The sequence below is a fragment of the Mya arenaria genome, chromosome 1 (assembly GCF_026914265.1).
Source record: "Mya arenaria isolate MELC-2E11 chromosome 1, ASM2691426v1".
Classification (NCBI taxonomy): domain Eukaryota; kingdom Metazoa; phylum Mollusca; class Bivalvia; order Myida; family Myidae; genus Mya; species Mya arenaria.
Window position 1 is genome coordinate 42,577,786 of NC_069122.1, and position 63,574 is coordinate 42,641,359.

The following is a 63,574-nucleotide window of genomic DNA, read 5'->3' on the forward strand; positions in this document are numbered from 1 at the left end:
ATTAATTTATGGCCTCATCTGAATAGGATTCCAGATGAAATTCGTCAAATATTATCTCGCTTGGGTAGGATTTAAGAATGGAGAAGCTATATATGGCCTAAGCTGAGGGGATTATTAATATATGGTCTTAACTAATTGGGGTTTCAGAAGGAATTAGCAATATATGGTTCCATACATGAACTTTCTTGAGAAGGATGCTAGAACGATTTAGCAATATATGGCCTGAGTTGGATAAGCTTCAATAAATAAATAGTTATATATGACCTTACTTGAGTAAGGTTCCAGAGATATGAGACTTGTGCGGTGGCCGCGGAGCACGTTGAGCAGCCATCTCCGAGCACCATATGATATGGCAGACCCGCTTGAAGCTCCCGCAACATCCGAAACACGGATACACCCTCGCTGCACTGAAATAATGAAATAATAGCTTATTACGTAAATATGCGAGGTTTGCTAAATATATATATAAATAGTTATATTATTATGGACAGGATACAGACCAATATATTCGTGTTCATCTAACATGAGTTAAAATGCTTTTAGTTCATTGCTCGTTTGTAGGGAAGACAACATTTTGATACATGTAATGCTCGGTCCGACCACAGTACTGAGTGCGTGATAATACTACACCCATAAGGTCAAGGTCATCTCTTTTAAGGCAAAAACAATTAAGGCAAAAAAACACCTAGGTTTTTTCTAGCATGGGGGGAACTGTTAGTAGTGCTAAATCAAAGTAATGGTAGTATCAATATGTATTACTTTACACTACAGATAAGGACATGTCTAGCTTATCTAGCTATTGTCAACTCCCTGTTTGAGAGGCGATAACTAGGCAAAATCACAACCAAACTTAATTACGTTTTGAACTCGTTTATAGCCTAACTAATATCTACGGCCCAGTAAACCCCCAAAAACCATCTTAAGTTATCAAGTTTAAAACAGCTTAAAAGATCAACGATTCAACTCGAGTGCCGTAACCGAACACCTTATATTGACCAAGATACCTATCCTACTGTAATATTTGTATTGGTAACCTTTCCAATTCAAATTCTATATTCAAAACATCACCCCACTCCTCCGATCCGCTCACCTATAACACTGAGGACCGATTGGATTTATTATTTCTATACATAGCTTAGTTGTCATAACGTTGTGTACAGTTATTTTATTGATGTCAATGTCATTGCATAAACTAAAAATGCATGATTGAAAATAATAGCGAACTTCTCCTTGTATGTATATAATTCTTGCGAATACAGGCAGGTAGTGTGTATGTGACATTAAGGAATATGTTATAAACAAAATCAATAAGCTTATTCCTTATGTAATTGTCATAATGGTTTCCTATTTGTAATACTTCAAACACTATTAGTTTTTCACGATGCAACAAAGATAAAAAAGTATAACAGCGCTATTTGTTTTGCCTGTTTATTTGAAATGGTAATGCAAAAAGAACAGCCCGATCTGTCCATGATTCAAGTAGGAGGACAACATAATAATTGTCAAAAACATTTTAAAATAAATAAATATGGAAAAACCCTCCTATTGATCCCCTATATAGTTGCTTAAAGACAATTACCAAAGCAAAATGCTTTCTACAAATGTTTTTTGTTTCTCTAAGTTGCGACAAAAAAAGAAATATCAAAAGATTAATTTCCTTACATAAATGTGCTTCCCGTGATAGAGAACATTTTTTTATTTTTTTTTATTTTATATTGATTATTTTGATATGGGAATGACACTCATTATTTAAGATTTATCATATTTTCGATTCAACTATTTCTGCTGCTCTGAATACATAATTTAAATGTTTTTGAGATATAGATTTTTTTGTAAATTCATTCATTAAATATGTTAAAATTTAAAGAAAAGTGATATTTATATGAAAAACTACAGAAACAAACACAGTTGCCAACAGTTAAATTCAGTAAAAGATGGTAAAATAATGGTTATGGAAATACATATTTGATGGGACCACGTGCCTATTTATTTGAATGATTTGTCACTGCAGTTATGGTTTACATATTTATATATATATATATTATATATGTTATAATTCATGTACAAGTGCTTTTTAAGCATGATAGCTAAATCGAATCTCAGAATAGTTTATTAATGCAGGTCTGCGGTCATGTGTACTCGTCAGCATTCGAGAACCCCATAAAAATTGAATTTCGGATAACAGCTATTGACAACGATTATAAACGGATCGGTGTCACAGAGTTCTTAATTAGTATAAGAAGGAAACAAAGAATACGAAGTTCTTATTTACTGAGATAGAATTAATGTCATGAAACTGACATTTAAATTAGCCCTTCGTTCAGTAATAAAGATTGCGTCAACCGTATGCGATTTGGTTCCAACTTGAAGATAATGAAACAGGGATTCAAAACAAAATAATTTACCAACGCTAGCCAACGTGAGCGACTGTAAGTCTTAATTGTATTTAGGGCAGGACTATGTTTGTATTGAGTAAATCATTTATGCGCTTAACTCGGCTTTTGTATGTTTGTTTCCAAGAAGTAAAAGACCAATATTATTTGAACTATTTTGCAAATACAATTACACAGCTTAGTACAAACGGTGTTTTTTTTTCTTTTCTAATTTTAAGAATCGGGAAGGGACTCATTAGCCGAAACAGTAATCTCAACGCCTTATATATCATTTATTGCCTCAGCCCCTATTGATGAGGTGAAAAAAATCTCCTCCCTTCAAGTGTTTGTAACCAAACTATTTAATTAAAAAGTTAACTCGCTGTTTACAAAACGGAATTTCTTGAAACTTAAAATGACTTGTAACCTATCTTATTTCTAGAACAAGGGTATCTATGTTTTCGAAAACTGGTAGTGTGATATGAAAGTTCGGTTACTTTCAGCTTAAAACATTTATTTCAACTTGATTATTACGCAAGCTGACAGATTTTAGAATCACGATCGAGGCCGTTTCCTTGGAATAGACCAGAGCTGAATATCCATTTTGAGAGACCACGAGAACTTAGCCCTAATGGGGGTTGAACCCAGGACCTCTTGGAGAGGTAGACCCTTATACCATTAGACATATTTCGTGCACCCTTTTTATGAACTTTTCTTGTACTTTAATACCTGCATATATATCACGAATTTCAGTCGATTTTGGGGTTATATAATGCCTACAACGACAATAATAAGTGGAACCGAAAGAGAACAACCGTGCCTAATCTGTAGATTTACAAGATCAAGAGATCATTTTTAGTGCAAAGATATTTTCAACGGTTATCAATGAAGTTTTTTTAAGTGCACTTATTTTCCAAAAAATGTACGAGAACATTTTTATTTTAAGCTGAGCATGAATACATAACCAACTTACTCCGCCGTCATTTATTGAATGAAAATTTTAAAGGTCGAATGTGTTAGCGAAACAATTGCGGATAATCATTGGATATTAAACAATTTTTCTTAGTTTAAGAATGTGTTTCATGGTACATGGATATTCAGTCATATTACTGTCAAAGACCAGTCTGTTTCGTTTGAAGACAGGTCGTTTTCCACGTAATGATGAGGTAAACGCTAGGTTGTTGACAAATTTTGAGGCGTGGGTGGGGTAAAAAAAATCAGTTAATCTGTAAATTGTGTGAATTACGTGTTACAACGCCAAACATTTCAAAATACATTTGAACGATGATATAACATTCTATTTATGTTCGAACAGTTGTGTTCGTCTGTAATTTGTTTGGTTTGAAAACAACAAGTGTTCGAACATTCAGCTTCAAGATCAAGGAAACGTTTGAAAAACGTGATAACTATTTTTCTAATAAAGAATTGTTAATTTCCAAATATATCTTTATTTTTACTGGTGGAACATTTCTTGAAATAGTTATGCATACATTTTCTGGTTCAAAGATAAGTGTTCTGTTTTGATAAAGGGGAAGAAATTACAATGGATTTTAAAGTAGTTCTGAAAGTGGATATTTTAACTCCTGGTTTTGCAGTGAAAATATCAAATTCAATGTTGTTATTTCACTGATAAAACTCCATAGTTCATCGAAAAGCATGAAAGAACGGGTCCTCACTCACTTCATTAAAGGAAACACTAAAACGAAATTTAGTCAAAATAATAAATATGGCATTAAACTTTATTAAATGCTTTTTAAAAGCTTGGAACCCCACATTCTTTGCTGAAAAGATCAGTATAATCGAGAACATTGCCAATTTACGTAAATAAGTAAATTAACCTTCTTGATTGCGAACTATTATTTCGGGTAAAATTTATTGCAGACTTATTGCTAAAAACTTGCTGCTTATATATTATGAATATTTAAAATGCCAATTTTTAAGGTCATCGTGCTCTCCGTTTTTGAACAGTAACGAAAAATATTGTACTTATTATAAGTGAAAAAAAAAACAATTAACGTGTTTGTAACTCTTATTTAAGGCAAAACAACAAGGGGGCGGATATGATCTAAAACGACTTTTTTTTGTAAAACTATTTTTAGTTTTGTATTGACTTTAATATTGGTATATTCATCCGACCTAGAAGTTTCTTTCCAGAAATAAGGTATTGCTTTTTTTTTAAATAATTACTTCCGCTATCCAATTCCGTTTATTGTTGAGTGTGTTAAGAATACAGTACATGTTCACCGAATTCGACGAAATATCGTTTATGTAAGGTAGGATGGAATAAATTTAGTTCTTTAATAGTTCTTTATTAGAGTACCTTTATTTAACCTATTCCTAATGTATTTCCCTATATGATTTATTTCCTTATCCTGTAGTAGCTTTGGGTGTTTTGTTTGATTAACTGGTGGTGTTTAAACTGAATCCATAAATAATAATAACAGAACATTTTTTGTTTTATACATTGAAATTAATATGGAATAGGATACAATTCTTCCCAACATAGTAAATTCATGTAGTTGCATTGTATATGTGTCGCGAATGAAAATGGTTCGTCTCTCAGGGCGACTGGAATTATCCAAATACACTTTTATGAAGAAATAAAACAATAAAGTTTCCAAATTTATCAAACGATGTTTACGTCTCCATCGACAAAATATGAGTGCGATGTGCACGAGGAAAATACCGCCACCAGCTGTGCACGAGGCGAACTACTTTAGTAAATATAGAAAGTGAAAGCGAAAATGAACGTGAAATTAGTATATGAATTAGTGGATGATAAATGCCTGAAAGGAATGAAAGAATAGGAACATGGATTATCACAAGAAAGATGGACTTGGGAGGTATGTGTACTGGATAAACATACATTTAGACATATGACACTAACACAAACATATAGAGCAGGCAAATTGACCCCGCGACAAATGATTATATCCAAAAATTCAAAACCTCTAGTGTGTTCCCAATAACTGTTTTACGCTTAATTGTATTTCTATTTCAACTCCAAAGAAATTACAAAATCGTAAAGTTTATTGTCTTCATTATCAGGCGTTATGACATTGTCAGCAACTAGATTTACAACTTTTGGAGCAAGTTTATTCGTAATGTTACAACATATATTCTATTTTCAATGCGGGTTGTTGATGTGCACTTATATTGCTTAATTTAAAGGTATGAAAACCTTTTTCTTAAAATATTTGCTTATACTTTATACACATAATCCAATGGAGAAATAGGTCACAAGTTGTTAATATATTATCGTCACCTTTTCTATATGTATGCAAACATTTTAACTTTGATTTTGATTATTCATACTTTTTATCAAATGATAATCCAATTAAGTCTAAAATGTTATGTCAGAACGTTTGATAAAACTCTACCGTAATACCATCAAGTCCAGGACTTGTTCTTCTTAAATCATTAAAACACTCTTGTAGTGTTTTTGTTTTCATAAAAATGCCCCCAAATTGTTTTAGGCTTATTAGAATACACGTTATAGTCAAAGTCAATAGCATTTTATATTGGTTATTATGATCCTCGTCCTTAAAGTTTTATGTTTATTAATCTTTATAAAATTTCACCTCCTCATTAAAATGTTAGTATCTAAAGTTTAAAGTATTCAGGTTCCGTCCATCTTAACTGAATAAATGAAATCCTAACAACGTCTATAATTTCAGGATTTAATTTTTCAATATTTTTTCAATTTTGAATACGGTTTCCCTATTAAAAAAACTACCTTTGTTTTTTTTTTCTGAATCATAATTCAACTTGCCTTTAACTACGGTAATACTAACGAAAATTATATCGTCCGGATTGTTGTATAACGATTCATATAAGAATAAATTATTGTATTTATTTTCATATTCATTAAGACGGCTATGGCGAGTTTGTGGAGTGTATTTTGAAAGGTCAACCATTCTATTTCTAAATGTTATTACCTTTAAGTGTAATGATTTGTTGAATAATTGTGTCTAGAAGACTGATGAGTTTAGTTTTATACTTATTATCAAGAAGATAGTTCTTTAATAAAATCCTATACGCTGGCATACTTATCTTATGGTACATGCAATTGTTTGTCCGGAAAAATGAAAGCTGGCCGATTTTCATGGAACTTGGTACATTTACCCCTAGAAGTGCACGTGCCTTTTTGGGCCAACGTTGATAAAACAATAAAGCATACTGACTTAACGGCCGGTTGTATTTCTTTCTTAGGATATTGCTTCTTGCATTTTGAATAATAAATATAGTATTTCGAATCTTCAAGTAGACAAACATTTATTATTTTATAGGTCTTTTAACGAAAAGTCGTTAACTATGATGCAAAAAAAACACTTCTTTCACCAGGTAAACATGACGTTTATTTTCAAAACTGAGTCCGTGAGGCCATAATTTGATTGCATGGATAGAAAGGAATAGAAAGCATAATGAAAAATGTAAAAAAATATATATTAGTGCGAAAATGGCCAAACAGAAGTATTTATAAATGACCACAAGTTCGAATCCATGCGTTATTATGTAACGATTTGTATCCGTTTCTTTGATTGATTTATTTTATTATATGTGCCAAATATTCTTGATTTTATCGATTTGAAACGCAATAGGGCATGCGAGCAATTGACCAAGAAGGGCTAGCACGCTTCATGGAATTTGCTCGCGTGTCCTACTGCATCATACAGCATAAACGCACGAAAATGTGATCAATCATTAAATGAAATTAATTAGTCTTCCTAAGTTTCAGAATTGAATCATTAAATGACACTCACCATCGAGTCTATGTAAGTGTACGTTAGATTGTATCCGGGTAAGATCCGAGGATCATTGTTGATGTCATGGAGCGCCATCTTGACCGGAAGAAGCACCGCCCCACCCCCGATCCATCCTTGACCGCTCATTGGCAGCAACCCGAGTAACCGCAATGTAGTGTTAGCCTCGTTCCCATAGCAACTGTTCATGCATAAAAGGAATATCGCAAAATACATAAATTTCATCATTTTCTTCAAATATATGAACAAATTTTGTACTGTTTTTCTTATTTATGTTGCGATAATTACAAAATGTATTCACGAAGAGAATAACAATCCTTTTATACGGAACTCATGCTTAAGTCCTTGTGCTACACGCTTCTCTGAAAGCGTTCATATAATTGAAACAGATTGCTTCTTATTATAAATTTATCGGATATGTTATTGGTTTGCTTTGACGAATTATTTCTCATCAGCTAACGACAAATTTGTTTCGTAAGACGTGAATTGTGCGTTAAACTAAATACGAAACATTGCCTTTAATCTGAAACGAAACATTCCATAACAATCATGGACTTATTGAAGACGATTAATATCTCATTACATATTTCATTTAATACAATAAATTGGCTATTAAGAATCCGTGACAGTATTCTCTTCCCAAATGAAAAGTGGGCTTTAACCCACTTAAACGCGTTTGTTCTAGTGCTTTTTTCTATGAACAGTGAATTATTTGAATCTAGAAAAAAACATTAAATCTAGAATGCTTAGTCAAAGTTGAGATTGAGATCTTAGATGTCAACGCAGTGCATCGACTCTATACACTATATGGGTATGCACGATATACCGCGACAGTACGTATACTGGCGTCATACTCTATACCAGTATATACTGTGCACAGTATATGCTCTATTCAAGCACTGCTTCAACACCCCTGTTCTCTATACAATGTATACAGCCAGAGATTTTGTAGATTTACTTTAACTCCTGTTATAGACTATATACATTGTGGAAGCGTGCACTATACTCTATTCATTCTCAGAGGTGTTGAAGCAGTGCTTCAACACCTCTGTTCTCTATGCAATGTATACAGCCAGAGATTTTGAAGATTTACTTCAACTCCTCTGTTATAGTCTATATACATTGTGGAAGCGTGCACTATACTCTATTCATTCTCAGAGGTGTTGAAGCAGTGCTTCAACACCTCTGTTCTCTATATATATGCAATGTATACAGCCAGAGATTTTGAAACTTTACTTCAACTCCTCTGTTATAGTCTATATACATTGTGGAAGCGTGGACTATTCTCTATCTGTAGATTTGAACCTCTGTTATAGTCTATATACATTGTGGTGACGTGCACTATTCTCTATTTGAATAGAGAGGTGTTGAAGCACAGTTTCAACACCTCATCACCTCAAACGCATAGATTTTTTTTTTTGGTTTTGTGTTATATCAGACACCACATTTAATATAGTATAAGTATAATACAATCACATTGTACAAAATATAATTTTTTGGGCAAAATGTTTTAAAAGTTAAATGAAAATGAGAATTTCTGGACTTAGCATCAACTCTGCCAAATTTTGCAATAAAATTACCAAAATAACTATTTAAAACAGATATTATGCAACATTATAAGATACTTGAAATATAAAAACTATGTATTTTGTAAAATATGATTTTTAGTTAAATTTGGTAGAAAAAAAAATATGAAAATTTCTGCATTTTGCCAATAACTTTGTCAAATTTCGCAATTAAATTACCAGAATTACTGTTTTTAAATATATTTTATATTACAGTATAATAGACCTTAAGTAAAGAAACTACATACTTATGTGAAATGTGCTTTTGGGGCACAATGTTTGACAAATGAAATGAAAATTTTTGAAATTTGGTCACCTAGGTGTCAATGAATTTTAAGTTTTTATATTGCAGATATTTACCAGTCGCGCAAAATGCACAATTGCAAACAACATGCAAAAGCACTTTGTAACCAATATAATGAGACAGACACTTTGGTTTGCCAAGCCTTGCCTTGCAAACGTCTACATAAGCCTAAAAATGTCTGTCTGAGCTACCAGGCGTGAAGCTGCATATAACACTAGTACGCGGATGAATCCACATGATTCTGATAAAAACATTAAAAAAATCAGCCAAAGTTGCAGTATGCGTACTTGACTACATGATCCTACTGTCATTTTTATTTTCCAGTACAAAATAAAGCATCTCAGAACGCCCAGAATGCACCATAATTTTCAAAATATTCTGAGGGGGCATGCCCAGAAAAAAAATAAAAATGAATTTCACTTTTTTTTCAAAATTATTTTCCCGACCGTATTGATTTTGGTGTGAAACGAAAGAAAAACGAAAGATAAGAGTACGAATGCAGTAGATCTCGACTGGTTTGATGTTCCATAGCCGTAATCGCCAATTTATAGTGATAGCATGTGAGCCAGTCAAGTTACAACTGTTATGGCAGCGCCGTTGGCAATGGCGGAATTGACGATAGCAGTCATTCTTTGTATGAAATAATATATTAAAATGTGCAGGAGCTGTTAAAATAACAATAGCAATAAACATTGGAAAATTTAACAGCCGACACAAACAATAACTGTCACGTGATTGTTGTTTTTCCCCGCCAATTTAGGCCATGAAAATATTATTGTTTATAGATAAAAAATAAAAGTGTCAGCGGCTGCCATCGAATAAGTAGACACAAATATCTGTAAATTATGTGCCAGAAAAACATTTTATAACATTTTATGGTTAAATATCAAATAACAGTGCACTAAGTTTGAGTGGTGAAATCGAAAGTAAAATTTCTAAGTTGACACCGGTGACCTAGTTTCACAAGTTCGGTCGGTGGTGTTTATGGATTTTAAATCACAGAATGGTTTGGAAATACTTGTCATTGAGTCAATGTAAAGCTTGTGTTTATTCTAGATTACATGTTTATTCATGTTTGGGTTAATAGTAGAGTAAAAACAATGGAAGAGTTGAACACATGTGTCAATGACATTTACTAATGCCGGGAGAAGTGTGCAAAACACTTAGATAAAACAACACGGAAAACATTTTTGAATAAGTCCATTTCAATTTGTAATGAACTTGACACTCACTATAAATGAGATTTGTTGTTGTAACCAAGGAATACTCTTTAAAATGAATAATAAACAAGCATGAAGTAAAGATGCCCTACGAACACAAAATGGCGGAGTTGGGAGAAGAAAATATCCGATACATAATTATGGATTTCTCTGTCAGTTTACTATCATTGGTACATAAAGTTAAGTCACATGCTAGATTTATTACTTTGCTATGTGATTTTTATGTACTGATGTGGTAATTTGCTGCAAGATTTGAATTTGAAATGGATTTGGTGAACATCCCATGGTAAATATTCTGGTCCGAAAATATCCGGTCTTAGCATGGATCGGGTCACACACAACTAGGACCCCGCATGGTAAGGGTTATTAAAATTCAAATCTAGGTCTAGTTTGGTTTTTAGCTTTTCAGGAATTGTTTTCACAATATTAAAGCTCAAATGTCTTCATGAAATGTTACTTCCTTATTTACAAAATTGGTAATTATTTCACTTTATTGACATTTTCCAATATTGAAATAACTGAAACAATGTTTAGAAAATGTAATGTATTGTTTTAATACAGTGCAATTTTTGTCTATTTTAATGCGTAAAATTTGCCTTCTCTTTTTGTTTTTCAATTTAATATTGGTCAGTTTTTCCTTATAACACAATCTATAAACAGTTTTTGCCAATGTCTCTTATAAAAAAAAGCTACAACAAACAATTGCTGGAAATACGCCCGTTTTCTTTGAAAAAGCAGAACTTGTAATTCAATGTGCTAGTAGAAGGTAAATTGTTGTAGCATTATTATACACAGTTGGAAATACCATTTTCAATAATTGTTTTCATTGTTAATGCTGCAATCTCACAGATATATGATTTTTTTATTATTTTTAACTTGGAATGAAAAACTTTTGTGCACATGTCTGAAAACAGTTATATGAGACTGCATACAAAATCACAGTTTTCCTTATTACCATTTGCAAATCTATGTTTAATGGTTAATAATGCTTAGGGAGAAATGAAATTTTTGGCAGTTTTTCAGACAAATGAGTTCTGTTTCATTGAGAGCTATCTTATATGACTGGATTGAAGGCATTCATGCAAAAATCAGCCTATTTTAATTAAATTTTTCAAAGCAAAAGCGAAAACTCTTAATCAGTGACAGTGCAGCTTTAACATCCTTTTAGATTTAATCACTATGATTTCAAAATTATCAAATATACATGATACTAGATGTATACTGTCTTGTTTGGAATTCTTGCCCTAATTCAGTATTGGTTCAATCATAGCATTATTATTTGAACTGCCTCTAGGTTGAAGTGTGATAAAATTCATAAGATGTCAAATACATAATTATATAAGATTCACAATTCTTTGAAGGAATGAACTCCTGCTTACAGGTCATATGACAAATTATGGACAAATACGGAACCTAGTCCTAATAGTTTTTCTCCAGAATTATCAAAGGGGTCACTCTTAACAAAGATCTAGTATAAATTAAATAATAATTTCTTTAGTTTAATAATGTTATAAAATCTTGAAAGGCCATAGGCAGGTAGTTCTGACATTGATACCCTTCAAAAACTTTGACAAGAGGCATGTATATCAAATATAAATATAAATTACTGGTGTAAATGGGTAGTGGGTAATGCACATGTCAATTGTAACCACCACCACCTTCGTCCGGGGGTATACTAGGTGTGAATGCGGTGGTTTTGTCTTACCTAGGGTCTGTTGGGTGCAGGGGAATTTAGCAGGGATTTTACCATCAGTTTAGGGAATTTAACCTGGGGTAGGCTGGACCGAAAGTCAAAAGTCCCCGTTATTCCCCGGACCTGGGGGAGGGGGTGTGGTTACAATTGACTGGTGCATTATGCAATTCATTTTGTTGCCCACTCTTTTGTTTTTCTTTGATAATCCATTGCACACAACTATAGATCAGGATCTCAAATACCATATATGTTGAAAATTGACAACTTTTGACATCAATGTTTTAGTTCGTGTTATGAATAATGAGCGTTCATTCATTGCTTTTTTATCAAATCACAATCATAGGTGTTAGCAAAGCACACCACTTTGTGCAGTAATGTTTAATGCTGTGGCTCCTCTTATCAACCAAGCACTTGGGCTGTTGGTGGATAACCATTTCCCTAGTTTCCTCCCGGTCTGGTCACCTGTTTGAAAATTAAAACATTGATAATATATATTATTGACAAAACTTGAAAGTATCCAGAATTGTACACTATGTATATACATTTGCTGAATTAAATGAATAAGCTAAGGAAATGTACATTCAAAACAAAAGGGCCAGCATGGCCCTTAATTGATCACCTGATTAAAATGACCAACGAGTCAGTGGTAACAACTGGTTATGAAGGGTGTTGCTATTTGCTTAGCAGGTTTGTGATTGCTGTGTTATTTGATGATAAGGACTCCTCAAAGAAGGCTGCTCTTTGTTAACAGAAATGAGAGGTATGGTAAGCTGGTTGTTCCCATGGTCAATGGATGTTATGGTAATGAACCTGAAACCTGGAAGTCAATGATTACTAAGGAAGTAATTGGTTGCTATGGATGTTGGCTGTTGCTCAGGAAAAAAGTGGTTGCTAAATAAGGCATTGGTGCCTATAAAGGTAGTTAATGGATGCGTTGGAAGGAATTGGATGCTAAAGAGTCATTGGTTGAATGGGAATTCATTTGTTGCTATGGATAAAGGTAGTTGCTAAGGCAATCATTGGTTGATAAAGAAGCCATGGATTGTTTAGGAAGTCATTATTTTTTATGGAAGTGATTGGCTGCTGTAAATGAAGTATTCAAGGATGTCCTTGGTTGCTTATGAAGTGATTGTTAAGGAAGACATTGTGAGTTTGGATTGTAGTCACTAAGTCAGACAAGTGGGTTCCTAAAGGGTACTACAAGGTCTACGATTTCCCCAACAAGGCCAAACCTTGCTTAACATCGTGCCAAAAGGTGATTATTATATTACTGTAACAACTTGTTTCATACTCTTTGAAATTAAATAACTTTTAGTTTAGACATCAGTTTCTAAGGAATTCATACATTACTGCAGAAGTCATTGCCTGATTTGAATGTGTATCAATTTTTTTTCTAGAAGTCTATCAGTAACATGGGAACACTGGTTGGGACAACTTTGACCCCAAGGACGAAACTTGAACAACATTCATAAAAAAACACTTAACAACAATCAGTGATTTTTTTATGAATTCTTTTTACTGTACCTTGCAAATTCGGTAAAAAGTCAACTTTGGGAAAAATACAAAATCAGCCCAAAATAGCTTATATAATGGCAAATACACATTTTTTAACTTTTTTATGCATATCTTATGTTGTGAAAGAGTAAGACTTGTCAAGATTTTGTTTATATTTTAAGAAATTCATTGCTATTTTAATCCGGAAAGTAATGTATTTTTTTTTTAATTTTGGGGAGAATGGAGTTTTTCACAAGGGGAAACAACCATAAAAAATCACTGACAATGAACTACAAACTCCAACTTATAAACACCACATACACAAAACAAATTGATTACATATATAAATTACTGAATATTCTCATGGTCTTATGATATTATTTATGAATATTATAATGTTATTTTCAGATACCGGAAGTAGTAATGAATAATACCGGATTACAAAATCAAAGTGGAAATTGGAATTATTTGAGAATCACTTTATTTGTGGGTAGGTCACTTAAATATTCATTGAGGTGAAAAGAAATTACCATATGATGTATTGCATATGTTTAACCGCTGTTGCACAATCATCATTTCCAAGTGACTGTCTCCAAGTCAAGTACTAGCTTACAAAATCCCTTTCTAGGTAGTCAAAGACTTCATCTGATGCATCTTAAAAAGGAAGAATACAACACAATCATGAACACAATAACTGCAAATAATGTTGGGTATGCTTTAAACATGATTCAAATGCAAAACATCTTAGCAATTATTTCTAGAGCAATCTAAATGTCCTACATGAGATTTATTCTCTTATGAAAAAGTGATGTTTATGTACAAGCCAAATAAACTAGAAATGTGTCAAGTGGACATTAAGTCTTGTGTTGCTTGGTGAATTGCATATGTGAATGAACATAAATAACAAAACAACAGGGATTTCTCATAATATGACAAAGTTTTTTTTACCAAGTTTGGTGAAAATTATTGAGCCGTACAATGTTTTTATCTGGACTGCATCGTCTTTTATTCTGGGCAGCATAATATGGAAATCCAGGCCATGTTTACATCTGGGTTTTATCTGTAATGGACCACATTTTCCAAAATGTATGTAGGCAAATGAGTTACATGGAAATAAAAACTATCTATACATAATAATAAGTGATTTGTATACATGTGTCTACCTTGGTATTATGTACTCATAGATATATTATATGACATAATATTGGGTTAATACAAAAAAAATGAAATAATATATAATTAGGTTAATGATAAATCAAGCAAATTTAAACTAACACAAACAATTATATGTATATATTTACATTTCACAGTAAAATATAATAGAAATTTATAAACATTGGCATTTTGCTTAAATCAGGTATCTATTTCAAGGCAGTTGTCATTAAATCATAAAAATTTAAAGCTGCACTCTCACAGATATACCATTTTTACAACTTTTTGTTTCTTGTGTTGGAAGGAGCAAATTTTTGCATAAATATCTGAAAACCAATAATATATGAATTTGGATTGCTGCCAAAAAATCAGATCGTAGATTTCCATATTTCCGTTCAAAAAATAATGTTTTATGGCTTAAACCGTTACTAATGGTTTAAGAAAAATGCATAAAACATTACTTTTTAAACTTAAATATAAAATCTGCTATCTATTTTTTGTCAGCTGTCTTGAATAACTGGTTCCCATGGATTTTCTCAAAAATTGCCTCATTCCAAGACAAAAAAAAGGTCAAAACGTTCAATCTGTGAGAGTGCAGCTTTAAGGTCCAAACAACGAGAAAATGGAACTTTAAACAATAAACTTAAAAACCATGATTTATGGTACAAGTATTTCCACAATCTCAATAACCATAAACTTGATGATCAGACTGTAACCGAGCGGCTGGTTCTTACACACTGACAGTGACACACAATACACTCCACTCCTCTCCATTAACCCTTTATATATATTAGTTTAAAGCTGACGGAGGCACTCCTGCCATTTACCGCTGCCACCATTTAAGTAAACCTGGGAGGAGAAGTGCCCCACACACTTGAACCAACATTAACTGCTGGAACACTACCATGGCGTTGGCATGGCGCTGTAACCAACTGAGCTAACTGAACGGCTGGTTCTCATCGACACGATCTACATCTACAGTAACTTTACATTGTAAAGTTGAACATAGCTTCGATCAAGATATTTCTGTCTGAAAATGACATTGAATACACTATATTTCTGTCTGAAAATGACATTGAATACACTCTAAAGCCTAAAAGGCTGTAAAATATGCATTCAACATCTTGATAAGCAACTATCTTAAATAAATAAAATTATTAGAATACAGAATGATGTGAAAGAGACTTTAAAAATATCGCTGCATTGTTGGATGTTGGTGCTGTCATCTGATGATCTGTCAGCGGCAATGATCGAGGCAAGCATCAAGTATATTTAAATAAAAATTGCACTCTAACAGATTAAATGTTTTGACAACTGTTTTATATTTTGTTTTATACAAGCCAATTAATGCAAAAGTGCAAGAAAACCAGTGACACAAGACTGCTTAAAAAATATCGGATTGCATATTTAAGTTAAAGCTTCACTCTCACAGATATACCATTTTTTATTTTTTTGTCTTGGAAAGAGCAATTTCTGTATATATATCTGCAAACCAATGATATAGGACTGCTTACAAAAAATCAGATCATAGATTTTCATATTTCCGTTAGAAAATTAATGTTTTATGGCTAAAACTGTTAATAAACGTTTTAGAAAAATGAACAAAACATCAATTTTTGAACTTGTATATATCCTGGATGTACCAATTACCAGTGTAATAAGCAACTATCCAATGGAATTTTGGCCAGGTTACATGCAAGCTTCTTTAAATTTCACTCATATTTATGAAAAATCATTTTGCCATCAGTAACAATAAGTTTTGTATACCAGAATAACAATTATTGATTTCTAGTCGCCTTTTGTTTACCGACCGTGGCCGCCATCTTGGATTTTTTATTTACCAAATTCCGGTGGAATCATGGGAAATGTAGCTACTGCATTAAACTTCCAGTTAGTAAGCTAAAATTATTATGTCAGCAATGTTGGCAAGTCTGGGTATAAAATTATAATTTACCTTGCAGAAATAAAGTGCATATTAAAAAAAATATTGCCATGAGAATGTAGATAAGTTAGTTAGATAAATAAGTATGAAAAAAAGTAAACAATAAATAAATTATGCTTATATTTTCCCCATTTTTACCAAAACAATGTTATTTTAGCCCTATCAAAGGATCCCACCACCATTTCTGGAGTTCAATATTGGCATCTTTATTCAACATTAAAAAGTCAGAAGTTTAGTCAAGTAGCACCCTAAGGAACTAAATATTTATTGAAAGTTTCATATTGAGATGTACGAAAAGATATTGTAAACAAAGAATACCGGAAGTGCTCTTCATGACCTAGAAATTCAGACTTTTCGGATTACACCGGTAATAGGTAACCACCGATATAAAAATCTGCGATCTAACTTTTGTCAGCAGTCTTATATATCTGGTTTCCATGGATTTTCGCAAAAATTAGTACATTCCAAGACCAAACATAAAAAAGTTGCCAAAATTTTCAATCTGTGAGTTAGCAGCTTTTAGAAAATGATGTTTTATAATATGCATTTTTCTTCCAACTGTTAGTAGCACTTTTGGCATAAAACATTTTTTTAACGGAATATGTAAAACTGCGATCTGATCTTTTGTCAGCAGGCTTATATCACTTATTTGCATATATTTACACAGAAACTGGCTCATTCCAGGACAAAAATAAAAAATATAAAACAAAGTTGTCAAAATATGTGAGAGTGCAGCTTTAAGGAGTACTTTGTTATGTCAATAACATATACTCGTTAAACTGTCAATCATTTACGTATCTACATAAATTCAATTACCTTTTGAACTAGAAAGTGTTATATTTTCAAAGAAAATAGCCATATACCTCTGTTCAGTGCCGGTCAAATTCGATGTTTTGAACCCGTTTGAACCACTCTCGCGCGTGCTAAATACTAAATGACGCAATGTTTTGGACTGGTTTTTATTTTTTTTCGATACAGGCACAACCGAGCGTAAATATTAAGCGAGAAAGTCTAGTTGAACGATGCAAGGTTCATGGGGTTTGTTTACCAAAAATCAAGCATCCGGTTAAGAAGACGACAAATAAGAATGGTATTAAGTTCGTAGAATGGAACTCCTTCCTGATTCCTGCACATGTAAGTTGTAAGTATTGACTATATCGGGATACCATACAGGACACTCAAGTGTTATTTTATATTTTCTTAGTTATCATGCAAATGAAAATAATCACTATCATTTAGAGGTTATTCAGGGATAGTTGCAAATGCTTTGTTTACATTAATTAGTAATATGAATTTAATAGAATACACCAATTTTTATTAGAGCTTTGCACCAAATTAAATTGAGTTCATTTTACGGGAGTAACCCACACTACAGTAGCGGATCCATAAAGGGGGTGGGACCCCCCCCCCCAAAAAAAATAAAAAAATATACATATATATAAATAAATAAAAAAAATAAAATCGCCTGAAAACTTCTACAACCTGCCAAATTAAATTGAGTTCATTTTATGGGAGTAACCCACACTAACGGATACAGAAAGGGGGTGGGACCCCCCCCCCCAAATTTCTGTAATGAATCTCAGGACAATTATTCAATAAAATCTTTTACTCTTTGATATCATAAATGGTAAAAAAAATTCCAAAATGTAAAAAAAAAATCAAGTCGGAGAATGGGTTGGAACCGGTGTCGCCAAAATTGCAGTCCAGTTTTGTATCCGCTGTGCTATGAAGGCTTATCCTAAACAGTTGGAATATTTAATCTATATACCTAACTTGTAATATATTGGCGATTTTTTTTATTGTAAATTATGTGGTACTTCAGTTAGTAAGTTTTAATGCATTGTACACATAGATACCAAGTTTATGTCAGTTTTCGTCAATTTTCATTTTGTTTTCGCTATTTCATTAAACGGAGTACAGCCCCTTTTAAACAAGTCTTTGGGAGGAAGACTTGTCTTCGACAACTGTTGGGGATTGTTATTAAAGCTGCATTTTCACAGATTTACCATTCTGACAACTTTTTTTTTCATCATGGAATGAACCATGCAATGTTAGTGCATATGTCTGCGAACCATGATTTAAAACTGCTGAAAAAAGATCAGATCGCTGTTTTTCATATTTACATTCATAAATGTTGTTCTGTGACTTAAATTTTATGAACACTTTCAGAAAAATGAAATAATAAGCAGATTTCTCAATACATGACATCTGTTTTATTGTGATTTATGTATTATTATTAGGAAATTTAAGGCATTGATTCTCTGAGATAATAATAATGTTAAAACAGTCAATCTGTGAGTGTGCAGCTTTAAGACTCATTTTTCCTAAGATCAGCCAATTTAGTATTATAGCTAATTTTAGCTTAAAAGTAGGTGAATTTTATATTTATTTCAGACCAGATACTCTTAAGGGACCAATTTAAGGGCAAACAAACAAACGTTTTGATGCAAAGAAAGCATTGGATTTGAAAGGTAGATTTTTAACACATATTTACATGTACTCAATGTCATTTACTAGTATAACATAATGTATTCAAGTATAAGATATTTCAAGTATTTGGTCAGGTTGTTAGGTTTAATTGAAACTGTTAAGCAAATAAATGAAAATCCATGCAATTTTGCATGCACATGTTTGTTGCATGCAGATTTTACTCAGATGGCATAGGATACAGTTACTCTTGTTACTTGCTTAAAATAAATGCAAATAATTCTGCATGTGTCTGAAGTCATGTTTTATTTTTTTCTTCAAATTGTTTTGAAAAATGCAATTGTTTGATTTCCTTTCTTATGTGTTCTGTATTGCAGTTCCCATGGAGAAGAAAAATGGAGAGATTCTAAAAGTATGAAGATACTCCTGTGTATAATGAGGAAATCTTGTCAGTGAATGGTAAGTTCTCTTTGGATTAATTATATATATAACAATATAAATATGAGTTAAGCCAAGAAATAAGAATTGACATAATTATTCTGTTCAAATTAGAATTGATCTACAGAACTTTGTTCCATAGTTTTATGTACATTCAACAATTTTTGACAAAAGTTTCTCACCCAGCCCACTGTTTGAGATTCTAATCATAATCAGCAATTAACATATAGATGATACATTGATATATTAAATATAAAGACATATGATTTGTCTCTGCTATTATACTCCTACCACTTGATGCTTAGGGTTCATTTGGACAAGTCTTCTTTTACCCATAATTCCAAATGCTTCTGCTCGGACAGACAAACCGATGAATTAATCGAATAAATTGAAAGTTTGAATGATTTTATTTAGTGTCATTTCGCATCGCGTTAGTAGGTGCATGTAAACTAACTCACACTTATTTAATGGATTAGGAATCAAATAAAATAAAGAAGCAAAAATAATAATGTAGTCTGTAAATTTGTATCTTTTTCCAACAAACTGAGAAGCACAGATATGTCAAATTGTCAACAAAACAATCACAAATATTAGATAAGTTGTGTGTGAATTTAATGTAGGGTCAGAAAACTGAATATTCAATGAATCATGATGAATCACAATCAGTCCCTGCCTAGAATAAATTGATAACAAACTCATAATATGATAGAGCATTTACACTCTCAACAATAATGACTGGTAGTACTGGACTCAACGTTAAACATATAATCTCAAGTAAATATCAAAGAAATTATCACTAACAAATTGCCAAATGCTTTATAACTGGATACACGGGTGATGAACAAAAATGTCACGTGACAACAATGTGGTTTTTTGTCTAAAGCTATGACATTTTAACACTAGATACGTGTGTTTGCATTCCGGGACACTATTTGTTTTGAAGTGTTTTTGGAAACTATGCAAACATGAATGGTGACCAATACACCGATCGAAAGACAAAACAATGCATTCTTTTTTGCGCTATGTCTCTTTAACGAACTCTCGCGTATAACAAAAATATCGATAAGAAACTTACCTGGGATGACGATCAATCGAGCCAAAATACTACTTGCGTTTGCATGTGTGGTCACGTGTCCTTTTTTGTTCATCACCCGTGGGATAATAGATATTACAACTTCAACTAATATAAAGATACACTTGTATTCAAAATCAATACATTCACTTGTATAACAAACATACATTTTGAGTGATAAACCTTTAACCACTTACCACATAATGCGTTTATGGAAAATATGTTTTACTGATAACAAGGTTGTAACCATGAATTTAAAAGCTGAAGACGCTAAAATATAAAACGATTGGTGAGTGCTAAAATATTTCATAAGATTATCATTCTTCCTCATTGTTTTCATAAATCTAGTTAATCATCAATATGATTCAATATTCGTATTCAGGAATATAAACATATATAAGCGTACGACGCATATGTGTTTTTTTTCTAATACGTTAAATGGATTTTCTTCGTTTAACAAGGCAAAATATATTTGAGCGGGGAGAGAAAATAAAGGAAACTTCAGCGCATTTAACACGGATTCGGATCTTGAGTATACTGTAAAATGTTTTTGATGTATCGATACCGGAAAAAAGTCGACGCCGCTCGTTGACTTTAAGCCCGCGACGACGATTTATCGACTATCGCCGATAATCGGCCAACCACTATTGAATACGCATAATGCCATAATTAATTATAATAACACATTAAATACCAAGTAAACAGATAAACACAAAGTCATCATAAAAGTCAAATAAGTAAGTAAGTATAAAAAAAAGTTGGATTATTTCAAGTTTGGCTTGCCACAAAAAGAGTTTCTGCAATTGCTATAAAGTAAGATGAATTACTTAATATCGACAGAGTTAAAAAAAAGTTGCCAACATAAAATCAGTAAACGAGTCACTTCAAATGGCGATGAAGTGATCTATGTCGTTGACATAATTTTAATTAAATTAAATTATTATTACCTGCCTAATACTGCCAAGGATTCTTAATTGTCATTTTTTTTATTAATTTCATTAAGTCTAAGATTGTGACAGATTAGTGGAAAATGATTTGTATGTAGTTTAACGCACGATCTATTTCTAAGGAAATAAATTTGTCGTTAGATCATGCGAAAGATAGTCAAAGCTAATCAATAACATTTCAGATCATTTTATAATAAGAAGCAATGTGTTTCAATTGAATGAAGGTTCTCAGAGAAGCGTTCCGATTAAAAGGATTGCAATTCTACTTGTAGATATTGTTTTGTAATAATCACAGCATGAATTAGAAAAAACAAAAACAAACAAAATATATATTTTTTTTTTAAAAATATGACGAAATTTATGTTTTATGCGATATCTATAATATGCATGAACATTTGCTATGGGAGCGAGGCTAACACAACGTTGCGGTTGCTCGGATTGCTGCCAATGAGTGGTCAAGGATGGATCGGGGGCGAGGCGGTGCTACTTCCGGTCAAAATGGCGCTCCATGACATCAACAATGATCCTCGCATCTTGCCTGGATACAACCTGACGTACAATTACATAGACACAATGGTGAGTGTATCACATAATGAAATTCAAGCAATTCTTTAGGATAGGAAGGCTTGCTTATTTTGTACAACTCGTACACATTTTTTTATTGTTATTGTACTAGTCGTGTAGTTTTAATATCTCAGGGAATGACGGTAGCAATGTTAATACCTAGCTATAGATATATTTTATGTGCTTAATTTTATGTTCCCCTTTATGATAATTATACTGGCAGTAAAAAATAAAAGCAAATATACTCCTATTTCGTACATGCCCTTATCTGGGTGATCGACAATAACTACATTACGAAATGGAAAATAGTATTTTTAAGACAATCATACCTAACTAACAATTACTGCTTGTGAAGGACAAACAATTAATTTATAAATAGCCTCAATATTTCATATAAGCAAATATCGAACTTAGACTTTTAACATCGCTCAAAGCAAATTAAACAAAATATATAAATGTTTCCAATACAATACTTCCTATTTTTTTGCGAATTTCTTAGATCGGATGAATATACAAATATATACTTCCTATCAAAGTCTATACATAACTACGTTTACGTTTGCAAAAATGCTAAAGCAGTTTGGGATATTATCTGCGATCTGATTGTCTCTCTGAAATTGTTAATTGTCTTCCACTCAAATGCAAGAGGTTCTTGCGTTGTTGTACAAAAAAGGAGGACCCTAAAATCATGAAAATAGGCGACCTATATTTATTTTTAATATCCATTATCTATTAGCAGTATTGTTAAAGCAGTACGTCTGCAATCAGTTTTACCGATTCTTATACATCTCAATCAAAAAAGTAATATATTTAAGTGTATATATATTTAACATTAGATTAACTGGTGACGCTGTCGATAATACTGGTATTTTCAGCAAAGAAATTACAATTTAAGGATTTCTAAAATCTTTTGATACAGTGGAATGGAAAAATATTTTAATAGTTGCGCTTCATAGATTTCTTTTGTTGGTGTTGTTTTTTTGTTCAAAATGTGTGAAGACCCTTCATTCTAATATAACATCCGAAATCGCAAATATTGGATTGATCTCTGGATCTTTTTTCGTGGTATTCGGCACGGTTGTCCTCTTTCTGTTTTACTTTTCGTTTAAGTTGATGACAAGCGCTACTAAAAGTGTGATGCGCAGGTTTAAAATAATTATGGTTTTAAACTTGATAAAACAAAAATACATGGCATTTGGATAGGGTCAAAACTCATCATATTTATATTTATTTTTATGACATAATTTATTTGCGCAAGCAGATTTAAACCGATGAATAGTATGTACCATTCATATTACGGTTTGATAAAATTACAGCTCATTTGAAAAATGAAAGTATTTCTATATAGTCTTTTGTTCTATTAATTACGTGACTTATATAATTGTTTAAGCAACGTGTACAAAATCTACTAAGCACAATTTTAAACTATTGTTGTTGACAGCTCTTTGTATGTGTTGTGGGTAATATTTGTGTATGCTCTGTATCCAAAAAGAAAAGTCATAAATTGACAATTACAAAAAGAAAAGAAAGGGTTCTAGAATTCATAGGAGATGTCAAGCTATCATATTCATACATGTTTCCATGTCGTCACCAGTATCATAACTCACAAACTCTGGTAAAAAAAAATGATCATTGTCTCGATTTCCAGATAGCAGATCGTTACGATCTTTTAACGAAAAACCTCTAATGTTCCATAATTTCATATTTGTTCCCAATATAAATACACATTGTAATGTAAATTTACGAGTTGTATTTACCTCCAAAACAGATTAATTTAATCCACATTTGTATTGTTTAGCATGGTTGTTTTTTCACCCAGAAATGATTACAAAGCATTCCGAAGCTGAAACATCACCTCCAAATACATCCGTTGTCTCAATAGCGGAAAGAATTTTATGGTTTCCAAAGCTGAAACATCACTTTCGCATTACTCAGTTGACTTAACAGAGAGTTGATTTTTAATTAAATTGTTCGGTTACAAAAATTGAAGAGGGAGATAGCATTTACGTAAAAAATCTGTAGCCTACGCAATACATGCTCAAAAAGGCGTTGCAAAGACTGTTTTGCTTAGTCCCCACCCCGTCCTGTAAAAGAAAGAAAAACATAGCTGAGGAACTGGATCTGCAAAAACCTTCAAAATGCATTGGTTCTTTACATCTTGGAAATGATCGACTGAAAAGCAAAGTTGATTTATGCAATACAAACATGGTTGAATTAAGGCTAACAGTCGCTCATGATGGCTAACGTTAACAAACTGTTTGTTTTGTATCCCTATTGATATACAGTGCATTCACTGCAAAGGGGAACCAAATGGCAAACGTTTGCCGCAAACATCATTACTGAACGAAAGGCTATTTTTAATACCAATTTTACGACATCTATTTTTATCTCTGTAATTTAGTCTCTCGTCATCTTCGTTTAATTCCATGACCAAGTAATCAGTACCATCCAGCAAAATGTCAGCTAATAATCGATTTCAATGGTTGATATCCGGAATTCAATCTTGATTGGATTCTCGAAGGCAGACATGAACATGTGCTCGTAGACCTTCACAAATAAACAACATTTTGTGAATCGATATCTCCACTTTACTTGATTAGAACCAGGCGTGAATGATTACTTTATATATATATATTGATATAATATGTCGTTGTTATCTGTGTGACACTATAGTTAGGACAAAGCTTTAAAATGATTTTTTTAAAGATATTGCTTATATATTTTTTGTATATCATATAGACTGCCTGCCTGTAATTTCAAATGTGATTAGAATAAAAGAAGAAGAGCTTTGTTGGTTTCAATCATGCAGATATTGTGCAATGATAGTGACATGTTGTCTTGTGTTCTTTTGCTCATTGAAATAAGTTTAACCAAAGTGGACACAGCCGTTTGACAGGTAAAACAAATATATTTGTGGAAAAACGTATGCTTAGAAAAAGCCAACTTAGGGGATGAATTTAGAGGTAAATGAGTCAATCAGTTCATAGTATGAGGTGATCTGAGGAGCGAGATGAATTTTGAAAATCAAAATTGAAAATTGAAAATCTGACCAATAAAAAAGATTTAACGGATAGTCATTTTGTTTCATTTAAGGTGTTTGTTTATGGTACGCGAGTTGATTCGTTAATCATACGTTTAAGTCTGGATAACTTGATGTGGTATTTGAGGGAAACTGGAACGTCATGCGTTTAGGTTCTAAACGAGTTCAAAAAAGTTATTATGCTTGGTTGTGATTTAGCGTAGTTATTGCCCCTGGAACAAGGTACTCACGATATCTATACGGGCTATTTACCTACCTGTCTGTATTATATACTGATAATGTATTGAAACTATCCTTTTTGTGATAAGGCACAGTTTTTGTTGCAGTTCCACATTGGTTATTTAAAAACCCGTACGTTTGTGCCTTTATTGTAATTGATTATGAGGATGACTTTTGCCATTTGGCCATGGCTGTGAGACATTTAACACGCACATAATCCCTGTGGTCAGACAAAGCGAGACATGGTTTCCGATGTTGTCTTCCCATCAAACGATTAATGTATTAAAAAACTTTTATCATGCAATATTGAAAAAAACGTATTGATGTTATCCTGTCTATAATAATATAAATACGTCAACTTGTTTAGAAGTTTTGAAAAAAGTCTTCAAACATCATGACGAAACGTCGTTTATCTAAGTATAAAGCATTAATTTCAATACTTTAGTGCACAGAGGGCGTAGCCGTGTATCGGATGTTCCGGGAGCTACAAGCGGGTCTGCCATATCACATGGTGCTCGGTGACGGCTGCTCAACATGCTCCGCGGCCACCGCACAAGTTTCATATCTCTGGAACCTTACTCAGGTGAGTCCATATATTACAAATTATCTATTGAATCTTACTCAGCTTAAACCATGTATTGCTAAACCCTTCTAGAATCCTTCTCAAGTAGTCCCAAATATAACTAATTCACTGGAATCTTATTAGATAAGCCCATGTATTACTAATTTAATTATTTGTTGGAACTTACTCAGCTTAGGCCATAAAGGAAGGTGATATATTACAAGTTCCTTCAGGAACCTTACTCAGTTTAGGCCATATATTGCTAATCCCTTTTTGAATCCTACTTAAGGAAGGTAATATATAACAATTCCTTCTTGAACCTTACTCAGTTTGGCCATGTATAACTTATTCCTTCTGGAACCACTCTCTGGAGAAGCCCTATATAACTAAATCCTTCAGGAATCTTACTCAGGTTAGGCCATACGTTGCTAATTCCTTCTAGAACCTTACTGAGATTAGGCCATATATTACTTGTACATTTATTTTGACTGTTGACTCAGCATTCCGCCATAAACAATTCCTATTCAACACTCAACTCTTATGGTTATATTGGTTGCAGCTTAACGGCAGTGCAAGTGCACTTAAACTGAGAGGACATCTTATCGAAGAGCGTAGGGCCAAACCTTGTACGATCAAGAATTTTACTTGAATACTGCTTTTAGATCTCTTGGGTTTGCAAAACAGGCTCTATTTTGAACTTTTGATTATGTTCTGTCATAGTAACAAACATTTTGATCACATTTCACACTTATTCATTATTTATAACCCTATGAATCGTGAGAGATTCTCCTTAACAAAAAATATATTAGATACAAGGCCGCGAGCGTTCCTTTGTCCAAGAATTTCATGTGACTTGGAGATATCTACATTGGTTATAAACATTTATATCAGAGTTATATGTCGATTGCTTAATGACATCGTCTAAATTTGATATTGACATCATGTGTTTTCATGTTTATTTTGCAACATTTTATTACATGTATTTACAAGTTCACACTCACAAAAGTAAATGAAACATAGTTCTATACAAAACCTTTTTTTAATAGTTTCTACATACTAGTGACCACATAGGTTATCCTTACCGAGGAAAACAACTATATGATAGGCTCTGAATTTTGAAAGTCGTTATTTTTCAAACAAATTCTTCCTGAAATGAAATAAATGATATGAATGTATGTTTACAAAACAAAATTATACAACGAAATACTTTCAGAAGCGATTTATAGGTTATACATTGCAATATATTTGTATACAAGTTTTATCTTACAGTGTACTTGAATTAACTTATTAGTCTGGTTTAAGGGTATCCGTGATTCGGGAGGGGTATATTGCATTATGCTGGAGGCGCTAAATATTTGGATGTGCTCGAAACTCAGTGGGAGTTGGTAGGACCCACTAAACAGCGTTCACATCTATGAATATATCAACTTATAACAATCTTCTCTTTGCCATAATATCCATTATCTGGCGAAAGGTTCTACTACTTTCTTATCAATTTGAAAAATAAGTGTTACGTAATGCAAAATACTCCTTTGTGTTGAACGCTCGTGAATTGTAAATATGTGTAAACATCCTTCATTATATTTATTCATAGAATAGAATTTAAAAAAAAAATAAACGAAATATAATTTCAGGAATTTTAATATTATCAATCCTTAAATTAGGATAGAAAAATCAAAATAAACCCGTTTGATCATTTGTCAAGTTTTTTTCTCTGCTCATTTTCGTTAGAAGTCAGTCTCCTTTTTAACTACACGTTTGTTTCAACTATATACTTTTTACCCGCGTCATAAAAATCCTTCCTAAATGCATTTCGTGATGTTTGGACTTTCAGTCATTTGATTATATTCTGCGTTACTAACAAGGCAGTATGATTAGGTTACAAATAATGGAGTATGATTGGGTTTCTGTATGCTACCCTCATCCGTAATAATTACTCCGTAAAAGGGTGGGCATATGGAGGTGAAGGCCACTTTCGTACATGATGGATCGACATAGTACTTAGTCGTATCATCAACCAAAGGACTGGATATGGCGACAGGAGCTATACTTACAACGTCGACAAAAGATTTAAAATTACCGGTGATGAGGGAGTTGACAACGGCGACGGGGAATGACGACAAATGGCGGGCGAGTAACCGCCGGTTTGCTTGAAGCGCCTATGGTGTTTAATTACAAAATTCAATAACAATGGCGACGACTGGAAAAAGAGCGATAGAGCGACTTTGACATGGACAACATTATACCAGACAGCATAAAACAGATATTCACTTTCCTCGTCTACTATGGGTCATAAGGCTCTCAGCCTTTGGCAGAGTTTCATTTTTAATTAATAATAATATGTAATCACACGCAAGCAGTTATTAAAGAAAACAATGACAGCAAAAAAAAGCATTTCTAAATTACACAAAAACCTACTTTTTAAATGAAAAAAATGATAAAATCCTCAAGTGCCCTATACCCATTCCGATCGTTCGAGTTATATTCGCAATACTCATATACGTGTTCACAGAACGTCTTTCAGCCCATTCTCTCTTTGATCCAGATTATAGTGCTCGTTATTATAAGTATCTTCCATGGCCGAGAATGTAAGAAAGGTTCATTCCGACCCGAGCGTAGGGTGTTTTGCGGAAACGAGGTTTACCGAGTTTCCGCAAGACACCATGCGCGAGGGTCGGGATGAACCTATCTTTCACGAGCGGCTATGGTAGATGCTTTTTCTCCTACCTCAGTTAAACAAAACTAAGTAAAAATATATTTTTTGCTGAAACTCTTTTGTGCTTAGTGAAAATAATTGCGTATGGATATGCGATAATTCGTGGTTGTCATGGATATGCGCGCAGTGATTTCGATTATGTGAATAGTCAAACCGGTCTTCAAATAGTTCTTAGGAGAGTGACGCATTATTTCTTGAAAGGTGCGTGGAAACTAATTTATGGAAACATTTGAAGGGAGAAATAATTATTTAGCGTTCTAAATATTGCCACAAGACAAGGTTTCCATGATGCTACAGACGACAGTCTTAAACAAGGGGGGTAATTACAATGTGATGACCATAAAAAAGGAGTTCCATACCGGCATTTTATCTTCGCCCGTGGGCAAGATAAGAATTTCTAGCATGGTTAAATTATTGGATCTACTTATCTGAGGTGGGAGAAAATGTCCTCTGTAATGTCAACACATGGCAACTGGTTTCTGTGAATTTAAATGTTTTTAAATTTGAATTAAAGAAGCGTATATCCGCAGTGTTGTCGAACTAAATTTTTATTTTAACATTAAAATGTTATATTACATTTACTTGAAAGTCATAATAAGATATTACTTATTTACTCTTTTGTATTTTGTTCGTCAGTTATATGTCATCCAAATTAAGTTCTTTCACTCACTTCTATGATATTCTTGCACCACACAAGGAAACATATGAACTAAAGCATTTAATGACTTTATGAGTGCATTTCAGGTAAGGTATGTCGAACATATTTTTTCATCAATAATTCAGTGTTATCTACTGGGCAAATGACTCTGGTTAAGGCACAATGCCAAAGCCGAACAAACACTAAACGAGAGATGCAGAGAGTACAAAACACGGACATACGACAAAAAAACGTAAACATATTAGCAAATGTTGGGGTTACCGCCCTAGAAGGGTCAGTGAAACAGAAGTTGACTAGGAGGTTATAACCCTTAATTTTAATAACAACAAGCTTTCAAACATTTCTATTTCAGTTATCATACGGCTCCTCTTCGCCCATCCTTTCAGACCGTAAAAGATTCCCAAAGTTCTTTCGGATAGTGACTCCGGAGCAGAAGGTGAACGAGGCAAGGATCCAACTGATGCGGAAATTTGACTGGAACAAGGTCGCCACAATCCATCAAGCACTCGAATTTTTCTCCGTGGTTTGTACAGTCGATCTTACATATGAAATACATTGTGGTGATGGTTTCACTCGCAATATTTGTTTACACTTTATATATCAATTCTGGAAACTTTATCTTAGGTCATGAAGACATTGTCAAATAAGAATGAAGGAAGGCAAAACGTATTCGCTTCGTTTTAAGCATTCTAAAACTACTCACCTTTTTATAAATACTTTGTGGTACAAAAGGATTGTTCTTCGATTCATTGAATTTAAAATCAAAAACTATATAGTTTATCATATCAAAGGAACTCGTTCATGTTTAGTCAGCACCTAATATGAGTTTACACGGTAATGCATCTGAACTCCCTTATAGTATATATTTTACACTCTGATACCCAATATAAAAAAAAAACCTGGTTTGGGGGTTGGAGCAAACCCACGCTTGTACAGTCACGGCAAAATTAGAAAACTGATACTATGTTCATTCGTCCTAAAGGACTCATAAATATGCCGACGGATATTTTAACCTTTATTGAACACATTGGTAGCATCAGGTGATGATGTCAATGCGCTACAGTCTTTTGCTGAATCGCGTTACAATGCCGCTTTGCAAATTCGTGCACTTCAGGCATTTTGAACATTACATTAGCACTATTGCCTAATGATGCGGTAATAGTCAGTTTCTTTGCTGTTTCGAGGGCCGTAACCATCATATAATTAAACTGTCTTAATACTTACGATCATGCTTCCGCCAACTGGATTGCCGTCTGGAGTCTGATTTAGAAATAATTTAGAAAGTTTCTGACGGCAAACCCCAAATTTGCATGAAGTCTTTTATTGGTTTTATTAATTGGGTTGCTAAGCGGTTCGCGCATGAACGCTGGCTATAATCGAGACTTCGTTAACAATCCGCCAGTCTTATCCCGAATCAATAGGTTAGTTAATCAAAAATAAAGTAATACTACTAAATACTTATTAAAATAACCTTTTGTTGAACATTATGATTATATAATACAAATTAGATGTTAAAAAATCAATTTAAGCTCAAGTCGAATGTAAACACATAAGACAGATTGCAAATACTAATACTAATACTAATACTAAAAATAATAATAATAATAATAATAATAATAATAATAATAATAATAATAATAATAATAATAATAATAATAACTTTATTTCATAAGTGTTTTTGTTTAATAACGAAATTGGTTTACATCATAAACAAGTATTTATAATCCTTTATATTTCCGAGTGTTTTCCTCCGCGCAGCGAACATGCATTATCTTCAAACCAGGAAAAAAGAATCAACTGTGCGTTAATAATGCTTGGTGGTAAGCCTTTGCCTGGACGGCATTTTCCTTAAACAGATCTCGTCTTTAATATCAATTAGTACGGTCTTCCTTTTCTTTTGAATAGGTCACGGACGACTTTGTTCGGAGAGCTTCGGATCTGAATGTCACTATAATTACCCAGGAGATTTTTGTCCACGATCCCATGTCAAGGGTCAAGAACCTGAAGGTCAGTAATAACGAGTAGTCATTCGACTTTCTCGGTTCCATTTAACAGTTCTTGGGTAGAGAATCTTAAGGTCAATAACAACTAGTTATCATTATATTTTTCTTGGCTCTTGAGTAGATAACTTAAAGGTCAGTAACAACTAGTTATCATTGTACTTCATCGGTTAAGATTACAGTTAAGGGCGCAAAACTGTAATATCAGTAGTAAGTAGTAGTCCATGCATTTTCCCGACTACGCTTAACACGTCTGGGCACAGAACCTTACAGTACGTTTTATATTGAGTAATCTGGTACATTTTCGGCTTCGTTTGACAAGTCTAACGTGCATAACCGTTAGGTCAGTTGCAACTAGAAATAATAATTTCACACTCGCGGTTTCGTTACACAGGTCTATATAACAGAACCTCAAGGTCAGTAAAAACTAGTAACATATAGTTTTAATTATATATTATCGACAACGCTTAACATGTCTACGGTTCATAGTACGATGGTCAGTTACAACTAGTTATAGTTGTGTCTTTTCTGATATCTTAATCAAACCTAGGGTACAGAACCTTTAGTTCCGTTAAAAGTAGAACATTTTAATTTTTCATTTACGTCTATAGATTATCAAAGATTGCGCATTTGACTCAACCCTAACCCTTAACCTAACCATAACTTTAGTTATGATCATACAATGATCTCCTGTTGTCTTGTGTCCTTTTTTCCAGTTTTTTTAATGTAAAATTTCCGGGTTATAGATTGGCGTCCCGGTATCTTTCACAGTTGACATTGAAGATTTATTTCGTGTTATAAAAACAACAGTTTTTTATCTGATCTTCAGGAAATCAGTCAGAATACTAGGTAACATGATATTTTACTTTTTTAAGCATAATAATGGAAGTATGAGTCATCTTGGATCAACGACTGGCCCAGACCAGTGTAAGTGTGTGTCTGCAGCATTTAATTTTAATTTTACCATTATAAACATGCATCTTGCAAAATTGCTTTTATAAAGATAAAAAATTCGGCCTAATGCGGTCTGTATTGACCCTTTGTACTTTTGTATTACGGGTAGAGGGTATATCCATAGTTGAGGGACTCTCGTATTCATTTAATGTTGGCTAATATTATTGTCCTGTTTGAGGAAGCTTTTGATGTTACCATTCACAATGTTTGATGGATAAAACTAGTGCAGTCTTGTATTTGTTCTAAAAATATTACTAAAATGAAGTCAATTAACAGAAATGATAAGACTGGTATCACAGAGACTACTTTGATACTATAATAGTTGTTAAACAAGGGTCAACTCTTTTTCCACTGTTATAATTAACATTAAAGATGCAATAAATCTTACTAATCTGACTGAGTCAGATTTAACTTGTTATCATTTGTATGCTGATGTTTGCTGATTATATATTTTCCATAAAAACAGGTAACTTTACAAACTCAATGAGAATGTGTGTATTGGTATTCGTGCAAATTTGGTCTGTAAATAATGTGCAAAAATTTGAAAAGACAGAAAACTATTTATAACCTCGGATGGCTTAAAAAATAGAAAAATATAAAGGATTGCTTCGTATGAGTTATTTTTCCTTGAACTGTAAATACGCCTTATAAGCGGTCAAAATATTAGGTGAACAACCTTTTAATAACCAAGAAGTCTTTCGATTTCAAAGATTTGATTTAACTCTGCAGACCTCTAACGTTGCAACGTGGACGTACATGGTGTGTTAACCGTAACATTATTCAATCGGAACACCTCGTTCATTTTTCATCGAACGAACCTCGGATGCATGCCGTTACATTAGTAGAAGTAGTTCGTAAAATTAATAGTAAATCTATTGATTAATTATAGCGTTTTAAGGTGTTATTTGAATCATTGATTTCAAATTAATTGCCAGTGAAGTGTCTAATTGCATAGATAATTATTTTTCCTTAGAGTATTAGAGTAAAATTCCCTAGGCTTTACTGATAAATTGAAATGACTACGCGATTATATGCAGCATAGTTACGTGTAAAGAAGTCTGATATTGTAAACCATCCATTTACATCCAAGGTTGTTTTCGATGAAAAATGGCGGTAGTTCTCCGATATATCATTGTCATGCGAGGAGCGAGTACTAAATTAATGGGTGTAAAAAGGCTGACTGCGCTAAGTCCTTGTTAACCAAATATATATAGAAGTAAATAGCACTCGTCATGATCACGCTTGCTATGTTTTATTGGTGATTTCTATCAATAATTTTGGTCTTGGATTTTGTTCAATATTTTTTATACCTCATAATAAAACAAACTACTGTTAACGCAGAAAATAAAAATATCAGTATGTAAAACATGGTATGAGTTTTTATCTAATAAAAAAAATGATGGTTATCGTTTGTTTGAAACTGATTTGTATTAGAAACTCACATCATCGATGTTTAAATATATATAATAATGCTATAATTTATGTCGCAGAAATAATATTTGTATAAGATATGCGTGGCTGACACTGGTGAAAAAACAATACTTCATGTGTGGTGCAAATCAGTGAGAGCATTAGAGCATTATAAAATATGAAAATCAGATAGGATAAATTAAATAGTTTAGCTGCTTTAAGAAAGACCTTTCTGCTAAAAAGTAAATAGATTCGTTCTGCTAAATTTTAACTTGGCTTAATTAAATTGTTTTCCAAAAAACATGTTTGTTAGGATTTTCATATTACTTTTTATGAATGGATATAATTCAATTCTTACATACTTTCATACTTATGACATGAACATACCTGTGGTATAATTGTTTGCAGTTATTAATAGTTGATATATGTCTAGAATAATAATAATAATCATGCATGCACATGTCCAATGGTAGGCTATGCCGATTGCCCATAAACTCTAAACCAAAACCATAGTTGTTTCTAAAGCATGTATAACAATACACTTTTCATTGCATACTGCTGTTTTGTATGCATGCATTACTATAATATTATTCTTAATATCTATCTTCTTTATATTGTCAGGAGCATGATGCGAGGATCATCATGACAGCGATGTATGAGGACAGAGCGAGAGCAGTGCAGTGTGCAGTAAGAATAATATACAAATGTGTCGTAAATAACACTTCTTAAAAACGTTCTTACCATTTCTACAAAGAAAATTGTTCAGTTGTAACATTCCGACGTCCGTATACAGGTTTAAAACCATTGTATCGTCAATATTGCATCACTACTTTATCAGGGTTCCATCATTGCATCATCAAGGTTCCATCATTGCCTTATCAAGGTTCCATAATTGCATCATCAGGCTTGCATCATTGTATCATTAAGGTTGCATCATATCATCATTAAGGTTGATTCATTTTCAAGGTTGTTTCACTGCATCATCATGATTTCATCATTGCATCACCAAGTTCCATCATATCATCATTAAGGTTTTTTTTTTCATTTTCAAGATTGCATCACTGCATCATCATGATTTCATCCTTGCATCATCAATGTTACATCATTGCATCATCACATTCAGGTTGCATCATTGCATCATCAAGATTGCACCAAGCATCATCAAGGTCGCATCATTGCATCATCAAGGGTGCATCAATTTGTCACAGGGTGAGAAAAATGTGCAGCCAGACCGGGGCGCGAACCCGGTCAAATGCAGTAACATTCTAAAATAGCATGACCACTTTTTCATCAGTGTGTATTTGAAACCTCTTCCAATATTTCTTTTAAAAACAATACTTTTAATTGTTCTTCCATCTTAACGATATCAAAGACGATACAGTTATAACTAGGATGCATTTAAACTGTTAAGAAAATAATTAATGTTTGTCAGGATATTTCAGTACGTGAATTAATGTGCTGTTAATGGAGTTTTGTGCTGTTGTTCCATGTTTCTTGTTGGTGACTTTTTGTTTTGGTGTTCTATGTCATTGGCGTTTACCCTGTACCTTACTTTTTATGTATTTAGTTTCAAACGCGGTGAAGTACAGACACCTATCGAGACAAACATGTTTTGTAGCATTTCCCTTTTTCCTTTTTTACAGCAAAAAAACTACTAAAATATCAGCAAATATTTTCATCACAGCATGATTTTGGAAGTTTATTGCATTAATGGCAGTATTAGTTTGTATTTTCCACAAATATTTTATTCCATATCTATTTAATAATTCTGAAAGAAATACTCAGCCGAAAACACAAGGGTAATAATCATCCTTACTTAACTCTTATAATTCCTCAAATATCTGATTAATCTCAAAGTTTCAACTGATTTTTTGACTAGCACATTCAACGTCACTGTCAACGTTAGATCCAATAAATTAATTGTTTGCCTATCAAAGGCTTACAAGGTGGGGTTGTACGGCGCCAAGATCGTGTGGGTGTTCGCGGGCTGGTTCTCCAGAACTTTCTGGCTGGTGAAACAGGATGACATTGACTGTACTCCGGAGCAGATGGCCTTGGTTGCAGAGGGTGCCTTCTTTACTTCAGCCGTGCATTTTAACCCCATAGAAGAGAGGGGTATTCACGGAATGACGGGTATATTTATGTTGTTTCTTTATGCAATATATATATGTAAATTATGCGCTCATGTTTGTGTCTGTAAATGAGACTGATGTCAGTATGTAATAAGTAAACAATGTGTATTTAACCTCAAGGTCGTTTTCGATAAAATCAATATTTATAAAAGAAGATAAGCAGAATTACATGTATACACATACACGTGTATTGCTTCCAAATACCTCGTAAAAATTGGTTCAACAATATCTGATGACAATTGTTTTCTAATTGGTTCAGTGATTTCCGATGACACTTGGGTTTTTTAATTGGTTCAGTCATTCTGAAAAAAAAAACATTGTTTTTTCTAATAAGTTTGGTATTTTTTATACTAGTAACACTTGCTTTTTAATTTGTTCACTAATTTCAGATCACACTTGTCTTCTATCTGGTTGTAAGAGCAACAAATGTTCGCTTGCTCCGGCTGTTTTCTCATTGACTGGCTCCTATAACACTAACACTGCTTATTTTAAAATTACGTGTAATGGTTTGGAAAAGTGTGAGGTGGGCTTGGTAGGAAAGAGTGCCTTCTTAACGTCAGTCGTAAATTATAACCCCATAGACTGGCGTTGATTAGGCTTATATTTTAATAGTTCAAGAATGTGTATTGGTTCGGACAAATGCAAAGTTGAGAGCTCTCAACTAATATAGCTCAACACGACCCTTCAGAGAGTTTCAGAATCACTGACCTTTTGTACATTTCGTTTGTTTTGTAGCTTTTATGCATTAGTCTTGTACTGTTTAAAGGGACTTTGTAAACCTGTTGGCTACTTGAATGGTTAATGTAATTCACGTTGTGGTAATAGCTGAATTTACATCAATAGTGTCACGTCAAAACTATGCCAACGATTTTCAGGCCACACAAAATCTTCATTTACTCAATTAAAATGAATAAGACCTTACACTATCATAAATGACGCAACGCCATTGGTCCAGGACTGGTCACGCGGTGACCCTATATTTTTCCATATTGGGTCACCAAATTTATATCGTATCATAATGGCGTCTATTTTCCGATTCCGATGAATATTCTGATGAATAAAAGAAACATTGAAACATGTAAACAGGTTATCGACGTGATATATACCTTACGGGGTCACCTACTTACCCCGCAAATTATCCTTAATAAGCCCTTTTATATACCCCTTTGCCGCTCTTTTTATGCCCCTCACACATCGTCGAGGAGGTAGGCTTTCGTTCATTCGCCGACATGTGGATAAATAGTTCCATTTGTTTTAAATTAATTATATGATAGTGTTTTACTGCAAACAGCTTATAAACATTCATCAAGATCTTTTCATAAACGCATTTACGTCCAAAATAATAACATACAATGCACGACAGAATGAGGATTAACATTGTATTAAAAAAAAAAATTCCAGTTTTGGGTTTGTTTCATTGAACATGTTGTCAAGATATATGGGTGTTCAATCATCTTTTATATCAATAATCAGCCTGATTCGCTTGTAGACGGGTCATTTTCCAGATTAATAGTGAAGAACACGATTTTCTGACAGTTAAACGTGTATTTTTAGCAAATTAGTGTTTGCTTTTACCGGGAAGTCGTATCAAAGTAAGGCGATTTAAAAATATATTCGATAGATGATATAACGTCCGCTATGCCTAACTAGTAAATACTACATAATCTTCACCATTCATAGGTTCCTGCAGGTGCTATTTTACTACCAGCCAAACAAATGCGACAACTTTCCATTGATCAATTACAGTGTGTGTATACCACGTGATAAATTACGTCATATATGCTACGTCGGAAGGCAACATTTTTAAAACCTGCTTTATATCGTTAACAGAACAAAGGGAATCAAGGTACAACGTAAGAATCAAACAAATAGTAATTTTGTCAAAATTATTGTGTAACTTAAATCTATTACTTATAGAAACTTACCACTTGTATTGCGAAAATATTGAGCTTTAAACCATAAAATACTTATTGAAAGACGTCTCTTTTTTAATGTTCGAAATACTTATTCAATTGGTGATGGATTTGAATATTTGCTTGAAAGCCACTTTTTAAGGGATCTTATCACATTTCTTTGTAAATCAACCAAGTTCTTACAATTTGGAACACTTCATGAACCGTAATAATGAAGCAAAACAGTTGAAACTCTAGTATAGGATATATTGTAAATGCGACCTGTGTCCATTTACTAATAGGTAAAACAGGTAGTTTAGTTTACGGCTCTTCAAATTTCATTATCATACAACAGGCCTGAATTATTTTCATGAACATGTATATAATATGATTGTGATGTCCCATGATGTTAAACAATTATGTAGATAAATGTGATAGTCACCTTCAAAAAACAAATATTTACAGTTTCAGAATTCTTGGACCGCTACTACAAAGACCCAGATTATAACCCAGACCTTGAAATATACAAAGTTGCCTTCGGCCAGTCGTACGACCACATCTGGATTGCGGCCTTAGCACTGCACTGCACCGACACTGAACTAAGACGTAGAGGTAATAGAGCAATGTTTGTGCCCAGGTTGAAGGACGGAATTACCAACCAGGACACGACACACATGGACATTGCATTAAGTAGACCAATGTCTATAACTATATGTTTTTCTTTCGTTATACTTTGCGTTTCTTCAGTGTTATCTAAAAGCTAATATGATGTAGAATACCACCTACATTTCAGCCATCGAAAGTGTAGATAGTACCAAGGTTAATCAATAAGAATTTTAACCTTTTGCGGGTGTTAAATATACGCCTACTGCCTCTCATCCGATACACACGCTCTGCGTCAGATGTTGCGTTCACGATGCGTCAGTCAATAAGGATGTGTTCTAAGTCTGTTAGATGACTTGAAGTTAAAATCTAAATAATAAGGAATGGCTACGCTCACTCCGCCCATTCTTAATCATTTAGAGTTTACTTCATGTCTTACCATTACAAAGAACTGTTTCACAATTTATAAACTTTTTGTTTGGCTAATGTTTTAGTTAAAGGTTTCTGTTTGCAATAAATTCGCAGAGTGAGCTTGTACTTGGCTAATCCATGCATTTGACTGTAATTACATTGCACAATTGAAACAAAACATTGTGCTCAAATAAGTCTCTGTGAATAATCATTGTCATGGTGTATCATTCATATTTTTCAACAGGTTACGAGAAAACGCTCGGCGAGTTTGCATACGCCGACGGCGACATTAACGAAATCATATTCAACTGTATGGCCGACTCGTCACTCGTCGGAATATCTGGCCGCCTCTCATTCGCAGAAGGAGGCGCTGATCCTGACAAGAGTATGGTGGTACAACGCATACAAGGTACTTAGTAATTATGTTGATTTTCGCTTCAACGTGTACCGTATTAAATATAAGTATTATCCTTGTCCTAAGACATGCCTCAGTGATTCCATTAAATCAAATGACCAACTTATTTTACAGTTCATTCAAAACACTCGTATACTCATCAAAAGTTTTTAGCTAAAATTACCAAATGCCCTTTCCAAAGGAGTTTGTATCACGCCTCGGGGAAAACATTTCACATTTTGGCCGATAGACCAGTGAATGCATCTTTATTACCCATAATGAAAGGGCCCAAACGACAATGAACTAGGGACACAAACATATAAACACCACATACACAAATACAAACACCACATACACAAATACAAAAACCATAAACAGACCAGACATTCATGAAAATAACTTCTTCTTTGTATATCTTGCTGTTTGAGTTTTAGGTCATCCGATTCAATTTTAAAAAAACACGTCTGGATTCAAAATAAAAACAAATGTTTGCAGTATGCTTAATTTACGAAAATTTAATATTTTGAATAGTCACTGCAAAGAGTAAAACGCTTTATATTTATAATTATACTTGAATAACTGTTCCTACTTATAATACAATTCATCGTCGTTTGATCAATTACCTTTGTCTTAATGAAAAAATATCCTTCGACCATCTATTTCAGGAGGCCAAAGAGTGACAGTCGGCTATGTGACACGGAATACCAACACCAAGCGAAGTAACTGGTTTGACGGAGTGCTGAAATGGAAAGGCATGTCATTGTTGAACCTATCCACCACATTATTACCAGTACAATAGTCAACAAATACTAACATTTCTTTCACCAGTACAAGCAGTTTGAACTACTGACAGAACATAACATAAGCTTCAAAGATTCTCTTTTGATTGTTATGCTTTGAACATACATCAATTGACTCTCTACGTTTCACGTATTATTGCCAGAGGCATCCTTCTGTTATGCGCTCAGTCTTTGCATATCTGAAAAGTGAAAATGTTTTTATTTTAAATAATTATTGTTAAACCTAGGTATGAAAATATAATTAATGTGAAATAAAAAGATTTGTTGAAAAAGTGCGTGTCCTACTAACCCTTTTAAAACTTAGTTATAGCATTTCTACTCCCCGTATAACATGTCTGTTGGAATAATGAGCATAAAATGGATGTAGTTCATTCATTAAACAATAAACGAATTCATTCCAAGGGAATGATAGCGACCGCGGTAATAAATTCATTTAACTTCTTATAGTTACATGAGCTATAACCGACCCATATATTATCGTTGAAATTAACGTAAGGTTTTCTATTTACAAGTATGTTGATTTTGGATGCCTATTAATCCCAGATTATTTTGTGTCATTTTAAATTGTTAATGCTTTGAAAAGGTTTATGTAAATGTCATACTAAAATGTTACAAATAATTGTTATTATTAGAACGGTCAATTTACATAGAAGTACTAAGCGAGAAATTCCTGTTAAAATAATATCAATTGACTAAGGGGCATCCAAATGTAACATTATTGCTAATCGCTTGATGAGATGGCAAGTTGGTTTGTACACTGAATATCTTAAAGAGAGCATTAGGTTTGACGTCATTACCAAATTACATTTTAAATATATTTGGCCACGTAGGCCAAATATACTTCGTTTTGATTGGCTTGTTTGATGTCATTTACTACATGTTAAACAATTATATCGCCCACATGCGGATGCGTGTAACTTTTTCAGTTTAAAATCATTCTTACGTCATGGCTGTAGATAACTGTCCTTGTAATTACTCATTTGGTTTAAACAGCGCAATATTTATTTTGTAATATATATATAACAGTACATATAAAAGTATAGGAATGAGGAGAAAAGCTTATAACGAACCCCTTTACTCATTTGTATTAACAAGACGGCCCTTTAAAAAGAGTGTACACTTGTTCCTTTCAGACAACAAAATACCACATGACTCGACATACGTGACCTACCGAGAGATCACCATCCCTCCAGTAATGTACATAACCTTGTGCACCTTGGCAGCCTGTGGGATCATCCTGGCTCTCTCCTTGTTTGGGTTCAACATTGTGTTCAGGAACAACAAGTATTTTAAAACAATACACTATGTCTTGAAAATACGCAAGGATACAAATGTGTTAATTGAAACCTCAGTGGTAGGCACAATAGTCCAAAATTAAACAAAGATCCTGTTTAGATAAACACCGATAAATGCCAAACAGTCACTTCACGAGAGACCCACAGTGTAAAACACGTATTCATAAAAAAAACAGGTGTAACACTATTTCCTTTGCTCTAGAATGGACAATGAACAAGAGTTTAAGTCATAGAATTCCATGATGTCTAGTGTCAAGTACATACACACGCCAGCTAGTTTATTTCTTTACATTATGATCAACGTCAATATGTAATTTTATAAACATATGTGGGCATTTTGGTTGTATTTAAAATATGTATTTTTATGTATGGGAAAAAATCATGATATCGTTCTTTGAGATGTGTAAGTTTATAAGTACATAACCATTTTAAAGAGCAATTCCAAACAGTTTTGTAGTAAGTGAATTGTACATTTAAAAAGTGTAATATTTATTGGTATCTTCTGACGATCATGCGTGTTAAAACATGTAAAAGACCGTATATTCATAATTGTTTTAGTATCATTTTATATGATTAATTCAAGTAAATCTTACCTGTCAACCAGTAGTCGACATTTTGTTCACTCTTTTTTTCTAGAACAGTGAAGATGTCCTCCCCGAACATTAACAACGTGTTACTATTAGGATGTATGATGTGCTACTCAACTGTGTTTCTGAAACCGACAGAAACGACGCATGGATCTGTTTGCAAGGTGATGTTGTGGTCCGTTTTAGTTTGTCTGTGTGTCGGAGAAAAACAATGCAAACACATTATTCTTGCACATTACTTAAAACCAATTCAATATTTTCATTCAAACCTTGGTACATGCGATGCATGTGACCATTTTATATTTCTAGGGAGGACCATATTTCTGGAGATAATAATTTAAGCATTCGGCTTTGCCTCACGTTCAACTAAGAAACACAACGTACAAGTATTTGCGCTCTCTATGCGGCGCACTTGTATTACTTTTTAAAAATTCTGCTTGTTCTTATGATTATTGTAAATGTAAAATATGAATAGATCGTTTACATCGTTACACATATCATTTAATAATGAACAGTCCCAATCAAACCGATACCGTTCACATCGAATCTACAGAAAATACGGTTTAGCTATGTGTAGGCAATGTGGCTTTACGCAGAGTTACGGTACTTTTATTTTTATTTTTTAATGTACTTCTTGTCCAGAATACCATTAAGGGTAGTGTGAAGGGTGATTGATTCTGTTCCACTTAAAGCATTGTCAATGAAATGTCACATACCGCCTCTGAAAATATGTGATTCCAAAATGTCATTCGTATGGAATTGTTGCAATTTCTATTTAAGCTTTGTTTGCCATTTTATTTATAAACTCGCATTGCTCCGTGGTTATTTAATTCTTGTTTAAAGCAGCACTGTAGTTCTTTTTAAAGCATCCATGGATAAGTGTTATTTTAATTTTCAAATATCATTTTGATTTAACCACATGTAAAATGAAATTTTAATATATAATATTGAAATTTAATGTGTATATTTGTAAAACAATTCAAACAACTAAGTCACAATTATGCACTAATAACTATAGGGATAAACCAATTAGTAAAACAAAAAAGGTAAATGCGGTTAAAATGTACAAGGTAAAGTCAAAACGACTCATAATGAGAGACACAAACGTAGAAACTACTACACATCCACGAATGTTGGAATGGACGAGACTTTATTATAGTGTTTAATTTCTTTAACTTTGTTAATGTTTGGTACTGTAAGTTTATCCTTTTCTACTTGTTTAGGCTCGCGTCTGCCTCTTCTGTATCGGGTTTACAGTGACATTTGGTGCGTTATTCTCTAAAACATGGCGAGTCTACAGAATCTTCACCAACAAGAAACTTCTTAGAATGGTAAGAGTTTTAATCATCATCTAAATGGTATTGTATTGCAACTACTCAAAAAGCATGGACAGCTTCTTATTTTTAAAGACTCGTTATACCTTCCTTTCAATTGTTAAGAATTGACAAAATCTACTTTTAACAAGAAACACTCTGACCACTTTCGTTTCCATCTGACTCAGGTGTCAACATTATCAAACCACATTTTTATCCGCATCTATTATTCAATTTCGACTTAGTTCACTCTTACTTGCTAAATTACCCCTAAACCATGCTTATAAAAACACATTTACTCATCACTTGTTCAAAACATTTCCAGACAATTAAAGACTACCAACTTCTTGCAATAATCGGTGTCCTAGTTGCTGTGATGACCGGCGTCCTTATTGCATGGGAGGCAGTTGGGCCTCATTCAGTAGTTGTGCAGTACCTGGAAAAAGAGGTGACCGTCGTGTAATACTTTGCAATCTCTAATATTGTAATTATTGTGACATATATTGAAATTAAAACAACAGGGACATGCTCATTATAATATTTAGTTAGCACAACATATAAAAAAACTAACTAACAACATAAACAGCAAAGACATCTTCAGCATAAGCGAAGTACTGATTAATTAGCTTCATATACCCAGCGTCAAGATACAGACATGAGAACTGATTTTATTTTTGTTTCAGATACATATGGATGAAAACGACGCCGAAATTCGACCGTTTGTGCGCATGTGCAGGTCTGATAATTCGGCGTACTTCGGCTGGTCGTCTACATTATAGAGGGCGCACTTCTGTCGTTTGGAGCATTCCTTGCCTGGGAAACACGACACGTAAGGTCTTCTTTTACAATGCCTTCTCATGTTTAAAGCATGACCCAAACACTTTCTGAGAGTTGATAGGTAAGGCCGATTCTTAAAACAAAGAAAAAATCATGTGAGGTGGGCGCTAAACCATAAATGTGCGTTTCATAATTTCTGACCCTATTTGTAATGTAGCACTAGTATCTTTAATACAGCCAAACACAGTACAAATCAGCTTTTCTACCCTTATATCAGAAATAAACCAGTTTTGTGTTATGTGTATTACATATAATTTACCATTACAACGTCCGTTACATTATTATTTGTTAATAAGTCAGTTTACTAGATATGCTATACATGACGTCCATATTCTGCAATTACGATGGCAAGTCTTCGTTGAAACTTGCTTATGTCACCAGTACTACAAATGACACACAATTATTTTTTGATAAAAGCTTTTAGTTTATATTCGAAGATAGTTTCTGGTATGTATACCTTGTTTCTAATATATCAGCAAAGGAAACACTCTCAAGTGAGATCATATCGGGAAAGTGGGATCGCCATTCACAATTTGTCTGCAATTAAATGATTTCAATAAATTAGTTTAGATTGCCTTCGCAATGCTCCTTTGCAATATTGGCAAATAATATCCTTCAAATCACTCATGTAACGACATTTGTAAATGGTGTCTGCATTGTTATCATCATTCTCAAATAGAAAGACCCTATTATTCCCGGCTACCCAGACTGCAACTATTTCAACGTGCAAGGATTTCTCAGTGTAATAGTTTGTGTTTTTAGTTTTACAATATCATCTTGTTTTCCTGGGCATTAAAATGGGCTTCGTCTAAAAGCCATACATTTTCAACAATGTGGCTTTTTGCAATCATTCATTTTGCAAATGACTGTCTGCTTGTAATGCCCTTACGTTTCAAATGATGAATGTCATGGAAACAGTGTATGGTGTGTGCTTTAAAGCATTCTTACAATTTATAAACATTATAAAACACTGCTAGGACTTGTAGAGATGCTTATGTCAATTACCAACCGAATAACCGACCTGTCAGGTTTAACATTGCATAGTCTTCATCTGTTCCATGCACTCCTTATTTTAGCACGGATCGTAGACGTCAAAGGTTGTTAGGCAGCCGGTCTGTCGTCTTCCGACCCTGTATCTTCAAACCTTTCAATATTTTGGACTATCTGTTTCTTGTTCAATTTCACTAAATCTGAACACTTATTTTCGAGGTTCTGATAACTGTTATTGGTGATTTCCTTTTATTAAATAATATTTTAATTTTTTAGACTGTTCTCTGGATGATGCCATCTTGAAACCATACGTCATAAACGTAGTTTCTATAGGGGACAGCTATAATTAAACACCCTGTTTACATGAGTCGGGTATCATTAAGGCGCATTTTCCGACCATAAACTTGAGCTGGATGTTAAGGAGACACAATGTTAGTCCTCACTTATGAGTCGAGGTTAAATCAGGCGCCATTTAAGACCATACGTATGTGCCCGGTGTCAAGGAGACGCCAATTAAGACCATACGTATGTGTCCGGTGTCAAGGGGACGCCAACTAAGACCATACGTATGTGTTCGGTGTCAAGGAGACGCCAATTACGACCATACGTATGTGCCCGGCGTCAAGGAGACGCCAACTAAGACCATACGTATTATATGTGTTCGGTGTCAAGGAGACGCCAATTAAGACCATACGTATAAGTTCGGTGTTAGGGAGGTGCCATCTTAGACCATATATAATAGTCAGGTGTCAAGAAGGTGCCATCTTAGACCATACGTATGTGTTCGGTGTCAAGGAGACGCCAATTAAGACCATACGTATAAGTCCGGTGTTAAGGAGGTGCCATCTTAGTCCATATGTATAAGTCCGATGTCAAGGAGGTGCCATCTTAGACCATATGTATTAGTCGGGTGTCAAGGAGGTGCCATCTTAGACCATATGTATTAGTCGGGTGTCAATGAGGTGCCATCTTAGACCATATGTATTAGTCGGGTGTCAAAGAGGTGCCATCTTAGACCATATGTATTAGTTGGGTGTCAAGGAGTTGCCATCTTAGACCATACGTATTCGTCGGGTGTCAAGGAGGTGCCATCTTAGACCATATGTATTAGTTGGGTGTCAAGGAGGTGCTAGTCGGGTGTCAAAGAGGTGCCATCTTAGACCATACGTATTAGTCGGGTGTCAAGGAGGTGCCATCTTAGACCATATGTATTAGTTGGGTGTCAAGGAGGTGCCATCTTAGTCCATACGTATTAGTCGGGTGTCAAGGAGGTGCCATCTTAGACCATATGTATTAGTTGGGTGTCAATGAGTTGCCATCTTAGACCATACGTATTTGTCGGACGTCAAGGAGGTGCCATCTTAGTCCATATGTATTAGTTGGGTGTCAAGGAGGTGCTAGTCGGGTATCAAGGAGGTGTCATCTTAGACCATACGTATTAGTCGGGTGTCAAGAAGGTGCCATCTTAGTCCATATGTATTAGTCGGGTGTCAAGGAGTTGCCATCTTAGTCCATACGTATTAGTCGGATGTCAAGAAGGTGCCATCTTAGATCAGTTGCCATCTTAGACCATATGTATTAGTCGGGTGTCAAGGAGGTGCCATCTTAGTCCATATGTATTAGTCGGGTGTCAAGGAAGTGCCATCTTAGACCATACGTATGAGTCAGAAGTCAAGGAGGTGCCATCTTAGTCCATACGTATTAGTCGGGTGTCAAGGAAGTGCCATCTTAGACCAGGTGCCATCTTAGACCATATATATTAGTCGGGTGTCAAGGAAGGTGCCATCTTAGTCCATATGTATTAGTCGGGTGTCAAGGAAGTGCCATCTTAGTCCATACGTATTAGTCGGGTGTCAAGGAAGTGCCATCTTAGACCATACGTATTAGTCAGGTGTCAAGGAGGTGCCATCTTAGTCCATACGTATTAGTTGGGTGTCAAGAAGGTGCCATCTTAGTCCATACGTATTAGTCGGGTGTCAAGAAGGTGTCATCTTAGACCAGGAACCATCTTAGACCATATGTATTAGTCGGGTGTCAAGGAGGTGCCATCTTAGTCCATATGTATTAGTCGGGTGTCAAGGAGGTGCCATCTTAGTCCATATGTATTATTTGGGTGTCAAGGAGTTGCCATCTTAGACCATACGTATTCGTCGGGTGTCAAGGAGGTGCCATCTTAGACCATATGTATTAGTTGGGTGTCAAGGAGGTGCTAGTCGGGTGTCAAAGAGGTGCCATCTTAGACCATACGTATTAGTCGGGTGTCAAGGAGGTGACATCTTAGACCATATGTCTTAGTTGGGTGTCAAGGAGGTGCCATCTTAGTCCATACGTATTAGTCGGGTGTCAAGGAGGTGCCATCTTAGACCATATGTATTAGTTGGGTGTCAATGAGTTGCCATCTTAGACCATACGTATTTGTCGGACGTCAAGGAGGTGCCATCTTAGTCCATATGTATTAGTTGGGTGTCAAGGAGGTGCTAGGCGGGTATCAAGGAGGTGTCATCTTAGACCATACGTATTAGTCGGGTGTCAAGAAGGTGCCATCTTAGTCCATATGTATTAGTCGGGTGTCAAGGAGTTGCCATCTTAGTCCATACGTATTAGTCGGATGTCAAGAAGGTGCCATCTTAGACCAGTTGCCATCTTAGACCATATGTATTAGTAGGGTGTCAAGGAGGTGCCATCTTAGTCCATATGTATTAGTCGGGTGTCAAGGAAGTGCCATCTTAAACCATACGTATGAGTCAGGTGTCAAGGAGGTGCCATCTTAGTCCATACGTATTAGTCGGGTGTCAAGGAAGTGCCATCTTAGACCAGGTGCCATCTTAGACCATATATATTAGTCGGGTGTCAAGGAGGTGCCATCTTAGTCCATATGTATTAGTCGGGTGTCAAGGAGGTGCCATCTTAGTCCATACGTATTAGTCGGGTGTCAAGGAAGTGCCATCTTAGACCATACGTATTAGTCAGGTGTCAAGGAGGTGCCATCTTAGTCCATACGTATTAGTTGGGTGTCAAGAAGGTGCCATCTTAGTCCATACGTATTAGTCGGGTGTCAAGAAGGTGTCATCTTAGACCAGGAACCATCTTAGACCATATGTATTAGTCGGGTGTCAAGGAGGTGCCATCTTAGTCCATATGTATTAGTCGGGTGTCAAGGAGGTGCCATCTTAGTCCATATGTATTAGTCGGGTGTCAAGGAGGTGCCATCTTAGTCCATATGTATTAGTCGGGTGTCAAGGAGGTGCCATCTTAGTCCATATGTATTAGTTGGGTGTCAAGGAGGTGGTAGTCGGGTGTCAAGGAAGTGCCATCTTAGTCCATACGTATTAGTCGGGTGTCAAGGAGGTACCATCTTAGTCAATATGTACTAGTCGGGTGTCAAGGAGGTGTCATCTTAGTCCATACGTATTAGTTGGGTGTCAAGAAGGTGCCATCTTAGTCCATATGTATTAGTCGGGTGTCAAGGAGGTGCCATCTTAGTCCATATGTATTAGTCGGGTGTCAAGGAGGTGCCATCTTAGTCCATATGTATTAGTTGGGTGTCAAGGAGGTGTTAGTCGGGTGTCAAGGAAGTGCCATCTTAGTCCATACGTATTAGTCGGGTGTCAAGGAGGTACCATCTTAGTCCATATGTACTAGTCGGGTGTCAAGGAAGTGCCATCTTAGACCATATGTATTAGTCGGGTGTCAAGGAGTTGCCATCTAAGACCATACGTATTAGTCGGGTGTCAAGGAGGTGCCATTTTAGTCCATACGTATTAGTCGGATGTCAAGGAGGTGCCATCTTAGACCATATGTATTAGTCGGGTGTCAAGGAGGTGCCATCTTAGACCATATGTCTTAGTTGGGTGTCAAGGAGGTGCCATCTTAGTCCATACGTATTAGTCGGGTGTCAAGGAGGTGCCATCTTAGACCATATGTATTAGTTGGGTGTCAAGGAGTTGCCGTCTTAGACCATACGTATTGGTCGGACGTCAAGGAGGTGCCATCTTCGTCCATATGTATTAGTTGGGTGTCAAGGAGGTGCTAGTCGGGTGTCAAGGAGGTGTCATCTTAGACCATACGTATTAGTCGGGTGTCAAGAAGGTGCCATCTTAGTCCATATGTATTAGTCGGGTGTCAAGGAGTTGCCATCTTAGTCCATATGTATTAGTCGGGTGTCAAGGAAGTGCCATCTTAGACCATACGTATTAGTCGGGTGTCAAGGAGGTGCCATCTTAGTCCATACGTATTAGTCGGGTGTCAAGGAAGTGCCATCTTAGACCAGGTGCCATCTTAGACCATATGTATTAGTCGGGTGTCAAGGAGGTGCCATCTTAGTCCATATGTATTAGTCGGGTGTCAAGGAAGTGCCATCTTAGTCCATACGTATTAGTCGGGTGTCAAGGAAGTGCCATCTTAGACCATACGTATTAGTCAGGTGTCAAGGAGGTGCCATCTTAGTCCATACGTATTAGTTGGGTGTCAAGAAGGTGCCATCTTAGTCCATACGTATTAGTCGGGTGTCAAGAAGGTGTCATCTTAGACCAGGAACCATCTTAGACCATATGTATTAGTCGGGTGTCAAGGAGGTGCCATCTTAGTCCATATGTATTAGTCGGGTGTCAAGGAGGTGCCATCTTAGTCCATATGTATTAGTCGGGTGTCAAGGAGGTGCCATCTTAGTCCATATGTATTAGTTGGGTGTCAAGGAGGTGCTAGTCGGGTGTCAAGGAAGTGCCATCTTAGTCCATACGTATTAGTCGGGTGTCAAGGAGGTGCCATCTTAGTCAATATGTACTAGTCGGGTGTCAAGGAGGTGCCATCTTAGTCCATACGTATTAGTTGGGTGTCAAGAAGGTGCCATCTTAGTCCATATGTATTAGTCGGGTGTCAAGGAGGTGCCATCTTAGTCCATATGTATTAGTCGGGTGTCAAGGAGGTGCCATCTTAGTCCATATGTATTAGTTGGGTGTCAAGGAGGTGTTAGTCGGGTGTCAAGGAAGTGCCATCTTAGTCCATACGTATTAGTCGGGTGTCAAGGAGGTACCATCTTAGTCCATATGTACTAGTCGGGTGTCAAGTAAGTGCCATCTTAGACTATATGTATTAGTCGGGTGTCAAGGAGTTGCCATCTTAGACCATACGTATTAGTCGGGTGTCAAGGAGGTGCCATTTTAGTCCATACGTATTAGTCGGATGTCAAGGAGGTGCCATCTTAGACCATATGTATTAGTCGGGTGTCAAGGAGGTGCCATCTTAGTCCATACGTATTAGTCGGGTGTCAAGGAGGTGCCATCTTAGACCATACGTATTAGTCGGGTGTCAAGGAGTTGCCATCTTAAACTATACGTATTAGTCGGATGTCAAGGAGGGGCCATCTTAGACCATATGTATTAGTCGGGTGTCAAGGAGGTGCCATTTTAGTCCATATGTATTAGTCGGGTGTCAAGGAGGTGCCATCTTAGTCCATATGTATTAGTCGGGTGTCAAGGAGTTGCCATCTTAGACCATACGTATTAGTCGGATGTCAAGGAGGTGCCATCTTAGACCATATGTATTAGTCTGGTGTCAAGGAGGTGCCATCTTAGACCATATGTATTAGTCGGGTGTCAAGGAGGTGCCATCTTAGTCCATATGTATTAGTTGGGTGTCAAGGAGGTGCTAGTCGGGTGTCAAGGAGGTGTCATCTTAGACCATACGTATAAGTCGGGTGTCAAGAAGGTGCCATCTTAGTCCATATGTATTAGTCGGGTGTCAAGGAGGTGCCATCTTAGTCCATACGTATTAGTCGGATGTCAAGAAGGTGCCATCTTAGACCAGGTGCCATCTTAGACCATATGTATTAGTCGGGTGTCAAGGAGGTGCCATCTTAGTCCATATGTATTAGTCGGGTGTCAAGGAAGTGCCATCTTAGACCATACGTATTAGTCAGGTGTCAAGGAGGTGCCATCTTAGTCCATACGTATTAGTCGGGTGTCAAGGAAGTGCCATCTTAGACCAGGTGCCATCTTAGACCATATGTATTAGTCGGGTGTCAAGGAGGTGCCATCTTAGTCCATATGTATTAGTCGGGTGTCAAGGAAGTGCCATCTTAGTCCATACGTATTAGTCGGGTGTCAAGGAAGTACCATCTTAGACCATATGTATTAGTCAGGTGTCAAGGAGGTGCCATCTTAGTCCATACGTATTAGTTGGGTGTCAAGAAGGTGCCATCTTAGTCCATACGTATTAGTCGGGTGTCAAGAAGGTGTCATCTTAGACCAGGAACCATCTTAGACCATATGTATTAGTCGGGTGTCAAGGAGTTACCATCTTAGTCCATATGTATTAGTCGGGTGTCAAGGAGGTGCCATCTTAGTCCATATGTAATAGTCGGGTGTCAAGGAGGTGCCATATTAGTCCATATGTATTAGTCGGGTGTCAAGGAGGTGCCATCTTAGTCCATATGTATTAGTTGGGTGTCAAGGAGGTGCTAGTCGGGTGTCAAGGAAGTGCCATCTTAGTCCATACGTATTAGTCGGGTGTCAAGGAGGTACCATCTTAGTCAATATGTACTAGTCGGGTGTCAAGGAGGTGCCATCTTAGTCCATACGTATTAGTTTAGTGTCAAGAAGGTGCCATCTTAGTCCATATGTATTAGTCGGGTGTCAAGGAGGTGCCATCTTAGTCCATATGTATTAGTCGGGTGTCAAGGAGGTGCCATCTTAGTCCATATGTATTAGTTGGGTGTCAAGGAGGTGCTAGTCGGGTGTCAAGGAAGTGCCATCTTAGTCCATACGTATTAGTCGGGTGTCAAGGAGGTACCATCTTAGTCCATATGTACTAGTCGGGTGTCAAGGAAGTGCCATCTTAGACCATATGTATTAGTCGGGTGTCAAGGAGTTGCCATCTTAGACCATACGTATTAGTCGGGTGTCAAGGAGGTGCCATCTTAGTCCATACGTATTAGTCGGATGTCAAGGAGGTGCCATCTTAGACCATATGTATTAGTCGGGTGTCAAGGAGGTGCCATCTTAGTCCATATGTATTAGTCGGGTGTCAAGGAGGTGCCATCTTAGACCATACGTATTAGTCGGGTGTCAAGGAGTTGCCATCTTAAACTATACGTATTAGTCGGATGTCAAGGAGGGGCCATCTTAGACCATATGTATTAGTCGGGTGTCAAGGAGGTGCCATTTTAGTCCATATGTATTAGTCGGGTGTCAACGAGGTGCCATCTTAGTCCATATGTATTAGTCGGGTGTCAAGGAGGTGCCATCTTAGACCATACGTATTAGTCGGATGTCAAGGAGGTGCCAATTTAGACCATATGTATTAGTCTGGTGTCAAGGAGGTGCCATCTTAGACCATATGTATTAGTCGGGTGTCAAGGAGGTGCCATCTTAGTCCATATGTATTAGTCGGGTGTCAAGGAGGTGCCATCTTAGTCCATATGTATTAGTCGGGTGTCAAGGAGGTGCCATCTTAGTCCATACGTATTAGTCGGGTGTCAAGAAGGTGTCATCTTAGACCAGGAACCATCTTAGACCATACGTATTTGTCGGACGTCAAGGAGGTGCCATCTTAGTCCATATGTATTAGTTGGGTGTCAAGGAGGTGCTAGTCGGGTGTCAAGGAGGTGTCATCTTAGACCATACGTATTAGTCGGATGTCAAGAAGGTGCCATCTTAGACCAGGTGCCATCTTAGACCATATGTATTAGTCGGGTGTCAAGGAGGTGCCATCTTAGTCCATATGTATTAGTCGGGTGTCAAGGAAGTGCCATCTTAGACCATACGTATTAGTCGGGTGTCAAGCAGGTGCCATCTTAGTCCATATGTATTAGTCGGGTGTCAAGGAGGTGCCATCTTAGACCATACGTATAAGTCCGGTGTCAAGGAGGTGCCATTTAAGACCATGTATACAAGTCGGGTATCCGGGAAGCATTTTTATAGAACGTACAAATAGGTTAGGAGTAAATGATATGCCATTTAAGAAAATATCTATGAGTCGGGTGTCGAGGATGCAACATCTTAGAACATAACAGCAAACAAAGAACATGCTCTGCGCCAATGAGTATCTGTATTATATGTGTCATGAACTATAATTAATAAATCCAGGTCTGAAACAGTTATTTTGATATTACTGAGTTATATCAATTACTTAAAAAAGGTATAAGAAAAGGGAATGTAGGCTTTGCCAGTATGGGGCATTAATTGATTTATTAGTATTTGTGTTCAATGGGAGAAATTATTGTATCTTTAAAGCTTTGCACGAGTTGTACGTTAAAGGAATTAGCTTTTTGAAAAGAAAAGCTATTAGGATAATTAAAAGTGATTTAAAATTGGTTCGTATAGGTCACACAGTTTGTAGCTACATAGAATAAAATAAGTTCCCCGGTTCCTCAGCTGGTACAAGACAGTTTAAAGACGGAGTATAATTACTCGGGGTTGACAGCGGTATTTACTTAAAGGAGCCCGGCCGGCCTGAACTTAGACCACGTTCCAAGGCCGGGCTCCCCGGGTTGGACACGCAAACGTGACGGCTATTTCAAGCGGTACCTCGTTTGGCCCGATCGGACTGCCGGCGGCGGAGATATGAGCAGGCAAAGTTTCGACCGGGCTAGCATATCAGCTTTGTATTGCAGAGATGATTTGGGACGCAAACAATTTCTTATGATAGTCATTTTTTTATAAACCAGCTCGGTGTATGTAAATGGAAAGGTTATAATTGTTGAAATTAATTGTTAAACTAATATTTTACATATAACTGACATCGAATAGAAATACTTTTAAAATCAAACTACAAATGATGGTGTTTTAATTGAATTTCTTTCAATAACAAACCCACGTTTTACAAGTTAAACGGATCTTCAGGTGTATACCGCAGCGAGAGTTCTTTTTTACATACGTTTGCACCCCCCCCCCCCAAAAAAAAAATAAAAAATAAAAATAAAAAAATAAATAAAAAAAAAGCGGGGAGACATATTGTTTTTGTTCTATTTATCGGAGGGGGGGGGGGGTCATCTGTCCTTCCATCTTTCCACCACCAATCGTGTCCGCTCTAGATCTATTGAACCGCTTGAAATTTTTCCCCATATTTCGACTACGTGAAGAGCGCATGTTACAACCAGCATATGACTATATTGTGTGTTCGCTCTGTATCTCTTGAACCGCTTTAAGGATTTTACAACTTGCAACAAATAATCACCATATTGAGATGATGTGCCGAGGGCACATTATTACACGACATTATTTCTTTGGTCTAGTCCAGTTCAGTATATGTTTTATTTCGAAATGTGTCTTCTTTCTGGTGTATTACATCTATTACGTATTTTGAAAATGACGTGATTTTGCCCTAACAATTTAGCGTCATATACATTTATATATCAAACCTTTATTCTAAATATAAGTAAACATTTCTCTTTTTTTGGCAAAAAAGTGTCATGAGATATAAATTTCATACTTAGAAAATATAACATGAGTCGTCATTCAAGGCGATATTTATTAATTAAACGAGTATTTAAGGGTCGGCCACAATGCAAACGTCGATCGAAGGACCAAAATTTAAAATGTTTAAAAACATCCACTATTTTCCATTATGTTTTTGAATAACTTTTTTTTCTTTGAAACGATATCATCAAAAACTCTCAAGACAGCTTTGATTAGGTAGTCTGAGGCATTTTGACACAAAAACAAAGTAATAATGTCGACAGACTTTTCCGAAAGGATGTGAATGCTTTTTGATCCCAAATCTGTTAAAATCTTCTTTTGCAAATTTGTTCAACTCCTTGCTACCCCAAAACAGGTCACCAAGAATGTATGTTTTACTCCTTAAAAAGATCGTTCCTCAAAACTAAATAAAACATGAACATTTAAAACGTTTTATTTTTTTACCTTCCCTACCCACTTTTGCACTGTGGAAGGTCCTTGAATTATAGAAACGAGCCATGTCTTATTTATACCAATTGCTGTATACAAGTTAAATAAATTTCGTATTAAACAACAATGGATGAGAAAAACTATATCTATTATATGCTTTCAGATGGTTTAAAGGGGTAAACAGAGAATCACAAAATTGATATTTCAGTGTTCTAAACAGTTTTAACGTCTAAATCAAACGTCAGCACGCACAAGGTTGGGATAAAATTTCAACGACGTCATTTCTTAAATGATGTTACTATCGCATACAATTTGGCGCGATTTCTTTTACAACCTGCAATTAAATGCCATTTAATATCCCTTAGGCTTATCATAAACAAATATGTTAGTTTCAGTGTTCGATCGCACATATTACACCTCGTGATCACGAAAAGTAAATACTTTACTCATGGCTCCACCACTTGTGAAATATGGCGTTGGTGCTCACTCAGTGAAAAACATAAGCTCAGCAATTTGTGGTGTGTATATTAATTCGTTAGCAGTTTGGCATTCCAAACATGGGACCTTTGTTATTCGGGTTCTAACATTTTGTAAAATTTCAGGTAAAGATCGAGGCCCTGAACGACTCTCACCAGATTGGCCTCTGTCTGTACAACGTGGTCGTCCTGAGCGCGGTTGGCCTCACCTTGTCTCTTCTCCTGGAGAATGAGGTTGTCATGCTTTATGGGATCACGTCCGGATGTCTCATCATTGGCACTACAGTCACACAGCTCGTGGTGTTTCTACCAAAGGTGAGCGATATCATTGGAACTACAGTCACACAGCTCGTGGTGTTTTTACCAAAGGTGAGCGATATCATTGGAACTACAGTCGCACAGCTCGTGGTGTTTCTACCAAAGGTGAGCGATATCATTGGAACTACAGTCACACAGCTCGTGGTGTTTCTACCAAAGGTGAGCGATATCATTGGAACTACAGTCACACAGCTCGTGGTGTTTCTACCAAAGGTAAGCGATATCATTGGATAACGGCTGACATTAGCATAGCCATTGAATTATATTTTTTTCAGAATTCGATCATTCTTTGTTTTCTTGTTAGGAAGATTACTGATCATTCATTCAATTATTAATTCGTTAAAATTGGTATCTGATGTTCCACGTTGTATTCTTAATGGAAAGAATTTTGTAAAGTTGTATTATTGTCTGTAAATAAGCGAAAGCTATTTGTCAGGCACTTAAGATGACCATAAATATCCCATCCCATTCACTTCACAAACGTTTGACAAGTGGAGTTGAGTTTGTATAGAGTTAACTTTTATAATCGAATGTCAGTACATTATTAAGATGAGCATAAGAATAATAAAGTTTTTAGTAAATTATTCCCCGTAATTGTATAACCAATTCCAAAAATTGGTGAAGTATGTGGGCTTGGTAATCACATATACTTCACAAATGTATAGCAATACCACCTGGCTGTCGACTATGTCACATGTTTCGTTTAAGCATGTTGATTGTTTCAAAATATCCTGCTATCAAACTGAAAATTAAAACATTTATTATTGTTTCAGATACATGCCGTTCACTCAAAGGTGGAAATCGAAGTACAAAATACCGGCATGTCCGCATCGAATACCAGATCGAGGTCGGCAACTAACACTAAGAGTGGGGATGACCATGCCTCGGATAACAAGTAGAAGTAACACACAATGACTAGTTTAGAAACAAAAGTTGGACGGGCATTTCAATTAATCATTCAGGAACAGAATACCAGGACTAGCCGGGCGGTTAATGACCATAACGAGTAAAAGAAACACAAATGGACTTTTTAAGAAACGAATGTTCGTCGAGCATTTTATTTAATAATTTTGGGAGAGGATAACACGATTAGCATGTCGGATAATGGCCTTACCTCGGATAACCAGTTGAAGAAAAAGCATGGACAACTTTAAAAACAAACATTTAGGGCATTTCATTTAAATATGAAGGCAACAAATTTCACGACTAGCAGAGCGGATAATGGCCTAACGTCTGATAATCTGTAGAATTTACAAACATTAACTTCGTTTAATACTTATGTGAAAACCAACAGAAACAAGCTCGGTAGTAAAATGTTTAAACATAAACCCGGTTTAATGGTACTGGGTCAACGTCAAAGACATAGAACACACACAAAAAAATCACAAACAAGATACATGAAAGAACAACACAAAACTCTACAAACAGCACAGTGCATACATACTATATATAAAAAAAACAAGGTCTGTTTATCAAGGATTGATAGGTAAAACAAATGTTGGTCGGGCATTTCATTTACATATTCTGGAATCGAATAACACAAATAGTATAGCGGAATATTACCAAACCTTGGATAATCAGGAAAACAAACACACACCGTTCTAAAACTGATAGTACCACTAGCATGGCGGACAATGGCCATACTTCGGATTATCAGTAGAAGGAATAAATATGGACTACTTTAAAAAAGTTCTACTCGGATATTTGATTCAATCATTCTGTAACCGATTAACACGACTAGTATGGCAGATAATGATCGTACTTCAGAAAATAACGAAATCAAACACACATTATTATAGATCCGATAGTACGACTAGCGAAACGGATAATGACCATACCTCCAAAAACCAAGAAAACAAACGCACATTATCTAAGATCAGAATGTACGAATAGCAAAGAGAATAAATAATAATTACCTCGGCTAACCAGGAAAACAAGCATATTATTTTAGATTCGATAGTACGACTAGTTGAGTGGATACATTCGGAGCTCCTCGGCCATTTTTATCGAAAACAACGGTACATCAGTTGAAGTAGTTCATTTTTTTAATTATATCATTAATTAAATGTAGTGTTTTAGAGTTGTATTTATTGATATAAGTTTAATTTGATTGCCAGTGAAGTGTATAATTGCAAACATAATTATGATTCCCAAGAGTTAAGTCATAAATTTAGCTGCTAAATAAAAATACTACGCGATCTAATTGCAGCGGACTTAAACGTACCACTTTTTGAGTATGTAAACCGTCCAAATACACCCGAGGTTGTTTTCGATGAAAGAATGGCCGAGGAGTTCCGAATGTAGCGGATAATGACCATACCTTGGATAACCAGGCGAAATAACAAAAATAGACTGCTTTAAAACTCAGACTCTATTCAGTACATCTTTAGTATGACCTGTTACCCATGCAGACCTTTGCAATATGCCTGATTCAAACTGCGAGTACAAGAGCCAAAACAATGTCGACAACACTATAGATCACAAGCTCTGAGATATTCAGATCAAGCGGAAAGAATAAACTTGCATTTTTCAAGAATCAAAACATATCTTGATAGCTGAAAACGAGTTAAACATGGAACACAACATGCTTTAAGTACAACGTTAATGGATTTGTTTGTGCTATATCTCTAAAGTGAGTTTAGTGTCAACGGCATTCAACTATTTCATTCATTTCCATATACATCACTCGCGTGCTTTCTTATCGTGATAAGGACTTTCTTTGTACGAGTATTGTATTTAGAATTGCTGTGTGTGTGTGTGTCTTTCTGTGGTGACAGTAAGTGTTGTCTGTTGGTTATGTCTGTACCTTTGACTATATGTGACAAAAACTCCAAAACATCTAGCATCAAGAATGTTGCTTCAAAGCACTTTCTATGTATTCAAAAATATAATACAAAACTCACAAAACTACGTCCACGTAGCATACGTTAACCGACAAAGGACTCAACCATTAAAACTCAGGGCCCGCTGTTGGATTTATAGTGTGTTCAATATTCAATGTGGATTTCATCATGGGGACATTCAAAATACCAGGATCAGTGAAGATGTTTTATGAATGTTTTCACATTATTTATTCTAGGTATCTAAATTTAAGCATTACTTCTTTGAAATTCTTTTGTAAAACTGTTCGTTAATAAATGCTGTTGTTATTTAAAGTTTGTTGCTGGTTTGTTTTAAAGGTCGTTACATGGTAAACATTGTATTATGATATCCTCTAGGCATATTTCTGTATCCAGAAGGCGTCTCTCTCTAAACAAAAATACTTTTATCACAGTTATGCATATAAAACATAAATCGTATAAAATTATGTCAACTTTGATAAATATCTTTTGATATCGCTTCTATTAAAGGGAGTTAGAAGAAATACACAGTCGAACCCCGTTGGCTCGAATTCGAAGGACCGGCGAATTTACTTCGAGCCTCGGAAAATTCGAGTCAAGCGGGAAGGCTTACCTTCAGTATAAATAAATCGGTCCTTCAATGCAGTTCGAGCCAACGAGGAATTCGAGTCAAGCGGAAAGGCTTATATTCAGTATGAATAAACGATCCTTTACATTCAGTTCGAGCCAACGATAAATTCGAGCCAAGCGAGCCAACGGGTAGTCTTGAGTTCCTTCCCCTAAAACTATCGGTATCGGTACTGTATGGAATATCAGTAAGCAGGGAACCAGTCTAGCCAACGAGGATCTACTGTAGTAAAATATTATTTTTTCATCAGCAAAATAAAGTTATAATTGCCTCTGTCATTACTTGTGGACTTGAACAGAAATGTCTCCGAGTCAGGCTACTGCATCACGACGGGACAACAGTAATATATATTTATATATAGGACATGGCGAGTTGAATCATATTGTAGATTACATGTTGAAGATTTCTTTTTCTCATACATGTATATTTTCTTTCGGTTAGAAATAACGAATACACTAACCTGTCTACACCTGCACCGCCGAGGGACGACCACTACACAGTGATGCCTTTTACCAAACAGCATTCATTGTATAGATGTAGAACCATGATATTAAAGTTTAAAACGAATTACATATTTACATATTTTTTAACGTTGAAAAGAATAAATATTGAGATGAAATTCTGCAACGTCACAACATAAACAGTAGAATATAAAAACAATTTGCTAAATGGTGACGTCACATTTGTTTTGATGACGTTATGATGTTATATTTCATTTAGCTATAAGTGAATACATTGGTTATATTCTAAACATCTTAAAGAATGTCTTAATGAGGTAATAAATTGTTTTATTCTTATGATTTTATTGAAAGATATAAATCTACTATATCAAAACACAGATTTATCATAATGATAAACTGAAGAAGATGTCTGTTTAGGAAAACTTATTGACAAATATGCGAAGCGACATATTCCCTGACTCTTTTTCTGAAATAGAGCATTGTGTTATTACACATGCGTCAAATAAAACAAAAACCATAATGGTTCAATTTGACCGGAATCAATGTGTTTTACGTGATAAAAACTTTTCAACTCAAGAAATGAGTAGTGAATGTTTGTCATAGTGTTCAAAATATTTATTTTTGTCGTAGTCCTTAAACTTTGATTCACTCGAGCACATGAAAGAAACTCAATACAATGCCGAACCTGCACAAGATCCTGTTACAAGACACAACAATGAATTCCAAACAGTTACTAAAGCATATTTATACTCCCTCACGGGCTTTGCCCATTCGGCGAGTGTTCCATTAAGAGTGTTAGTCATTTTAGGCTTTTGGAGCATAGTGCACAGACAGACTGCAACCCTGGTTAGAGCTACCCTCGGTCAATAACGTGTACCAGTGTACAGCACTTTCACACGGGACCCCCATTTAACGTCCCTCCCGGAAGACGATTAGTATTTTAGTGGTGCGACGGGGAATCGATCCTGCGACCCCTGGATTAATAGTCAAGTGTGTTACCACTTAACCACGGATCCGCCACTTGTTACCAGTTCAGTATCTTTACATATTTAACTTTACTTTTTCACATTTTCATTATGTTTGTCAATTTGGTTTGTGCAATGCATTCTCACACACATATTACAGGATAACTGAAAGAAATAAACAAGCAATAAACAAGAGCTGATTATCTTACTTTATTCTAAATTAATGCTGGTCATACACAGTCTATGGAAACGTACGTTTTTTGAAAAAGTCTTAAAACATGCAAGTATATAACCATAACATATGTACAATGTTCTCCGAAAGGGTTTTGGACTCTGTAAGGAATTTATGTTTTTGATAATCAAGATTTGGGAAAGGGTTAATTGACACATGGAAATGTTTCAAAACGTAGTGCCCAATAAATAGCATGATCAAGCAGGCGGTTGTTTTGCTGCAAGCGCCCGCGCGAGTTCCCGAAGTGATTTCCAGAGGATTTTACCGGAGGCGGTCCTGGGTATTTCCTGTATAAACTCCACCCCGCCCCGCAGCTTCATGTGGGGAGCCACCTGGTCTGAAATGTTAAACAAATTTCAAAATGTTAAAACAAACGACAAAAAGCCAACAAAAACCCAAAATGGAAAACTTTGAGTTTATGTAGTAGTTTAATTAATCATTCAAAGACATAAATCGACTTTAGCATAAAGATATCCGACCCCAAAATACACGAACTGTAGATGCCAAGTGAGTCAATTTTATTTTGGAATAATTTGTGAGAATATTGTTTGAAGAAATGAAAATGTAAAATAGCAACCGTAAAAAATAAAGCAAACAAGTTTAATTGACCTTCAAAGCTTGTAAAGTGTGTCATTTTTGCTCGATTTCAGAAATTAAGAGACAATATACATTCGGAAATAAAAAATATGTATGTCATACTTTCGGACATTCCACCAAATTTCAGCACGATGTCACCAAATTACATGAGATCAACAGGTATCAACACTTAACATAAAGGTTGATGACCTTCTGGCTATGTTGCATCGCTGCAACTAATCGTCCCGAACGAATCCCAACCACCAATGATACGGGCCCTCCATAAATGAGAGCCTTGATTTCCTGACGAGACTCCTGGGTAGAAGTCAGTGTCAGCCTCAACAGTGACCTCATGCATGTGACTGATCTCTACATTGTTACCTCGACCATGCGATTGACATCGACCATGCGACTGACTTCGACCATGTGATTGAACTCGACCATGTGATATCGACCATGTGATTGACCATTGACCTCGACCAAGTTATTGACCTCGACCATGTGATTGATCTCGACCATGTGATTGAACTTGACCCTGTTATACCGACCATTTGACCCCGATCATATGATTGACCTATACCCTGTGATATCGACCATGTGACTGACCTCGACCATATAATATCGACCATGTGATTTACCTCCACCATGTTACTGACCTCGACCCTGTAATCTCGACCATTTGACCCCGATCATGGGATTGACCTCGACCCTGTTATGTCGAACATGTGACTGACCTCGACAATATGATATCGACCATGTAATTTACCTCCACCATGTGATTGACCTCGACCCTGTTATCTCGACCATGTGACCCCAACCAGTGACATACTGATCTCGACCAAGTGACCTCGACATTGTGATTGACCTTGACCATGATACCTCGAGTATGTGAACATTAGGGTGAAGGGTGGACATTTGTTCTACTGGATAATCACACCCTTACTTCATCGTTCTCCTAAATCGATGGCAAGGACCTTTATTTCATAAAATGTAAGTAAATTTATTTCTTAACTTTGATGTTTTATTGAAACTGAACAAAAATGAACTTATAACTTCATAGAAAGAGTGTCAATAAATTCGTAAAGATGTGTTTTTAAGATATAAAAAATGATTTAAATTTAAACTCATCTCACCATCAACGAATTTCCGAATCTCCTCTTCACTGGCTTCCCTGCCTTGTTTCCTGACGACGTACGCACGCGGGAGCTCACCTGCCTCCACATCCGGCATCCCGACGACACCTACGTCAGCGATTGCGTCATGGCGTAGCAGGATATCTTCAAGGGTTGCCGGGGCGACCTGGAAGGCTTTGTACTTGATGAGCTCTTTGAGTCTGTCCACCACAAACAGGTACCCGTCCTCGTCCTCATACCCGATATCACCTGGTACAGAAGTCGTGCGGAGATTAAGTTTGTCAGGGTAAAAAGTATGTGCAAAATACTATTATCGGACGGTTTACAGAGTGTTGAGTCTGCACTGCACTTATACAAATACCGATACTAAATTTGGTGAATACAACTTTATTTTTGCAAAGAAAACTGACTAGGAACTTCAACAGGTGTATCAGAAAATGTTTACTTAAGTGGTCCCGTTCAAGTAGACGATATTTGCATAAAGATGCGCTCTTATTCCCAAATAAGATTTACCACAATTAATAATATTGCTTTATTATTCCAAAAAGGATGTATAAACATCGAAAACAATGGTTCTTATGAAGGCAACCGAGTCTAATTTGAAAGAAAGTATTTCTACCTTATGAGACTATAGCAGATTACAGTTAATCACCAATCATTTAATATTTTTGCGCTTTCTGCTATTAAATACACGTTTACAATCTTGTTATCAATAATTAATATTTTCCATAAAAGCATTATTTGGTAAGTAGTTGAAGGCTTAACAGTCAAAAATGATGTTTGTTATACATGTGTATGTATTGATTTTGAATAAGAGTGTCACTTTACTAAGATTGAAATAAATTTGGAAAAACTTTTTATTGAACCTACCATTCTCTAACGCAGGCGTTGCACATATTTTTTTTTTATTATGCTGAAGTTATAAACCACTTAGTCAGAGACTTTGTTCATTCCACTTACCGGTTTTCACCCAACCGTCATTGGTGAAGAGTTCACGTGTCTGCTCGGGAAGCCCCAGGTAGCCTCCACATACCTGCGGTCCGCGGATCCAGATCTCTCCTTCCTGTCCTGGTCCTACGGGCTTCCCTGTCTCCACATCCACAATCTGTAAAACCATGATTCGTATCAACTTAAACATTTAGTTGTCTCAATGAAAAAAATACCATATTAGTTCAAACTCACACATTATTACTCGCGAATCCAATGGAGCTTTGGATTTTACTATGACAATTTTGCCCATTGCACTATTGCCCATTGCATTATTGCTTTATGATACTATGACACTTTTGCCCATTGCACTATTGCCCATTGCATTATTGCTTTATGATACTATG

The 63,574-nt window shown here is 35.4% G+C and overlaps 2 protein-coding genes and 1 pseudogene across 2 annotated transcripts in view; 2 read left to right on the forward strand and 1 right to left on the reverse strand.

Moving 5' to 3' along the window:
* Positions 1-21,776: 21,776 nt before the first annotated feature.
* Positions 21,777-38,367, forward strand: LOC128227307 (gamma-aminobutyric acid type B receptor subunit 1-like). Its single transcript, XM_052937715.1, has 10 exons — positions 21,777-21,965; positions 25,658-25,795; positions 26,334-26,385; positions 29,235-29,239; positions 29,501-29,671; positions 31,054-31,155; positions 34,134-34,199; positions 35,450-35,645; positions 38,002-38,148; positions 38,330-38,367. Exons 1-10 carry the CDS (start codon positions 21,777-21,779, stop codon positions 38,365-38,367), a joined length of 1,104 nt encoding a protein of 367 aa, XP_052793675.1.
* Positions 38,368-38,862: 495 nt separating this feature from the next.
* LOC128227317 (gamma-aminobutyric acid type B receptor subunit 2-like) lies at positions 38,863-56,304 on the forward strand (annotated as a pseudogene).
* A 4,198-nt stretch (positions 56,305-60,502) lies between these two features.
* LOC128238686 (uncharacterized) overlaps positions 60,503-63,574 on the reverse strand; it is a 16,241-nt gene continuing 13,169 nt past the window's right edge. The window contains exons 8-10 of the mRNA XM_052954826.1: positions 63,201-63,345; positions 62,241-62,489; positions 60,503-60,868 (exon numbers count right to left, since the gene is read on the reverse strand). Coding sequence (XP_052810786.1) covers positions 60,729-60,868; positions 62,241-62,489; positions 63,201-63,345 — 534 coding nt within the window. The 3' untranslated portion in view covers positions 60,503-60,728. The remainder of the gene's footprint in view (positions 60,869-62,240; positions 62,490-63,200; positions 63,346-63,574) is intronic.

Coding starts and splice junctions, on each gene's coding strand:
- LOC128227307 (XM_052937715.1), top strand. CDS start 21,777: ATGAACATTTGCTATGGGAGCGAGGCTAACACAACGTTGCGGTTGCTC. Junction 29,672..31,053: donor CACTCGAATTTTTCTCCGTG/GTTTGTACAGTC, acceptor TCTTTTGAATAG/GTCACGGACGACTTTGTTCG. Junction 31,156..34,133: donor CAAGGGTCAAGAACCTGAAG/GTCAGTAATAAC, acceptor TTATATTGTCAG/GAGCATGATGCGAGGATCAT.